Source organism: Chrysemys picta, chromosome 25 (assembly GCF_011386835.1).
Source record: "Chrysemys picta bellii isolate R12L10 chromosome 25, ASM1138683v2, whole genome shotgun sequence".
Classification (NCBI taxonomy): domain Eukaryota; kingdom Metazoa; phylum Chordata; order Testudines; family Emydidae; genus Chrysemys; species Chrysemys picta.
Window position 1 is genome coordinate 5,366,401 of NC_088815.1, and position 64,575 is coordinate 5,430,975.

The 64,575-nt window shown below is 51.9% G+C and overlaps 1 protein-coding gene across 1 annotated transcript; it reads right to left on the reverse strand.

Annotated features, from left to right (window-relative positions):
- Positions 1-3,706: 3,706 nt before the first annotated feature.
- On the reverse strand, positions 3,707-44,603 carry ATP8B3 (ATPase phospholipid transporting 8B3). Its single transcript, XM_065578445.1, has 27 exons — positions 44,489-44,603; positions 43,589-43,680; positions 42,284-42,397; positions 39,392-39,490; positions 37,399-37,460; positions 36,490-36,562; positions 36,294-36,364; positions 32,872-32,954; positions 32,465-32,623; positions 30,521-30,609; positions 27,438-27,631; positions 25,931-26,139; positions 23,164-23,192; positions 21,582-21,738; positions 19,735-19,926; positions 18,451-18,563; positions 17,113-17,277; positions 16,431-16,542; positions 15,980-16,055; positions 14,175-14,307; positions 12,750-13,014; positions 12,056-12,279; positions 10,711-10,794; positions 8,213-8,452; positions 6,277-6,415; positions 5,655-5,785; positions 3,707-4,760 (listed from the first exon to the last, which is right to left on the reverse strand). Exons 1-27 carry the CDS (start codon positions 44,541-44,543, stop codon positions 4,494-4,496), a joined length of 3,627 nt encoding a protein of 1,208 aa, XP_065434517.1. The 5' UTR covers positions 44,544-44,603; the 3' UTR covers positions 3,707-4,493.
- Positions 44,604-64,575: the final 19,972 nt, after the last annotated feature.

Genomic DNA, 64,575 nt, shown 5'->3' on the forward strand with positions numbered 1-64,575 from the left:
TGGGGGTGGGTGGCAGCCAAGGTAGCGGGTCCCAGACCAGGGCCCTGACAACAGCGAGTGAGTTCACCACTGAGTCAGCAGGGATCCAGCCACAACGTGCCAACTACACTCAGGACTATGGCTAGTCCCTCCCCTGGGCTACTTCCTACCAGGACTCCTGGGTGTCTTCACAGTCTCCAGCCCATGCTGTTCTCAGTAGTCATGAATCCCCTGCTCCTTGTTCTGTCATCTGCCACCACTGAGAACAGCCTAGCTCCATCCTCTTTGGAATCCCCTGGGGCATCAGCAAGTATCGGGGCATCTCCCAGAGTCTCAACACCTCTGGCTTCCACAGCTGGGGGCTGTAGTTGCTTTCAGACTGGAGCTTGCTACGTGCATCCTCCCACTGCAACAATCAGCCCCAGACTGAACTGGGCTGCTCCCTTTTATACTAGCACTGCACTTGGGGCATGCCCAGTAGGGACGTGGGGGCGTGGCTTCCGCAGCCCACAATGCGGAGTTAACTCTGTGCTGTCCAGTGCAGGGTGTGTGCACCCCATCACAGTCAGGCGAAGTGACTGCAGCCATGTTGCTGGAACATGAATACAGATGGGGGGTGAGGGCAGATGGGTCCAGTCTGCTCAACACACCGACAAAGGGCCCAGCCCCCTGAGGTGCACAGCCTCACCCTTTGCTCCCAATGGTGCTAACGGGGACCTAGCATCTACCAACTCAGGGCCTGCTCCAGCTCCCGTTAACTGCCAGGAGTGCAGGGTCAGGCCTGTGGGAGATGCTAAATCAGATCCGACCAGAGGTCCAAGTAATTCAAGATCATGGCACAGAGGACAGCACAGAGCAAACCTAATGGGCAATTATGAAATAATCATCCCCTGTGGGAAGTTTCTTCCTCACCTCACCAGTTAGAAGCTGGTTTGTGCCCTGTCGCAGGAAGGTTCCTCTACTGAATCAGTGTTCTCACCTCTCCTGCTAGGCTCCTTGTCTCATTGAGAGCCGGGGTGGGGAGTTCCAAAGGATAAACACCTGTTGGGTACCAGACTCTAGATGGGTTTTCAATCTGCTGCCTTCCAGGTCCGGGAGACACCTGCTTGGCCTGGTCTTATGAGACAGCCTGAGCAGCAGCCCTGTTTGGAGGACTTTGCTCCTCCATCAGCCCGGAGGAGCTGATGCAGCTGCAGAAGAGCACAATGGAGTCTCATCCGCTTGGCACCTCAGCAGGGAAATGTCAGATCTGGCCCCGATCCTGCGAAAGGATCCACCCCACATGACGTCTCAATGACACCCAGACAGGCCTTGAATCAGACTCCAAATAAGGAAATGTTCGAATCCTTCTGTTGGTCAGGCAGCAACAGCCGGGCCTTTGGGTTCAGAGAAAATACCCCTGACAGCATCTTTAAAGGGTCCTGGCTCTAGCCTGCTACCAATCCTAGTAACAAGGTGTCATAAATGAAAGGGTGGGGGGGGAATAGCTCCCTTTGATGGACACCCAGCCAGCCAGCCAGTTAGCTATAAAATCCCTCTTGGTAGCTGTTCTCTACTTGCTTTACCAGTAAAGGGTTAAAAAGTTCCCGAGGTAAAAAAAAGAAAGTGGGCACCTGCTCAAAAAAGCCAATGGAAAGGCTAAAACTTTTTTAAATTGAAAACAAAACTTTCCCTTTGTCTGTGGTTGTTCCCTCTGGGCTGAAGGGACGGGGCAGCAGGAATGCTGTGAACCCAGATATGAAAGTCATCAGATCATATCTAGAACTACTTTTAACAACCCAAATATGTAAGTAAATTAGAATGTTTAGAAAGACGCAACTAGGTTTAATTCTGTTTATTTTTTAAGGCTTGTGGACTCCTCTGTGCTAACCCCAGATGCTTTCGTTTGCTTGTAACCTTTAAGCTGAACCCCCAAGAAAGCTAGTTTGGGGGCTTAATTTTTGGGAATTGCTCTTTTAAAATCTAGCAAAAGCCTAAGTTCCAGATGTATTTTCTTCCTTTTTTGTTTTTAATAAAATTGACCTTTTTTAAGAACAGGTTTGGATTTTTGTGTCCTAAGAGGTTTGTGGAATGTTGTTTGATTAGCTGGTAGCCACAGCTCATTTCCTTTGTTTTCTTTCTCAGCTCTTCCCCGGAGTGGGGGTGAAAGGGCTTGAGGGTACCCACAGGGAGGAATCCCCAAGTGCTCCTTCCTGGGTCCAAGGGGTTTTTTTGCATTTGGGTGGTGGCAGCATTTACCAAGCCAAGGTCAGAGAGACGCTGAAACCTTGGGAGTTTAATACAAGCCTGGAGTGGCCAGTATTAATTTTTAGAATCCTTGTGGGCCTCACTTCCTGCTCTCAGAGTGCTGAAGTGGGGACTCAGCCTTGACATGGTGGCAGAGGTGGGATCATTTTGAACCAGAGGCACAGACCTCAGGATTTTAAAAGGACACATTTTTCCTTTTGGCAGCCTGCAAAGTCAGGGATTTTTTTTTCTTTCTTTTCTTTTCTTTGCTGCCTGTGGGGGAACAGGCACACCAAAGGATGAGCCTGCAAAGCCAGGGAGTCCAACAAGCACTTTCTTTTTTCCCCCTAGCTTCGTGGCAATAGTTAGGATAGAGTGGGGCAGCCTGTGCATGAGGTTGGGCACTGAAACCTTAGAAAAAAGTCTTCCCAAAGCAGCACACCACGGAGAAGCCAGACCCAGATCAAGCTCAGACATCCAGCTCCATGACAAAAATGCAGGGAGGGGATGGGGGAAGGGGGACTTCCCAGGAGGGAAGGGTCATAGAATCATAGACTATCAGGGTTGGAAGGGACCTCAGGAGGTATCTAGTCCAACCCCCTGCTCAAAGCAGGACCAATCCCCAACTAAATCATCCCAGCCAGGGCTTTGTCAAGCCGGACCTTAAAAACCTCTAAGGAAGGAGATTCCACCACCTCCCTAGGGAACCCATTCCAGTGCTTCACCACCCTCCTAGTGAAAAAGTTTTTCCTAATATGCAACCTAAACCTCCCCCACTGCAACTTGAGACCATTGCTCCTTGTTCTGTCATCTGCCACCACTGAGAACAGCCGAGCTCCATCCTCTTTGGAATCCCCCTTCAGGTAGTTGAAGGCTGCTATCAAATCCCCCCTCACTCTTCTCTTCTGCAGACTAAACAATCCCAGTTCCCTCAGCCTCTCCTCGTAAGTCATGTGCCCCAGCCCCCTGATCATTTTCGTTGCCCTCCGCTGGACTCTCTCCAATTTGTCCACATCCCTTCTGTAGTGGGGAGCAAAACTGGACACAATACTCCAGGTGTGGCCTCACCAGTGCTGAATAGATGGGAATAATCACTTCCCTCGATCTGCTGGCAATTCTCCCACTAATGCAGCCCAATATGCCATTGGCCTTCTTGGCAATGAGGGCACACTGCTGACTCATATCCAGCTTCTCATCCACTGTAACCCCCAGGTCCTTTTCTGCCGAACTGCTGCTTAGCCAGTCGGTTCCCAGCCTGTAGCAGTGCATGGGATTCTTCCGTCCTAAGTGCAGGACTCTGCACTTGTCCTTGTTGAACCTCATCAGATTTTTGGCCCAATCTTCCAATTTGTCTAGGTCACTCTGGACCCTATCCCTACCCTCCAGCGTATCTACCTCTCCCCCCAGCTTAGTGTCATCCGCGAACTTGCTGAGGGTGCAGTCCATCCCCACACAGCCCTTCAAGAGGACCCATATAGCATTAAATAGCCAGGCCCAGAGCTCTTATTGTACTGGGGTACTTTATTAATTCGGAACACGGAATGTACCATGACAAGCTGGGGCCAGACAACACACCCACTTACTCTGCTGCACGCGCTGGCTGCCTGCACATTCACAGGTGTAGCAGATACAAGATCCGTATCCTCCTGCTCCAAAGCCACGGGCCTTGGTCTTTTAAGGTCAGTTAGAATCCCTGTTAACAGTATAGGGCCTATGACCCACAGCTGGCGCAATTCCGAGTCCATCCAGGAGAGGGCAGCTGCGCACACAAGCACTAGCTAGTTCATTTCAACACAGAGGTTGTTTTAGTGAGCTCGAGAGGTGAGCTTTGGGGCAGAAAGAGGCCACCATCCTTCCGCTCTGAGTACTCCTGCCAAGTCAGGAGAGTCTGAGCACAGTGAATTGGTCAGAGCATGAATGGTCCTTGCCTGATACATCAGTGTTGCTAAGGGCACTATCTTCCTGCCCAGAGACCCTTACTCCTCCCTGACACAGCAGCTGGCATGATGCAGTAACCATATCCTGAAACAGCAATGAGGGTTCCAGAGAGATTATCCACAGGTAATGCACGCCTGCAAATAACACTAGTGGCCACCAGGTGTCACTGTTGCTCTGCAGAAAGGTTGGCAAAGGAGTACTTCTCTGGCAGTCAAAAAATAGAAAAAATGACCCTTAAAGGAGCCGGGCAGCTCGTTCAGTGCCTGATTAGCACCCACGGTCCGCAGCCTCCAGACCCAGCTGGGAAGCAGTCTCCCAAGTCCAAAAGCAGCGTGAACCATAACATCCCTTTAATTGTATTCCTTTAGGAAAACACTGGGGCTTGAAGCTGCGCCCTCCCTAGTCGGCAGCAGGACGCTCTGGTAGCTGTCGGCATTCACTGGGCCTCGGTTCCTGGAGTCCTTCACCCGCAGGCTGGCGCCCCTGGTAATGAGGTCGGCGTAGCCCTCCTTGTGGGAGAAGGCGTAGCTGGAGCGCCGCTGCAAGGAGCCCCTGCGGAAGTGCGCCTTCAGCTCCACGGTGCTCTCCGCCACCCGCACGTCCCTGGAGCTAATCTTCTGCAGGGGGGCCAAGGAGAGAAACGTCACCACCCCCAAAGGGAGAGAAGGCGGGCTGAGAGAGGCAGGTTGGCCCTGGGGTGAAGGCACCAGTCTGAGAGATCTGGGGTCTGCACCAGCCTCCCTGTCTGGCCTGGGACAAGTTTCTTCAGCTCTCAGGTTCCCAGCTGTCACATGGGCAGAGCTGGTTCCCCGCTGCGCAGGCTGGCCAGCGAGCAGAGCCGGGGAAGCAGCCTCCCACTAGTGCTGCTCAGCCTGTGGGGGGCACCGATTCAGCTGGCTTGGCTGCTAGGCCATCAGGCCTACCCCCAGCCGGGAGGGGAAAGCAGGGGGCAATGTATATTCCTGCTCCCCCATTCACAATGGGGGTAAACGGGTGATGCTTGGCCATTCCCACCACAATGCAATGAGAAAAGGCCAGGAGATTTCAACTCCAATGAACACACAGGATCTTGTTGCCAAGGACGAGAGGGCATCACACTGGCAATACAGAAAGGGCCCTTTCATAGATGCCGTAGGACATGTCTAATGAGACAGACCCCAGCCCAGCATCTGGGCTCCAATCATGGCCAGTACCTGGTACTTTGGGGGAGCCTCTATCAATGTATCGTGCCATATGTACCAGTGGTGGGTTGGCTCATTTCTTCCTGACCACCAAGGGGGATCATCTAGTGCCCTGAAGCATGAGAGTGGATTGTCCTTATCCCAGCATGTACGGCACTGGCCAACCCCTTTAATAAATCCAGCCACACCCAGGCTAGAGACATACTGACATGCTTGGCAAACAGGTCGGCATGGCAACGGACCCTTCGAGAATAGCTCAGGGCCTGGATTGTGAGGGAGGGGCCTTCAAAGACGCTGGTCTCCCACCCCATCGCCCAGAGCCACACTTACATCCTGAATGGTGCCGGTGCCTGTGATAACGCGGAGCAGGCGGATGGTGAGGGAGGGGATGGTGTTCACCACCACGCACAGCAGGACGACGGACAGGACGTACGGATCAGTCAGGGCGTTCTGGGAGGCATCTGTCAATAGGACGCAGGCCAGGGTGAGTTGCACAGGACATGGGAAAGACCCTAATGACTCTACCTATACCCAGGGCCCAGTCGGCGGGGATAGAAGGTCCAAGACCTCACCCTGAGGCAACTGCAGCGTCCAATGCATCATCCCAGCTACCACGGCATCAGTACGCCGCTCTCCCAGCACAGCCCACGGGCCCATGCGGCGGCAGGGTTACGCAGGAATAGATCAGTCATGGATTTAGGGCTCTGCCCAAGGCCAATGGGATCATGACTCAGCTCCTCCAAGCTGTACGGGGCCGGAGGGGATCGGTATCTCCGAACACTCACGACACCCCGAGGACGTGGAGGGGTCGGCGTGGCCCCGACTTCCTACTTCTGACACCACTGAGCAGGGGGGCGAGAGAGGAGGGCTCAGGATAAATGGGGTGGGAGTGGGGAGAGGGAGCGACCCCAGATGCAAGCCCCTCCACCTGGGGTCCCTGGGGGCACCTGACCTGGAAAGCGGAAGATGGTCGGGGCTTCTCTGAAGGCTGGGAAATTTTGGGTGAGGAAGGAGAAGAGGCAGAAGAAGAGAAAGCTGCATGAGACGGTCAGGAAGGTCAGAATGGTCCAGAACTTAATGTCCATGATGATCTGTCCAGGAAGAAGCAGAACCGGCAGCCCGTTAACCCTTTAGACTCTGCAGCCAGCTCTGGGATTGAGTCCAGGAACCGGCAGCCTCCACTCCCCATAGCCTTTCGCCTAGGAGAGTTCTCCCAGGCCTCTGACCCAGCAGGGGGGACTGGCCCCAGCATTCGTCTCGGGCCTAATTCTGGGCCCGTTAACGCTCCTGCTGATGGCCAGGGGAGCAGTTAGGCCACGGCTGAGCATTGAGGAAAGTCCCTGTTGCCAAATGGGCCAGTCCGGTTGGTGGTAGCAGAGATGGGATCTAAAGGTCAATGCAAGGGGGCACCCAAATCCAATCAGCCCTTTGGAAAATCCCCCCCCCCCCCCCCGTGTCAATTAGACCTACTCTGAAAAAGGGTGAGGGCCGGTCTACCTCGGAGCTGGAGCTGTGATCTGCTGCTCAGGCAGACACACCTGCGGTAGCCAGTGCACTGAAAATGCTCGGGCAGCTGCATGAGTAGCAGAAGGGGAAAGGTGCCCCGAGGACACGCCTAGCGTCTCAGAGGGGTTTGTCCTGGGGCGGTTATCCCTTCCTGCCACCCGGGCAGCCTCAGGGCCACGCTGCACTAACTCAATCAGAGCTCCTGGCGTTGGAAATTACACCTCCAGTGCCAGTGGAAATGTTCCCTAAGAACACAGTGCTCGCCAGAGGGGCTTGGCTGTATAGGGCCCCTGACACTGCTGATGCTAGCGGCGTGCGGCCAGGGCTAGCAATGGCTGGGAAGTGTTTGTGTCACCCGCTGGCAGGGGTGGAACCAACAGGGGAGATCTCCAACACTTCCCCTAATGTAACGCAGGCTCATCTCCTAGGCTGGGAGGCGCAAAGGGGTTTAAAGGGGTTTCGACAGAGCAGTTTCCCACCAGGGAACGCAGTTTCACCAAAATCAAAATGTCCCACGGTCATTTCAATGCCATTTCTGATGGGAAAAGCCTAACGGGATTGTTTCGACTTTCTCGTTTCAGTTCAATAACGCCGAAACGTCTCCCTTTGCCCCGGTCACAACGGTTCAACTTCCTCGCTTCAGTTTTACTTTTCGAGTACAGGGAAACCTCAGTTCTAGTGTTACATTTAACAGTAGACGTGTCTATGGACTCGGATGCATTGAGGGTAGAAATGAGAAGGTTTCCAGCCATCAGAGGCAGGTTCTGGAACAGTCTTTTAAGAAAAGCAGGGGGGCAAACAACCGGAGCTGGCGATGTTTGTGAATGGGGTTATTTGCTGGGCTTCCTGCAATGACATGGCCTGGAATCAATCCGCAGACGGTCCCTCCCTACGTTCCTATATTTAATACACTAGCGTTGAAACGAACGAGAACCAGTAACATGGGAATGACACGTCTGTACCTTCTCGACCCCAAGCGTTGGACTGTTCCTGGAACGAAATGTTTCGCTGGCCCTGACTAGAAATGTTCTCCGGGTTTTCATTCCGTGGGAAATGGTGGTGTTTTGCTCCGATCCAGAACAAACTGTTTGCCCAGAATTGCGGGTTCCCAACAGCCCTACAAAGCAGTTTCCTCACCCGGTGCCTCACAGCCGCAAAACGGCCTCTTCTTCATCACCCTCCCCGGCCCCTTCCCCAACTCGCGCCAGCCCCCTGCGACGGCTAATGCCAAGCCAAGCCAACCTCCTTTCCAATGGCAGCACCTCCCCCCACGTGGCCATTGGCTGTTTCCAGGGAACCCTTCCAGCCACTGCTAAATTGTCCTCGAGGGTACCCCCCACAGCTCCTTGCTCTGAGATGGGGCAGGGGCACCCGAGGCTCACCTCAACAATGACAGACAGGAAGGCCGAGGTGGCCACTGTTACAGCGAAGGACTGGTAATCGCCGACGACCCTGCTGCCGACCCTGTCTTCGAAGGCCCACAGAGCAATGTAGAAGCTCCCCAAGGAGGTGACGGTGCCGTGGAGGAGGGTCACGCAGAAGACCCGGTAGTTGAAGAGCTCGTCTCTCTGGCCCACTTTGTAGAGCTCGGGGAGTTGCAGGCTCTTCTCCGCGCTCACGTCCTGCCGCGCAGCCAGAAGAAAGGGAGATGGGGGTCTCTGACACGCAGATGCCACCCACGTTAATGAGGCCACCCACCCGGCCATGTTACACGCACGCGTGATGAGCCTGGAGTGAGGAGGAGCCCACTCACATGAGCATGGTGGAGGGGTGGAAGAGATATTAAGGAGGGGCCGGTGGGGGAGCCAGCCATCCACCCACGTTTGCTGGGCGGGGGTCATGAGATTTTGGGGTGCTGCAGTGCTAGGGACATGTGCAATCTCTGTGTGTGGCCTTCACACGCAGCTAGGAGCTCAGAATGCCGAGGCCTAGATCCTAGACCACACAAGATGGAGGAGAAGCCAGCTGAGGGGCACAGGGGAGATGGAGCGCAGCCCCCGCTCACAAACGGGGTGCTGTGAGCCCTTGCTACCATTTCCTAGTGGGGAGCAGTTCAGAGGCACAGAAGTACCAGGCACAATCTGATCAAGGACACTTAAAAGGGACACGGCCAGGCCTGAAGGTAGACAGGGCCCTGCCTCAGCACGGGGGGACCGGACTCGATGACCTCTCGAGGTCCCTTCCACCCCGACCCTTCTGGGGTTCTAAGTCCCATGGAGCATCTTGGAGGAAAGAAAGATGGAGAGACTGAGCCAGAGATGCTGCAAGGGGCTGACCTCTCCTTGGAGGGTTCATAACCAGGTTGATTGTGTTCTCCTCAAAAGTGACCCACGAAGGGAAAGATCTGGGTTTGTGCCCTGCTTTGCTTCTCTAAGCTTGCCAGTCAGGAGGCTTGAAAGGTGCTTTTCAAAACAAGGTGGGGAGTTTCTGCCTGGCTTTTTACTTTAGGAAATTTCTGCTTTTGCTGGCAGTCTCATAGGAAGACCCAGAAATGGGGATGGGGAGTTTTCTTGGCCCTTAACTGAAGGAGCAGGAGGTGCTGAATCTTTACCATGGAGCACTTTCATCCCAACAGCTTGTTAGGTGTTTGAGTTAAAGAAAGTATCAACCAAAAGCAAAGTGTGTTAACCCATCCAGGTGCGATTTTCAGACTCCCACTGACGTCAATGAGAGTGGATTTAGGAAGGCACTGAGGGCTTTTGGAAATCTCGCCTTCTGACCACAATTCCCTTCCCTAATCAACGGGGGTTAGTTTCCTCGGCTCTTGTCCTGTCATGCCTTGCTAGATTCCCATGCAGCTACAGAGCATCTCAGGAAAAACAGGGGAGGCAACACCTGACATCAGAATATAGGGCTGAAATAATCTTTTGTGGGCCCCGGTGCCCGGCCTGTGGCCCCTCGCTCCCTTTCCGCCTGCGCTCTGCTTGGAGGCCCCCTCCCTGCTTGGCCTTTTCCCCCGAGGCCCTGCCTGCCGCTTGCAAAGGGAGCAGGGGAGAGAGGAGTGAGGGGCGGGCAGGGCCTCAGGGGGAAGAGGCCTAGCAGGGGCGGGGCCTTGTGCAGAACATGGGCGGGGCCTTGGGGGAAAGAGGCCAAACAGGGACGGAGTCACGGGGCGGAGCAGGGGGGTGGGGCCACGGTCTGGGTGCCGGGGCCCCTTCTGCATGTAGGCCTGGCCCCATTGTAAACCAGGTACTGTCCGAACGTAAAAACAAGCAGGAAAAAAAATTAGGGACAAAAAATCAACAAAAAACATGTCAGTCTTTGTTTGTAAGCCAGCAAAGGGCACTAAGCCAGTATCAGCCATATCCTTTGCAGGTCACCTTTAGCAGGGACGAATCCATCCGTGGTGGAAAGCTGTGTATACGTTTAAAACAAGAGTAACATTGCCACCAGTGTTTGCTATTTAAACCAGAGACAGCGAGGGTCACCCCTGCACCTTTCTGTGAAATACACACTGGGGAACGACCGCCGATTCCCAGGAAAGGAGGGATTATGGGAGCTGGATCGCATGATTCCCCTGGTGTTCCCGGGATATCCTAGGATGCCAATCCCAGAGTGCACTGCTTCTGGGAGCTGAGCTGGGCTCTCTGGGATACACATGCAGAGGCCGTTGTGGCTGGGTAGGCAGGGCAGAGTGCTAGCAGGCATAATGTGCAAGGCTGTTAGGGTATTTCATGTGATTGAACACAGTCAAGTGTGGGCAGGCTGAGGGCCAGATCCCCACCCGATGTAAACCCGCGGAGCTCCACTGCAGCCAGCTACGCCGTGGCAAACACACGTAGTCAATCCACAGAACGGGTGGACTGAATCAAGGCCTCCCACCCCACGGCCCGGCTGCAAGGCTGTCCCTGGCAGCGTGCAGCGAAGTGGAAAACGCTACCTGTTCCATCAGTCCCATGGAGAGCACGGGGTAGGCGGTGTAGAACACATTGTAGAGCGCAAGGAACCAGCCCTCATACAAAGGCTAAAGGGGGAGAGACGGGAGAAAGCAATCAGAACAAAGCCAGGAGAGCAACAGCGCATCGGTGCTTTGACCAGACAACAAGAGGGACATAAGCAGAGTCTCATGGGCCCCACAGCCAGAGGGATCTAAAAGTCTGATCCACTGTTCATTGCAATCAGTACCAAGTCCCAGTGGATTCTGGATGAAACCCAAAGTGCCCGCGAATCTGTAGCAGAATGGAGGCGGTGCACTAGCTTCTAACACATTTACAAAAATGGAGGATTAACTATGAAATTGACGAGACAGGGCGGACAGCGGCCCCAGGGTTGTGTGATCTGAGATTGGTCTGCATTTACTTTATCCTGCTCCTAAACGTGTCATTTTCAATTTGCCGCAGGATGTTGGACTCAAAGGCAGAAGTGGTTGGTGGAAGTTGTCACTGGGAGAGGCGGTGGGTTTCGCCTCTGGGAAGGCGTGAGACGTCGTTTGGCTTTGTGGGATTAGCACTTTAGCTGGATCAGGATTAAGAATGTTGGTACATAAATGGTCATCACTAGGTTTCAGAGATAACGCACCCGTTGAGATGAATGGGGCAGCTCTCACTTCTCCAAGCTATTGTTTTAGACTCCCTGCGGACCTCACTGCATCAACGGGCCCTTAGTTCATGTTTGGGAGGTTTTCTTCATGACCATAAGAGCTAGAAATTTAGCTCAAGGTTTTCAAAGGGACTAGTGGTTTTGGGGGCCCAACCTGAGACCCCCCTCAAAGGAGCCTGATTTCCAGAGCACGGGTGCCCAGCACTTGCTGAAAATCAGGACCCTCTGCAGCGTCCCAACCTGGGCACCCAAAGATCAGGAGTCACTTTTGCAAACTTTGGCCTGATTGTTTTCCAGTGGAAGCTGAGATTCCTAGTGGACAATTCTGTAGCGGATGGTGGATGTTACATCAAACTCCAGGGCCACGCAGGGCCCTGGGCACAACCTGGCTTGGATTTCTGTGCCCACCTGGAATGGATTCAGGGGAGCTTTCACCCCCGGGGGATTTTTCACTGCTGAGCTGTTGCCCCCGGGTACCAGAAAGGGGCACATTACCAGGACAGAGACAAAGGATATGTGTCCACCCTCTAGCAGGTGCTACTGATGCCAGCCTCCGCCATGGCATGACATCCCACCCTTCTGCGAGGAGAGGGAAAGGGCTGGCTGGGGTGGCAAAGGATAGGAGGGGGAGAGAGGGTGCATGACACGACCGCACCCTCTGAGCCCAGCCAGGGCTGCCGCCTGACCTGGGCCGTGAAGCCGCTGTAGAAAGCGAACCAGATCTGCACCATCATGCCGGCAAAGGTCTTGTAGAAGAAGTAGCGGAGGAACTTGCAGATGCGCAGGTAGGACCAGCGGCCGTGCACGAGCAGCAGGCGTTGCAGGTAGCAGAACTGGGCCAGGGCGTAGTCGCTGCACTGGACAGCCTGCATCCCCTCCTGCCCGCTGATGCCAACCCCGATGTCAGCCGCTGGAGAGAAAGAGAGAGAGAGGCAGGGCTGAAGGGCCTCAGGTGTCACTGGGAAGGGGAAATCAGCCCCGGTCCCGTGGGGTTGGGTTAAATTGCTCCAACTGACCTGTGTCTGCCCTGAGACCTAGCCCCTGCAGGTGAGCTCTGGACCAATCAGCAACGAAAGGGGAACCCCAGAGCCACCATGGATTCATCCTGTGGCTGTAACCTACTGGCAAAGTGGGTGGGCCACTAGAGGAGAACAGCCTACTACTGCTACCAGCTGACAGAGTCACTCCTCTCGCTCGAGTGACAGGGGCCTGTGCTGGGGTGCAGAAGGCTACAGGGTGAAGCCCGGCTGATGATGCGTGGGAGGGGTGCTACACAGGGAGCTGGAGAGGGGAGGAACCTGCATGGAGGAGGTGTCCGTGCTGAGCTCGCAAGGCTCCCTGAGCTCACCCAATCCCCGACCCCCCAGCTTGAGGCCTCACTCTTGATCATGTTCACGTCGTTGGCTCCATCCCCGATGGCCAGCGTGATGGCGCTCCGGTGCCTCTTCACCAGCTGCACTACCAGGGCTTTCTGCTTGGGGGTGACCCTGCAGCAGATCACAGCCTGGCAGCTGGTGGCCAGGTCTACAAAGGCCTCCTCCACTGAGCTGTCTGCCACCAGCTGCGTCTGAGGCTTGCAGCAGGCCAGCCGTGCCCAGAAACCTTCCTTCCTCTTCACCTTTTCCCCAGTGCCCAGGACTTTCTCCTGAGGACAAAGCAGAGACACGTGAGATGGCCTCAGACCAGCGGCTCCCCAGGGGCGAGGGGTGCTAGCCCTGTGCCCGAGCCACACCCCACTTGGCTGGTGGGGAAGGGGGAGGATGATTATGAGAGTCAGGCTAAGGACCGAGAGTTAGGACTCCTGGGTTCTATTCTCAGCTGCGACACCGAGTCTTTCCGCAACCTCCGGAGAGTCGCTTCCCTGCCTCGGTTTCCCCCTCTAAAACAGGGTAAGAATTGCCCACCATAAAGCTGACGGACTAGATTTTCCAAAGTGCCCCCATGATTTAGCAGCATGAGGCCCACCGACGTACACTGGGATCTGTGCTCCTAAACCCCTTGGGCATTTTGCAAATTCTCCCCCTCATTCACCAAGCGTTTTGAGAACCTCAGACTGGAGGCACGATAGGAAGCACAAAGTGTCCAATCCACAAGCCACTGCCAGCACCTCCTTTAAATGTCCCTTCAAGACCCCCTCTCTCCTGCTGCCGAGGAGAAATCCACCAGGGGCGGGTGGTTGGAGAGGCTGCTGGACACTTACTTTATTTATCTAATTTTTTAAATGGCTAGTGTCTATAAACATGAGTTAGATTGGCCTCCCTCTTCCCCAGCCCCACCCCTCCGCTCTTCTTAAAGCAGGGCCAGGACCCACGTCTTCTTGTGTGTTCGGAGCATCACCAGCACAATGCAGAGCCTGACTGGATCCGCTTGGTGCTACCGTCATATAAATGTTTAGTAACTATAACTACATTCGGCTTCCTTCCATTCCCCCTGCGGTGCCCGGTGGGGCCAGACCCATCTTCACTTCCAGCCCTGAACTGTTGGCTGGCGTTGCTGGGCGTTGCTAAACAGCTGCCGTGCTGCGCCCCAGAGGGGGCTGCATTTCAGTGGCAGGTGGGTGGATCCTGGGATCACTCGGGAAGGGGAGGCTTTGTAGAAATGACGCAATAACCTTGCGTTCGCCATGGGCCCCACCTCAGAATCCACGCCGGGCACTTGGGGTTGGGTTCCTGGGTTTGATCTCCCCCTGGCTTCGCTTAGGCTGTTTTTACCCCTTGCTTTGCTCTCTGCTGGACTCCAGTGAGATAACTACGGTCCATCTGGCACTGCGCAGCGAAGGGGAGGGAGCGGCAAAGCATCACCTACCAGGAAGTCCCCGGTGACGACTAAGGCCATCTTCCCCTGGCGCGAGACCCCCGCGCGCTGCTGGAACCTGCAGAGGTGTTCCCCACTGCTGCCCAGGTTGTTGGTGCTCACCCAAGAGGCTTCCAGCATCTCACTGTGCAGGAAAGGGGCAGGGAGGGGATGGAACGTGGGGTCAAAGCCAAGGCGAGCCAGGGGCCACCCTGGGGAACGCTGGGCAGCTCGGGGCATAGGCTGCAGAACCTTCTATGCTTACGCCGGGGCTGGAGGTGAAACCCACGCTAGCTGTGACTGTCCCAGGGCAGCCAGGATGGCCCGAGCTGCAGAAGAGACCAGCCACCCAGGTATTACCCAGGGACGGGATCGTACTTGGCCGGCGAGCCCCTCCCACCACTGCAGCGACGCCTCTAAGCTTCGCACACGAGCGCCGGCGGAGCCAGCCGGGGTCCGTCTCCCCGAGCTGGGACTTCACCTTCCCGCTCCAGGGCGGACGTCGGCGTCTGAAGTGCTCCCCTGTGGGAAGGCAGGTGACGGCTGCAGTTCTTAGTGGGCACGATGCCCACATCTCCAGAATCAGCCCCCTGGCTGGCTCGCAGCCCTGCCCCGAACAGGCCGTGCAGACTGAACTCCTAGCCCCTGGGGAAGGGGCGGTTGGGGGTCATGGGGTAGGAGCCCCGTGGCTGCTTTTCCTGCTCATCTTCTGGAGGGGAATAGTGGGCTTTAGTCTCCAGGGGGGCTACGGGTCGGGAGTCAGAGGCACTGGCAGAGCTGTGGAGTGGTGGGGAGCCAAGTGCTGGGCTAGCAGGGCACTGCAGGTCGGGAGCGAGGGGCATGGCAGAGCTCTGGAGTTGGCAGGGGGCCCGGTGCTGGAATAGCAGGGCCCTGTGGGGTATTGGCAGAGCTCTGGAGTTGCAGGGGGCCCGGTGCTGGAATAGCAGGGCCCTGTGGGGTATTGGCAGAGCTCTGGAGTTGCAGGGGGCCCAGTGCTGGAATCGCAGGGCCCTGTGGGGTATTGGCAGAGCTCTGGAGTTGCAGGGGGCCCGGTGCTGGAATAGCAGGGCCCTGTGGGGTATTGGCAGAGCTCTGGAGTTGGCAGGGGGCCCGGTGCTGGAATAGCAGGGCCCTGTGGGGTATTGGCAGAGCTCTGGAGTTGGCAGGGGGCCCGGTGCTGGAATAGCAGGGCCCTGTGGGGTATTGGCAGAGCTCTGGAGTTGCAGGGGGCCCGGTGCTGGAATAGCAGGGCCCTGTGGGGTATTGGTAGAGCTCTGGAGTTGCAGGGGGCCTGGTGCTGGAATCGCAGGGCCCTGTGGGGTATTGGTAGAGCTCTGGAGTTGCAGGGGGCCCGGTGCTGGAATCGCAGGGCACTGCGGGTTGGGAGTGAGGGGCATCGCAGAGCTCTGGAGTTGGCAGGGGACCTGGTGCTGGAATAGCAGGGCACTGCGGGTTGGGAGTGAGGGGCATCGCAGAGCTGGGAGGGGGGGACCCCAGGGCTGGGCTAGCAGGGCACTGCAGGTCGGGAGTGAGGGGCATCGCAGAGCTCTGGAGTTGCAGGGGGTCTGGTGCTGGAATTGCAGGGCCCTGTGGGTATTGGCAGAGCTCTGGAGTTGGCAGGGAGCCCAAGGCTGGGCTAGCAGGGGGCTGCGGGTCAGGACTGAGGGGCACTGGCAGAGCTGGGCGGGTGCTGGGAGGAGCCCGGGGCTGCAATAACAAGACAGGGCTGCAGAGGCACTAGCATGGCTCGTTAGCGCTTCGTCTCCCGCCTGCAACTCTATCAGACAGGCGCTGGGAGGGGACGGGAAGCCGCTCACCAGATCTCCTTCTCCTCCAGGATCTGCATGTCGTCCGAGAGCAGCCGGCAGGCGAAGCCGATGTTCACCGCTGTCTCTGCAACGCACAAGCTGCTGCTATGACAGGGGTCCCCCGGCAGCAGGGGAATATCCCAGCACTGCCCCCACTCACTCCTAGCACTACCTATACAGCTCCCAGCATGGCTGGGCAGCTCCCACTTGCATGGCCAGCAGGAGACAGGTTCTCGTCCTGCTCTTGCTGGGTGACCTTGGGCAGGTTACTCCCTCTGCCTCAGTTTCCCCCTCTGTAAAATGAGAGAGACCCATGGAAAGTGCTACATGTTATTGTCCCAGAAAGAGCCCAGCAACGCAGAAGAAATTCAGGGAAGTGGGGGCCCTTGCGGGGAAGGATCCTGCCCCAGGCAAGAACAGACAGTTCTAGTCCAGCTCGGAGGTTCCACATGGATCGTACCTTGTTTATCTCCAGTCAGCACCCACACTTTAATGTTCCCCTTTTTTAGCAGCTGGATGGTCTCAGGGACCCCGTCTTGCAACTTATCCTCAATGGCCGTGGCTCCGAGGAGCTGGAGAAGGAGGAGCGTGAGAGGGTTTAATGGTCTGTGCATGCAGGATGGAGCGAGGTGGGGCAGGATGGGAAGGGGACCAGGATCCAGGGGTGGGGCTTGCTCCCTGGTCTACCCACCCACCCACAAATGATCTCTCCATCACAATTCTGCTTGCCACGTCCTGCAGACTCCAGCCCAGGGGGGGAGTGACCAAAAGCCATTCCCAGATAATGGCTGTTCGGTGGCCCCTATGTGAAATGAGTTGGTGGATTCTCAGCCCAGTCTCCAGTGGGGAGATGCCCACATCACAAAAAACAGCCATGACAACTGGCCTTGCTGTGGGCAGAGGGCCACGGAGACCAAGCGGCCCTCTCCCTCCTCCAGGTGGGCCGTGCAGGTCAACAGCGAGCAGGGGAGGCCTTTCTCCCTAAGCCCTATGTTGGCAAACTGTGACACCATCAAGACCCATGGAGTCACACCAGGGATAAGATGCTGCAACAGCCACGCCAAGCCAGCCCCGAATCCTGCCTCCTCTCACCCTTACCGGGCCCCCACTGAGTTCCTGGCCCTTGGAGAGCCTGATCCTACCTGGAGATCCTGCTCGATCTCCTCGTACACCTTGTCCAGCTCTTCGGCACGGTCCTGCAGCAAGACGCTGGCCTCATGGTGCTTCTTGCTCCACTCAGCATAGTCCTCCTCCTTCACCTCCTTGCTGGCCAGGCACAAGGTCCTCAGGGTCTCCTCTGCGAAGCTCTGCAGAGGGGCCGGACGGGGATAAAGCAGGCAGGTCAGTTACACTGCAGCTAGGTCAGCGTTAACCTGGCGACGGCGGCCGTCACATGGCTGCCACCGCACCACCACTGCCAGTGCAGTGCAGAGACCTCTAGGAGGCTACTCAGCTACAACAGGGAGCCCCAGAGGTCCGTGGTGACCCCACCGACATCCAAACGTCCTGAGTCAGGTCCCGGAAAATCACCAGGGTGGCTCAAAAGTCATGAGATTTTTGTAACCAATAATAACTGGGGGGTTCTCTTTCATGTGCCTTCTGGGTTTGAGCCTTTGGGGCCCCGATTTCAAGCATTTCTCCATGAAGACTAGAAAAACATCTTCTTTTTAAAATGAAATCTGAGCTTCTCCAATGGCGGATTAGCCACTGGGCCAACAGGGCCCATGACCAGGGGCCCTGGCCACTTGGGGGGGCCCGGAAAAATGGGCACCCCCGTGCCTCAACCCACTCTGCCCAGCACTCCTGCTGGGAAGCGAGGTCAGCATACGGGGACTTGCCCCGCTCCACCCACCTGGCGCTCTTGCTGGTGACCGGGGGAAGCCCCTGTGCCCTGACCCTGCTCCCCAGCAGGAGTGCCAGCCGGGCGGAGCCAGGGAAGCCCCCGCGTGCCAGCCCCGCTCCTGGCAGGAGTGCCGGGTGCGGGCACGGGGCAAGCCCCCACGCCCCAACCTCATTTCCCCAGCACAAGCGTGGGGAGGGGGGACTGCAGGCAGAAGGGGTGGGGAGGGGCTCCCACTTGCTCTGGCCCAGGGCCCCCCAAAAGCTTAATCTACCTCTGAGTGCCTCAGCTAATCACATGACTCCAGGAGCTGGGAAAACACCAAATATGACGAGAGCTGCCATAAAATCCCAAGAGTTGCTGATGCTGCTGTCAGAGTTTCAGGGTAACTGCACCTGTCACCCCTGGACGTGGATGCACCGGGGGAGCCAGGAACAAACTGGCAGAGGGTGCCAGGCCTAGATCGCACTGGCAGCTTTGGGGCCCTCGTACCATGAAGGGTTGAGACTGAATCAAATCACGCGGAGCTAAGGAAAAAGCTGGAGCAAGGGACCGACAGTGAGAGTGAGCTCACACCCGGGACGCAGGGGAAAAGAAAGAGCCGTAAGCCCACCCCTCCCAGGGCTGGTCCCGCACTCACATCCAGGGCCAGCTGGGTGAAAGCCCTGGTAGGCCCATCTTCACGCAGCCTCTCTAGGATCACCACGTCCGCCCCCTTCGTGTAGAGCCGGATCTTCCCCTCGGGGTCTCTCACTGCGAGGAAGGAGCCTGCTTAGCCACGGAGCGTTCTGCGTCTCCCCCTGCCCCACGGCCCCTCCCCGGCTGCCGAGGAAACTGTGGGGCAGAGGGCAACACCGTGGGGGTTGGGGAGACATGGCAGCAAGCAGGTGGCATCGCCCTGAGACTGCCTTGAAGTGGCAGCTCACAGACCCCCCGCCGTTAAGGGCCAGGTTTGCATAAAGGCACCAGAGGCGCCCAGCAAAGCAAAGGGAGACTCTCAGGGCTGGTTCTCGGTGGGCTGGCCACACCCCCCAGGGTGACCGCTGAAAAGTGCCACTCCCATTCGGGGGTCTTCGCGGGTGGGAGCAATGCTGCCCTCCAGCGGCTAGGCCTGCAGCGATCTGCAGCGACCATGAGGTTTAACAATGACAAGTGCAGAGTCCTGCACTTAGGACAGAAGAATCCCATGCACCGCTACAGGCTGGGGACCGACTGGCTAGGCAGCAGTTCTGCAGAAAAGGACCTGGGGGTTACAGTGGATGAGAAGATGGATATGTGTCGACAGTGTGTCCTTGTGGCCAAGAAGGCTAATGGCATTTTGGGCTGTATAAGTAGGGGCATTGCCATCAGAACGAGGAACGTGATCATTCCTCTCTATTCAACATTGGTGAGGCCTCATCTGGAGTACTGTGTCCAGTTTTGGGCCCCACACTACAAGTAGGATGTGGAAAAATTGGAGAGAGTCCAGCGGAGGGCAACAAAAATGATTAGGGGACTGGAGCACATGACTTATGAGGAGAGGCTGAGGGAACTGGGATCGTTTAGTCTGCAGAAGAGAAGAGTGAGGGGGGATTTGATAGCTGCTTTCAACTACCTGAAAGGGGGTTCCAAAGAGGATGGATCTAGACTGTTCTCAGTGGTACCAGATGACGGAACAAGGAGTAATGGTCTCAAGTTGCAGTGGGGGAGGTTTAGGTTGGGAGGGTGGTGAAGCACTGGAATGGGTTACCTAGGGAGGTGGTGGAATCTCCTTCCTTAGAGGTTTTTAAGGCCTGGCTTGACAAAGCCCTGTCTGGGATGATTTAGTTGGGGATTGGTCCTGTTTTGAGCAGGGGGTGGGACTAGATGACCTCCTGAGGTCCCTTCCAACCCAGATATTCTATGATTCTATGATAAGTAACTAGCCCCCAGCCGGCCGGCTCACCCACGATGGACATCCTCTTGCGGACGCTGTTGAAGTCCAGCATGGCCAGCATGCTGTACGTCCGCTCCGTGCCCAGCTCGCTGAGGGTGATGGTGTCCTGTGTTCGGGAGAGGAAGACGTACCCGAGGTTCCTGGCTGCCGTCACCAGGGCCTCTTCGTCTGGCGAAGCCGCCTGGTAAACCAACTGGCCTGCTAAAGGAACAGAGCGAGAGACAAGAGGCTTCCCATCAGGCTTGAGCAGAGTCAGCACCCAGCAGGACACCGGCTTTGCCTACAGGGCCATGGTCAATCTTCAGCCAGGGCTACAGGGGCTTCCAAGCTCCATGCGAATGGCTGTCTCTGACCTGTTCATTCCCCTGGCTCCTGGATGGCACCATTTGGCTGCCCCCGTCGGGGCATCCCCTGAATCTCTGCTCAGGGTTGCAGGGATTCACGTGGCCTCGTGCCATGATGGTTCCCCAGAAGCCAGAGGATTAGCCCCCCGACGCCTTTGTTCCCCGGCTCGTTACTTTTAAATGAACACCCCGGTATGGAGCTAATCCCCTGCTTCATGTGGGCAGAAATGCAGCTCGTCACATGCCGGGCACCGTGCTGCTTCCTGGTCAAAGCTCACTCTTCCTGCTGCTCGGAGGAGCGCCCCGCAGGCCCTTGGCCCAGGCTCTGTAAGGCTTTGGGCCACTGGAGCGGCTACATTGATGCTGGTGCACCTGTGCGACCCGCTAGTATAGATGTGACCTGTCCCAGCATAGCATAGACGTGGCCTGCCTCAGCGCCACCCCCTAGTGTAGACGTGGCCTGCCTCAGCGCCACCTCCTAGTGTAGACGTGACCTGCCTCAGCCCCACCCCCTAGCACAGACGTGACCCGTCCCCGCACCACCCCCAGTGTAGACGTGACCTGTCCCAGCCCCACCCCCTAGCATAGACGTGACCTGCCCCAGCCCCACCCCCTCGCATAGACGTGACCCGTCCCCGCACCACCCCCAGTGTAGACGTGACCTGTCCCAGCCCCACCCCCTAGTGTAGACGTGACCTGCCCCAGCGCCACTCCCTGGTGTTAACGTGCCTTGCACCCCAAGATCAGGTTACCCCGTTTCACACTGCCATGCTGTGATGCCTTGGGGGGAAAGGGAACAATCTTCCAGGTTTGGGCTTTCTTGACTTTTGCTAGAAAAAGGGTTGGTTGTTTTCTTCCAAGCAGCAGGAACCTCAGTCCAGAGCAGAGCCCGGTTTCGCAAGCCGAGGTGAACCACCTGCCCTCTAAGCCTCTGGAGACACCCCCTGGCTTTGCTGAACTGCGTGTGTTTGGGATCAGTGCCCAGAAAGTATCAGCTTGAACCAACTCCAACCAGGGTGAGAATCCTCGGGGGGTTCCCCTTTCGCTAGGCTTGGCATCAATTCTGTATTGGGGTGGGGGGTGATGGGTGACTGGAGCAATCAGAGGAACATGGGCAAAGCCCACCCATCACCCTGGCAAGGGGCCGGTTCCCAGCATCCCTCCCCCACTTTGCGGCAGCATCCCTTTCTGATCTGCCCTGGGAAATCTCTTATCCCGAAGGAGGCACTAAGCCCTCAGGCACTGCTGGACCTGGGACCTTGCCCCCAGTGACCCTTCCCACCCCACACAGAGCTCTGATGCCTGGGGGGAATGGGCCTAAGGTGAAGGTCCTTCAGCCAGCCAGGCTCATTTTTAAATGCACCTGCCTCTGGCCTCAGACATGGCTGCTGAAAGCAGCAAAGTCCGGGAAGATGGACAGGCCCCGTCAGAGCCTGGGGCCCCGTGAGAACTCCGTGGCGCTCCCCAGCCAGCAGAGCGGTGGGGGGGGTGTCATTTCCACACCCAACTCACTGTCTTTCTCCTCCACCATGACGGTGTGGCAGAGGGCCAGCAGCCTCAGGAACTCCCTCGTCACTGGATCATCGTTCTGCAGGACGGTCTCCAGGAGTGCGGGGTCGTGAAACTCGGCCGTTCTGTCCACATAGGGGTTCCAGCTCACACTGGCTTTCTGCAAGAAGAGCGGGCCAAGACGTTCATAGGAGCAAGGAGCAAAATCAAAGAGCCAGGCAAACCCAGCTCAGCACCACGGGGAGCACCTTTCTCCAGAAGGAAAAATCAAAGGGCCTGTCTACACTGGGCGCTGGGGGTGGGATTCCCAGCCCGAGGAGACATACTTGTGCTAGACCGGATTGCACTAAGGTGTTAAAACTGGAGCGTAGCTTCGGCAGCACGAGCAGCGGGATGGGTTAGCCACGCTGAGCGCCAGCCTGTGGTCTCAGATGGGGATGTACTCAGGGCAAACGAGTCCGTACTCTGGTTTCAGCACCTTGGCTCAATCAGAGCTAACGCAGGGACGTCTCTTGGAGCAGGAAATCACCCCCCCATCCCCCTCCAAGTGCAGATGGACCCTAAGCTGGTTCCATCTCCCTTAGCAAACTGTCTCCTACCATCCGTTTCCCCTCTAATGCGCAAAACAGGCCAGTATCTCACCCTTTATATTAAGGACCTGTTTATAACACATTAATACACCTCTATCCCGATATAACGCTGTCTTTGGGAGCCAAAAAATCTTACCGTGTTATAGGTGAAACCACATTATAGCGAACTTGCTTTGATCCACCGGAGTGTGCAGCCCCGCCCCCCCGGAGCACTGCTTTACCGCGTTATATCCGAATTCGTGTTATATCGGGTCGCGTTATATCGGGATAGAGGTGTACATGATTAAGAGATAGTTTTAATAACTGGCTAATCAAGCGTTCTAGCGCCCAACCGATCAATAGTTGGCTTATAACTGTGCCTTATAACCATCTTATAATCCACACTACTCATGCTTGTTACAGGGAACCTGCCTATGACACCGATTAATCGTTTATTAACCCTTTATAAACCGTTAATAAATGGGACCTCACTGTGAAGTGTGATGCAGGTTAGCACAGCGTTATTAGAAGGTATTTACAAGCCATTCTCCATTGCCTCGCACCTGGTGGCATCAGTCACCCCTGTGCAGAACGGGTGTAAAACGCTGCCGTTCTGAGCTGGTACAATTTGAGGGGCATTTGCACAGATGTAAATGACTGTCGCAGGTGCGGGGGAATGGGGAATCAGGCCCCAACTCTGCTACGCGTTTCCTAGCCCTCTGCACCCCAGGAATACGGACCAGTCCAAAACCACCATCAGCCCACCTGATGAACCAGGTGTTTGGAGACAATTATTCCTGCACTGGCCAACATGGGGCTAGGAGCATCCTCAGAGATAACCCCTGAGATTGGCAGGCCCAGTTTTCCCTGGGAGCTGACAATGGCTCGCTGTTACTGAGTAAAACCCTGGGCATGGGAACAGCTAGCACAATAAGGAGTGTACGGCTTTGCTATGCGGGGGATTCTCAGCTCTGCCACGTATAACCACTATAACTACGCATCGGATAGTTACGCACCGAAGGTTTGTTTTCACCATTTGCAGATCCTGTTGAAAAAAAATAATCAATTAATAAAGAGCCGGCACTGAATGCTTCTTAGTGGGCGCTCAGGCCGAGATGGTCAAAAGTGACGTGTGATTTTGGGGACCCAGCTGACGACACCTTGACCTGACTGTCAAAAAACAAAGTGCGCCCACCCTCTGGAAATCAGGCCCTTTTAGGCATCTCAAGTTGGGCCCCCAAAAATCACTAGTCACTTCTGCAAATCTTTCCTTAATTCATTAGAGAACAATTTTCTCCAGCACTGGCCACCTGCCCTCCCATTTCTCCCACCTTCATCACTGCCTTGTGGGAGTCTTGATCTCTCCTGGCTTCTCACTGCCCAGCCCCTCCTTAATCTCCTTCCCAGATAACAGGCTGAAAGATCCAAAGAACGGCCAATCCCTAAGCTCCGTCCACTAGCTGTAGGGTTTCAAGGTGACTTTGCAAAAGGAAAAATCTGTGGTCTTTGTCCTGTTATTCGCTTCTTTATGAAGAAGGCCTGACAGGCTTGGATTTTTTTAATTGGATTGACAATAAGGGGTGTTTTTGTTTGGTTGGTTGAAGTTTTTTGTTTGGTTTGGGTTTTTTGCATATTTTTAGCATTAGAAATTCAGATCTCACCTGACCTACTTTCCCTGGGAAACTCTATCAATGACCAGAGAAGTGGAAGGGTTATGACATCAGATACTAAGGAAGAGAAATTAGATTTACTTCTGATAAGAAAGTGATTTTTATTCACACTCCTTATAGTTCCTTGGGGCTTTCCCCCGTCTGTTTTTGTCAATGAACCTTTAACACAAATGCACGATACACAGTCAGGAGAAAAGCTCTCTGGGTTAAAGATTCAATACTCCCTGCCCTGCAAGTCTCATCAATTAAGCGCTGAGCCTGAGAAAGCTCCCAAAACCATGAGAGATTCCAACGAGTCATCCAGCAATACAAGGGGAGACAAGACCTGACAATCCTGATATTGATAAGGGTAAAAACAAGCATAAAAATAACTTTAAAAAAGAAAATTGGGGGCCTTCTTCATCATAAAAGAACAACCCCTTTTCTTTCCCTCCTTTGCAGGTCACCTTTAAGAAGAGCTCTTGAAGTAAAGCAGGGGAAGGCACATGAATGCATTCTGGAGTGTCACAGGAGAGCTGCAGTGGCTGGCAGGAATTTACAAACAAGAAACCGTTTCTGTGCTGAATTCCCCTCAGCACTCCAGCTGGGAGGGACACAACATTGGCCTTTTCAACAAAATGGAAATTTTCTTGTAGAGATTTCTGTTTCTGTTGAAATTTGGGGGGGGAGGGGTTGGGGTTGGTCAAAAACCTGAAAACCAGTTTTCCAAAACCAGAACTGAAAAATTCAGGGTTTTGCAGGGTTTCAATGACCCCTCCCTCAAAAAATTCTGTGAAAAAAGTCATTCCCTCTCAAAACGTTTTGTGGGAAATAAGATACATTTCCAGCTCTACTCGGCTCCCAATGGGTCTACTTCCTTTTCAATAAGCACCTTTGCCTACCACCTTCCCCACAGCCTGCCTTCAATCACCCAGGTACCACACGTCATGCCTCAGTTCATCTAGTGTCACCAGGCCAGCCGAAGGCTGCTGTGTCAGAACGGAGAGCAGCCAGTTGCTCCATACCGCCTGCTTTCCGGATGGGTCTGACAGGAAACGACCCCTGCTCCCCTCTCTCTGAGGGAGGTCCTGAGGTGGCTCCTAGGCAGAGCTTCGGGGGTTGGCCCTCTCTAACGACTGTAGGCTGACAGACATTCCCCAGCCTCTCTCTTTAGGGGATTATAAAGAATGCTCGTTATTTATAATACGTAACAATAATTTGTATTGTGGTAGCACCCAAAGGCCCCCGCCATGGATCAGGGTCCCATTGTGCTAGGCACGAGACAGAACAAAAAGCCAGTCCCTGCGCTGAAGACCTTACAATTCACGTGAGAGACAAGTAGGGCGACCATATTTCCCAAAGGGAAAACAGGACACTGCGTAGGGCTAGCCAGAGCGTCCACACCTCCATGTGGGGCTGGCCCGAGTCGCTCACCCAACCACCCTCCACCCCCCCGTGTGGGGCTGGCCCAAGCCCTGACTCTCCCTTCCCCACGCAGGGTAGGCGTTGCTGCTCGCCTGAGCCCTGCCTCCCCACCACGAGGGGCCGACACTGCCACTCCCTTCCCCGGCACGTTCCGCCACAGCCCGCTTTTTTGACAAAAGTGCCTTTGTCCCGTAGTTGGCAAGAGCAAACAGGAGAAATGCCCACTTTTGCCGAAAAAGTCGGGACTGCCAAGACAGGGCTTAAAAAAGGGTCTGTCCCGGCCACCATGGAACATACGGTCACCCTAAGCGCCAGGTGCACCACGCAGCCAGGAAGAGCAGGAGCGAACAATGGGACAATACTGACCAGCATGAAAAGCAGCAGTCCCAGCAAACCAGCTGCCCAACAGCATCTGACATAACTGCTGAAGTTCTACAGCACCTGCTACCTGAAGACCTCAACGCACCTTGCTAATATTAATGAACTGGATTAAATTATTTGCTATGGGTTGCACTGCAGGTCTGCAGCAGAATCATAGAATCTCAGGGTTGGAAGGGACCTCAGGAGGTCATCTAGTCCAACCCCCTGCTCAAAGCAGGACCAATCCCCAGCAGAACAAGAAATAGAACCCAGCTGTCCTGCACCCCGCAACTATTCAAGGTCAGCCTCCCCCAAGAACCCATAGAAACCTGCTTCCACTCAGAGGTACCATAGATGATCCCGTTGATGCAACATTTCTTGAAGGTCATAATGTTCTGCGTTAAGGTGCCCGTCTTGTCCGAGAAGATGTACTCAATCTGGCCGAGCTGGTCATTGAGGCTGGTGCTCCTGGCTTTTGCTGGAGTGTCCTTTGCAGGGTAATACATCTCCAGGTCCCAGTCAATAAAATAGCTGTTCACCATGTAGATGAATTCAAACCTAGGCGCCCCGGGGGAAGGAGACACAAAACAGGCACGATAGTTATTTTAGCCACAGAGCGAGGGACATTTGGGAATCTGACATCTTCCCCCTTTCTCTTTGTCTTACAGCTCGGAGCCTGCTAGAATCCGAAATAATGCAGCTCACTTAGGGTCAGAATTTCATGAGAGCTCAGCATTCTGGGTTGGGAGCAGGTTGGGTGCTAAGCTCTTTTGAAAATCTGCCCCTAATGGAAGGTGCTGAGTGCCAGAACATCTGTCCCTCAGCACCTTTGAAAATCTGGCCCTTAATGACCAACCTCAAACGTCTGAAGGTTCAGGTAAGGACCCAAAAGTCTGGAAGCTGCTTCTGACGAATCGGACCTCTGGTGTCTTCCCAGCTGGGCTGAGAATCTCAAGTCATTGGGTGAACAAGAGATTTCCAGTCATTCCTACCTCTGGTCAGGATGGAAACAGAGATGTCCCAGAGATCTTCATCGCTCCTGCTTCCCAGGGGAGTGAATGTGCAAAGGAATGGGCAGAGGAGAATGTTAAACTCTTCCAGACTCAGCGAAGGCTTAGGTCAGGTTTAGAGGGGGAGGGAGAGTCTGCTCTCTCCTGTCCCTAGCCCTAACCAGCTATCACATTCCGTCCTCCCCACCCTCCAATCTAACATCCAGTTCCCGTACTGATGAGCACCGAGAGAGGCCCAGGCAAAGGAGTGGGAGCCAGGAGTGCTAATCCTGACTTGGTGCCTCAGGCAAGTCACTTCCTCCTGTGTGCCTCAGTTTCCCCACTCTGTAAAGTGGGATTAAGAACCTCACTGCGGCAGGGGATGATTCAGTATCTAATTTCTGTAAAGTGCTTTGAACGTCCACAGTGCTGCGCATTAACTGTATTTAGGCTCCCAGTTGTGTCCTCGTCTGAATCATTTAGTGACCAAATATTATCTTCATCATCAAGCTATCGCCACCAGCCTAACCATCACTCCAGACCACAACAGCCTCCCGTGCGCTTCTCTAGTGACTTTCATCTGAGGATCCCAAAGCACTTTACTCACATTAATGAATTTGAGCCTCACAGCCCGTCCTCTGAGCTAGGTCAATATTACCCCCTTCCACGGATAAGCAAATAGAATCAGTGACTTGCTCAAGGTCACGACACAGTAAAAAGCAGAACCCAGGCACGCTGACTCCCAGTCCCAGAGGCACCGATGTTCCCTGCTGCCCCGAATGGCAGGCTGACCCAGGAGGGCAAAAGGGTAAAGTAAAAGACAGCGACTATTTCTAAACAGCACAGAATCCGCTCTGAGGCTCTTACGTTATGTACATGGACATCGGTATGATGATGCTCAGAAGGATCATGAAGCCCCAGAAGGCGAAAAAGGCCTGCTCGGCAGGGCTTGTGCCGACATACAAAGCGGAGAGGTAGCTGTGCTCCGCGTGGAACTTCACGGCCCAGAATCCGGCGGCAAAGGCGAGACAGAGTGAGGTAATGACCAGCATCACGAAGATCTGGGGGCAGGGGAAGAAATCCACATCTCAAGGCACTGTGCAGGATTCCACCAGGCTCTTGTCCGAGGGGGTTCCTGGGCCAAGCAGCACCGCCCAGGCTTCCAGAGAGGCAGGAGTGAGGGCCTGGCTGCATTAGCCATTTTAGTAGCAGTGTAGCTACACTGGTGCTTTCCCCGTGCAGATAATGGCTGCACTGGTGTGAAGCAGGGTACTTACACGGGTGCAGACAGGCCCTTCTTCGGTATAACCCATGGTGTAAATTTAAACCACTAGAGTTATCTTAGATCCTCAGCTGGTGTGTCTTGCTCGCATGCCCTGGTCATACATGGCCACATTCGATGTCAGGAGGGAATTTCCCCCCAGGTGGTGAGCTTGGGGGGGTTTCACTTTCCATTGCAGCCGGGAGTGTGGAGCACCTTTTGTGATCATCTGGGAGTCTGTCACCTAATCAATTCCCTGCCATTGCAGGGCCCTGGGCACGGGTGGCACCTTGGTCTCTCCTGTTCTCGCCGTGTGACACAGTTGAGTCTCCTGAGGACTGACATGCTTTAGTCTAACTAAAGTCTTTGGGCTCAGTGCACGAGTTTCCGGGTGAAAATTAACTACGCAGGGAGCTCAGACTAGAAGATGGATGAAACCATGGATCCTGGTATAACCTTTGTGTGGACACTCTTGTTCTGGGCCTTTTTTCAGGTTACTGTATGTCACTTGGGAAGGGGTTTAGAACTAAACCCAAAAGAGCCAATCTTATACCGGAATAAGAGTGTCCACACGACGGAGGTTTATACCAGCATAACTAGATCTGGATAACTGGTAAAACGTTCCCATGTGGACAAGACCTTCGACATAGAGCCCGAGTTCTCAAGCTCTGCCCTGTTGGGGGGCCATATTTTACTTAGGCTAGGTCTACACTACCCGCCTGAATCGGCGGGTAGAAATCGATCTCTTGGGGATCGAATTATCGCGTCTCGTTGGGACACGACAATCGATCCCCGAATCGAAGCTCTTACTCCACCAGCGGAGGTGGGAGTAAGCGCCGTCGACGGGGAGCCGCGGAGGTCAATTTTGCCGCCGTCCTCACAGCGGGGTAAGTCGGCTCCGATAGGTCGAATTCAGCTACGCTATTCGTGTAGCTGAATTTGCGTATATTAAATCGACCTCCCCCTGTAGTGAAGACCTGCCCTTAGATGGGAAGCTCTTGGGGGAAGAGACTGTGTCATTTTGTTCTCTGTCTGTACAGCACCTAGCACACTGGGGCTCTGGTTCATGAGTGAGCTCCTCGGTGCCACCGGAAAACAAATTAATAATAAAATAATAATAATGACACATAACACAGTCAATAATAATAATAATATAGATACATCTCATGGGTATCTCCCTTCCCGGTTGTTATAGCTTAGACCCACCCCTGCCCATCCCTAGTCACATAACATCCCGCAGCAGCAGGTGCAGCCAGTGCTTATATGGCAAAGCACCGGTAGGAAAGTATTTAATGCACCTTTCGTTTCTCTCAATGCACCTGGCAAGCGGGAGGAGGAGCTAGCGCCACGTGACCATCCACAGACCACCCCCCACAAAGGGCCACAGAGCATCACGTGGGAGCCACCGACGGAGGATGGAAGGACAGAGCCAACGAGGCAGCGTAGCTAGAACGGGTAACTGAGAGTGCTGCCTTTAAATAGAGACTTCAGGGCAGACGGGATGGTCTTGTGGTTAGGGCAATGGCTCTGGGGAGCTGGGTTTTGTCCCGTTCCCCCCGAAACCTTGGGGACAAGTCACTTCCTCGCTCTCTGTGTGGGGAAGCCTAATTCGTTCCTGTTTCTGATGTACGATGGTGATGAACACCACAGATGGTATTATAAATAGCCATGCACCGTGTTATCTCCAAGATAAACACAATACAAGGCCCCAGGGGTAGCTGGTATCTAACCAGGCATCCGCAAGGAATAGTTGCTGTTCCTAGTGTTGATGTAAATAGGCCTGATGGGTCATTTGGTTGGAAAGTTACAAACACTCGAAAGCAGGAGCTTAGAAAGCCACGACTAGCTCATGTGTAGCTATCAACATAGCATCGTGGTCCTACCACCACGTTCACCCATCTGCCTGCTGGTCCCTCTGCAAACATATGTGGCCGTGGTTCTTCAAGACAGCAGGACAAGAATTAGCCTTTAAATTAGAATCTACAGACAGAGGATCTTTGCTCTCCAAGCCAGATCCTCAGGTAGTGGACACTGGCACAGCTCTACAGGAAAGCTACGGTCCATTTCCACCAGCTGAGAATCTGGCCCCCTTGACTTCAATGGAGCGAGGTTGATTTATACTTGCTTAAGACCTGGTCTTATTTAATTTAAACTGCAGCGCTGGGGAAAGGGGCTGGTCTCTTTGCTATCAGCGTGGATGGGCAGAGCCCACCGGGACAAGGACAGACCTGGCCGCTCAGGGGAGGGGCCATGGGGAAAGTACCACTTTGACAGCTGCCGAGAACGAAAAGCCATGCAAGTGTCCGAGCTGCACTAACTGCTGTGTGAGAGGCACTATCTTTAGAGGAGAGGGGCGTTCTGCCTCTGTCTTCGGTCCCTCTGCTGAAGCTGCCAGCAAGCAACGTTACTCTAGTTGCGATGCTGCCTTGATTGACACTGACATCCAGCCACTAGGAACCGGATTGAGAAGCCCCCAACTCATCTCCCCCAGCAGCTTTCAGATGGCAATGACCTACCTGGGTCTGAACTGCCCCCCGCAACCCACCAGATAAAACGCTCCCAACTCCAGTCCCACACCTGCCTTCCACTCCATGCTGAACAGAGACAGAGCCACACCTCTGGGGAGTGGGCAGTCAGGCAGCACCGGCTCAGCTGGCCAGCCCGTTTCTGGTGGAAGAGATGCACTTACTAAGATCACCAGTCTGTCCATCAAGCGGTCCAGCTTGGTTTTCTTCATCTTGATCTTCCCGCAGTTTTTCATAATTTTGGAATCCAATCCTGGACAAGACACGTTTTAGAAAGGAAAATAAAAAAAAACACATGGCAATTGTTTGGCATGCAGGCTGCATCACACCCACTTTGCTCTCCAGACTGGGGAGAAAAGTCTCCCACATGCCCCATGATGTAGGTGTCATGACACGGTGATAGGAACTCATTCCAGGGAAGCCCGTTCCACCATCCCACAGCGTGGTCTAGTGATTAGATCAGGGGCCTCCTAAGTTCCACTCCCAGCTCTGCCACTGACCTACTGTGTGATCTTGAGCAATTCAATTCACCTTTGTGGCTCCGTTTCCCCATCTATAAACTGGGTATAATTACGTGTAGCCCTTCATACAGTCATTGGAGAGCTCCAGGTGCAGGGAACTCTAGAAGTGTTACTTGCACGTGGATGGCCGACCTTTGCAATTCAAGCGCTGCAGAGGCAACTTGCCAGGAGCATACATGTAATTTATTCCTTCATTGCTGCCAGAATGGTGCAAAGGGGCCTTGTAAACGAGGTATCGACGGCATTTCTAGTACGCCCATCCCAATGGCATTGCTTAGATAAACAGAAATCGCCTGCTGTCTGACATCACCTGCACTAGAGGCACCTGCCACTGATCAGAACCGAAGTTAGCAAAGAGCTACAGAGTTGGAAACCTCAGGCCACATGGAGCCCTCAAATCCCACCTTGGGTATCTGTGACATCGGGGGACAGTGGCAGGAGCATTAACAAGACCAGGTGTCGCCTCGTCCTCTGCCCTTAGGGTAGGGATTTAATGAGCTCTCCAAAAGGCTGAAGACCCTTTACAGAGTTGGGCCAGAGGGACTGTTCTGTCCTCTAGTTCGATCTCCTTGATAACACAGGCCATAGAATTCCGATCTGGAATTTCTGCACCAAGCCCCTATCTTGAGTTGAGCTACAGCCTATTTTTGGAAAGACGCCCCGTCTTGCTTTAAAGACTTCGTCATGGAGACTCCAGCGCATCCCGTGGTAAGCAGGCCCAATGGTTAATTACACTCACATAAAAATGTGCCTTATTTCTAGCCCGAATTGATTTCACGCCAGCTACCAGCCACGGGATCTTGTTATGCCTTTGTCTGCTAGACAAAAGCAGCCCTCTACGGTCAGAAATCTTCTCTTGTAGGTACCTATAGACCAGGATCAAGTCACTTCTTAACCTGCTCTGTGACAAACAGATTGAGTTTCCTACGTCCTTCACTGTAAGGGAAAATCTGAAGGGCACCTGAGAATGTGAATCTAAACAGTGAATCTGCAGGTGTTTGTTCGCATGACCAACCACGCTACTCAAATGAGTCAGAACAGCACCTGCAATTACTCTTGTTCCGAGAACTATCCACCGCCCGGCGGCAGAACATAAGCTAGGCATCGGGAAGGAATACCCAACAGACCTGGATAATATTGTGCAATGGTCTGGCAACTCCTAGGCATGGGTGGACATCATACATGGGGTGAGCTGTGAACTGGGCTGCGATAGTGCTGACACCGGGCGCAAAGGAAGTTTTACTGATGGGTTAAACACAGAGGCTATGCTGTACCTGGGGCTGATCATTGGTTCAGCAAGTTCAGCATCCCCTCCCCTCCCGCCAGCAGTGGCCTATTCTTGAGGCTTCACAGGAAGGCAGCCCATCCCCCAACACCATGGTGCACCTGGCCAATTACACCTAATGCACATGGGAGAGAACCAGGCCTCCCGCCGCGGCCATCCAGTGAGCAGCTTAGCCTACCCTTTGGCTGGCGGCCTGCTTCCCACTGGGCCCGTCCCCGTACTCAGGTATATGGACCAGTTTCCGCAGGGATGGGATAAGGCAGGTGAAGGCTGGCTGAGGGGCATAGGCCGCTTGCACTCACCCGCGTAGATAACGAGGCCGTAGCAGGTCTCGGTGTTGCGTATCCTGCAGCCTCGCAGCAAGATCTTCTCACTGTCCAGCGAGTACTTCTCACCCCTCCACTCCAGCGTGCCGATGAAGCTGTGCATGCGGCTGTTGGGCTCCTCGCAGGTCACTTTCCCTGGGACGCCAACAGCAAGGAGGGTCTGAATCACTCCTTGGCTTTCTGGGGAGCGACTAAAGAGAGGGGTCCCTCCTCCCATCCCTCACCCCTTCCGCCTGAGCTGGGGGAATGACACAGCTTCTGTGGAAGAAACTCAGACCAGGGAGATTTTGGCAGGGTAATTAAATAAATATCCCTGTTGCTCCGGGTTTATACTGGAGCCGGCGAGGCGAACGAAATGCGCCTTGCTCTTGCCGGGCACTCACCGTCAAAGGCAGCCATGCTTGCCTCGCTCACCAGCTCCTGGTGCGTGGCCAGAAGGGCCTGTCTGAACTTCAGGTTGGTTTCCCTGAAAACAAGAACAGGTCTGAAAACAATCAGAAGGAAAAGCCACAAAGCGGGGGAGGTGGTGGTCGCTCCCCTAGTGCCATGGCTCGCGATCTTTCCAGATTACTGTACCCCCAAGATTCACCTCATTTAAAAACGACTTGCTTCCAAAATTAGACATAAATGTACAAAAGTGTCACAGCGTGCTAGCACTGAGAAATCGCTCACTTCCTCGTTTCTACCTTATAATTATAAAATAGATCAATTGGAATACGAATGTTGTACTTACATTCCAGCGGATAGTACATAGAGCAGTATAAACAAGCCATTGCCTGTATGAAGTTTTAATTTGTACTGACTTCGCTAGTGCTTTTTACGTAGCCTGTTGTAAAATTAGGCAAATCTCTAGATGAGTTGATGGACCCCCAGGAAGAGCGCTGCCTACTCCCAGGGGTGTGTGTACCCCTGATTGAGAACCACTGACCTGTTGTCCCCAAGGGTTGGAGAAACGTGGGCTGAGAGGGGTACTATTAATTATTACGATTTATGTGCATTACGGTAGCACCTAGCTGCCCCCCCGGTTGAGTTCAGGGCCCCGTTGTGCTGGGTGTTGCTTATACACGTAGTAAGAGACAATCCCTGCCCTGAAGAACTTACACTCTAAATACACCAGACAGACAGAGAGGGGGAGAAGAAGGATCGTTATCCCCATTTTATAGATGGGGAACTGAGGCCCAGTGAGGTGACATGATTTGCCCAAGGTCAGGCAGGGAGTCTGGGCAGAGCGGGAGATTTCACCCAGCTCTGCAGAGTCCCAGGCCAGTGCCTTAACCACCAGATCATCCTCTTTGGGCCCCTGTAATTATTGGGGTTATTCTGTACCCCAAACCCCTAGGTCCTAGGAGCGTGCCAGGTGCGTGCACCTCAGAGGCAAGGCCTGCAGGTGCTTCAGCAGCGAGGCCTTGTGGGCGCTAGCCCCGGTGGGTCCCAGTAACCGCTCAGACACAGGGCTGAAGGGCAGGTTGTCACTGGGGCTGGCAGGACGGGGAAGGTTGCAGAGACCCTTGGTACAGAAGCTTACACAGTTAGTCACATTGAGCAACAGCGGTTCCTGTTCGGGCCCCAGACAGTCCCATCGAGGGTCAGGGCTGGTCAGCCCTAGGGCCCGGGGCACCGCTCCAGTCCAGTCTCTATTCTTGCAAACAGGCATTTGCAGGTTTTCAAGCCAAGTTCAGTTTGTGTCTCTCGTTGGGGCCCCTCCGCCCTGGCTCCCTGCCAGCCGTTGCTGCTCCCGCAGAAGGCCCACACAGGCCTGCACCCACCTGAGACGTCCGGCAGTCACGGCCGGTTCCTCATAGAACCATAGGACTGGAAGGGACCTCGAGAGGTCATCTAGTCCAGTCCCCTGCACTCATGGCAGGACTCAGTATTATCTAGACCATCCCTGACAGGTGTTTGTCCAACCTGCTCTTAAAAATCCCCAATGATGGAGATTCCACAACCTCCCTAGGCAATTTATTCCAGTGCTTAACCACCCTGACAGTTAGGAAGCTTTGCCTAATGTCCAACCTAAATCTCCCTTGCTGCAGTTTAAGCCCATTGCTTCTTGTCCTATCCTCAGAGGTTAAGAAGAACCATTTTTCTCCCTCCTCCTTGTAACAACCTTTTATGTACTTAAAAACTGTTATCATGTCCCCTCTCAGTCTTCTCTTCTCCAGACTAAACAAACCCAGTTTTTTCAATCTTCCCTCATAGGCAGCGGCGGCTCCAGGCACCAGCGCTCCAAGCGCGTACCTGGGGCAGCAAGCCGCAGGGGGCGCCCTGCCGGTTCCTGCGAGGACGGAGTCAGGCAGCCTTCGGTGGCATGCCTGCGGGAGGTCCGCCAGTCCCGCGGATTCGGCAGCAATTCGGCACCAGGTACGCCGAAACCGTGGGACCAGCGGACCTCCCACAGGCAAGCCGCCAAATCCGCAGGACCCGGGACCTCCCGCAGGCATGCCGCCAAAGGCAGCCTGCCTGCCATGTTTGGGGCGGCAAAAAAGCTAGAGCCGCCCCTGCTCATAGGTCATGTTTTCTAGACATTTAATCATTTTTGTTGCTCTTCACTGGACTTTCTCCAATTTCTCCACATCTTTCCTGAAATGTGGCGCCCAGAACTGGACACAATACTCCAGTTGAGGCCTAATCAGCGCAGAGGAGAGCGGAAGAATTACTTCTCGTGTCTTGTTTACAACACTCCTGCTAATACTGTACATCCCAGAATGATGTTTGCTTTTTTTGCAACAGCGTTACACTGTTGACTCTTATTTAGCTTGTGGGCCGCTATGACCCCCAGATCCCTTTCCGCAGTCCTCCTTCCTAGGCAGTCATTTCCCATTTTGTATGTGTGTAACTGATTGTTCCTTTCCAAGTGGAGTACTTTGCAGTTGTCCTTATTGAATTTCATCCTATTTACTTCAGACCATTTCTCCAGTTTGTCCAGATCGTTTTGAATTTTAATCCTATCCTCCAAAGCACTTGCAACCCCTCCCAGCTTTGGTATCAGAGTGTACTCTCTATGCCATCATCTAAATCACTGATGAAGATATTGAACAGAACCGGACCCAGAACCGTTCCCTGCAGAGCCCTGACCCTTCCAGCATGACTGTGAACCACTGATAACTACTCTCTGGGAACGATTTTCCAACCAGTTTTGCACCCACCTTATAGTAGCTCCATCTAGGTTGTATTTCTCTAGTTTGTTTATGAGAACGTCATGCGAGACAGGATCAAAAGCCTTACTAAAGTCAAGATACACCACATCTACCGCTTCCCCCCACCCACAAGGCTTGTCGCCCTGTCTAAGAAAGCTATCGGGTTGGTTTGACATGATTTGTTCTTGACAAATCCATGATGACTGCGGCTCTACACATGGTTCCTGGGGCTTCTCTCCAGCCCCCTGCTGCCGTGTGGCTCCCACTCCCCAAACCGAGCCCAGCCTGGCTCAGGACCGTTCCTCTTACCCGGTCAGGGGAATGGAAGTGCAAAGGGGATGGGGCTGGTAGGAAATATGGTCCCTGCTTAGCCAGGAAAAAGAGGGTGTACAGAGGGGCCTGATGGGACTTGTAGTCCCCTGCTTTGCAGATGCAACACATCCCAGTTTTTTAATTTCAGGTGTCCCATTTCAGAATCCCTTGGGGCCTGGTTTTTGAAGGTGCTGAACATCCACCACACCGCTGCCAGGCACCCAGCACCTCTGAAACCCAGGTGCAAGGTGTCTCCAGCCGGGATCCCAAATATGGAGGCCTCAGAACGTTGGCTGTGGTATCTCTGGTCCCCAGCCGGTGGCCGTGGTCTCCCCACAGTCTCTCCCTCTCCTTACCCGTCGATATCCGCTGTCTCCACGTAACATAGGCTGCTGGGCTCCGAGCTGGACAGCAAGAGCAGGTCAGCCTTTAAAAGAAAGCAAAACAGAAAAGGCCTCAGAGAGACTTTCCTGATGAGGCCCCCTCATCCCCGCTCCCCAGCGTACAGCCTCAGAGCGAGGGGCCCGGCCCACCACGAGGGGCCTGACTCACCGGGACAAAGCTGTCCTTGCGCAGGCAGACAATGTCGCCGACACAGATGTCCCGCCATTTCTTCCAGCTAAAGCTGCAAGAGAAAAACAAGCCGCTTAAGAGGCCAGCATGCCTGAGATGTGCTGAGCTGACAGCCCTGGAGACCTCTCTCCACAGGGCAGCCCGGGCAGCAGCAGGGCAAGTTTCACTCCCACCTCCCCAGCCCCTGCACCTCGACCCTGACCTCCAGGACGAAAGGGGACGTCAATCTCTGTGGCCCATCCAATCCTTAGCCACGCCACTAAGCCTGCCAATGTGAAGACCAGCTGGGCGGGTGGTTTCGTGACATGGGAACCGGCATGAGACCCACCCATGCCTAGCAGGCGGGCCACCTAGCAGCCATCGATGGCAGTGACTTTTGGCCGTTAGTGACCTGGGCTCAGATGGGATGTTTCAGTCCCTTCTGCACCCTTCCGCCTCCTGAGAAGAGCAACTTCAAGCCGGGGTGTCACTCTGCAGCGCCCCCTTGAGGAGTCCTATGGGCCAGAAGTGGCAGAAACTCTCTGGGTGCCCTTCCAAGGAAAGGAAACTCCTTTAGGACAAGCGGAGCTGTCACGTGGAACCAAGGCCACCTGGATCCCCATCCCAGCTGGGACTGGGATGTGTTAATCCCAAGGATGGAGTAAATGAGGCCTGCCCCAGGTTGTGGGAAGGTGTGTCTCTGTGGGGCAGCCTGGGGGTGATGACACATCACAGCCACTTCTCTGAGCACAGCTGGTAAATTGGGAGAACCCTATGCGCTCAGACAATGGCACAGAGCCACCACCCTCCCTCCCCCGCTTCTTCAAACACACGGTGGAGGAGAACATGACTGTAGACAGTGAGTTTTATCCTGTAGCTCGCAGCTGGACATTTCTCAAGGCCCCTAACCTTTTCCCAACCAAGATTTCGCAGGGCCTGCTGTTGATCATCCAGTCGCTCCGGTGTCGGGCCTGCAAAAATAGGAGAAAAGACAGGGACAGGTCATGTCTGGCTTCCCCGTTCACCGGGGCCGCAAGAGAACATCCCTGTTAGCGCCAGGCTCTGTCCGGGCGTTCCAATCTCAGAGCGAGGAGATCTGCCCTTTCCAGGTGTGATACTGGCAAGCTCTTTCCCGGGCTGCAGGCATTAGCTAAGAACTGACTAATTCATAGTTGGAGGCATGACCAGTTCGCTTATGTTGCGCAAAATAGGTATTAATCCTATGAGACTGGATTTACTAGTGTTACAACTCTAGTGCATGTTTGTAAGTTGCTACACACATTAATCTTATTTGCAGTGTCTGTATTCCAGGCGATAAGGAAATACGTAAGTTTTGCTTTATAACTTCGAAAATGTTTACTCTAAACTTGTGAACCCGGATGGGAAGAGTGTTTACCTCCACCCCTACCCTGGTGGCCAGAAGAACTATCAAAATCAGATGATCCATCAAGGAACATCGCAATACAAAGGACTGGTGAATGGCTCTATCGCCCCTTGGAAAGGCAACGTCCAAGGAAACTTGTCCTACGGACTTGGAGGCTGAATGAAGGAAATAAAACAAAGACACATGAAAACTTTCCATCTCTTTGCTGTTTGAACTCTGACGGGGCCAGAGACACCAAACTGAAGCCAGGGGTTACCCTTGGGTCCACCCTGAAAGACACTTTGTAGTGACAGATCACTACAATTCGGTCACTCTTAGGATTTATTGCAACTCAGTTGTGTGTCTGTCTGCTTGCTTTAGCCTGGAAACAACTCTCTTAGTTCTCTTTCCTAGTTAATAAACCTTTAGATAGTTTATTACAGGTTTGGCTACAAGCGTTGTCTTTGGTGTGAGATCTAGGGAACCAGCTGAGCTGGGGTAAGTGACTGGTCTCTTGGGACTGGAAGCAACCTGAATATTTTGTGTGATTTTTGGTGTAAGTGACCATTTATCACCAAGTCCAGTTTCCCTGATAGGCTGGAGAATCTAAGGCAGTGGTTCTCAACCTGCAGCCCGCATGTGACCCAATTAGCACAGGGCTGCAGCCCAGCTACGTGCTAAAAGCTTCAGGGCCCGCGTGGTGGTGGCCAGGCTGCCTGGCCACCCAACCCGGCGGGGTCCGGAGCCCTGGCTGCCCGATGCCCGGCACGGCATGGCAGGGTTGAGGTTGCCAGGCTGCCCAGCCCTTCCCTGCCCTGTGTGGCAGGGTCCGGGCTTCCGGGGCTGTGCTGCCTTGCCACGCAGCGGGGTCCGCTCCTGGCCCCACTCTGTGGAGGGGTCTCTGGGCGGAGATTGGGGCCCTGGGCATAGGGGTCTGTAGGGGGCAGGGTTTGGGGGGAGAGGGGGTGCTGTGGTTCTCCACCTGCAGCCCAAGGAATACCTTGTGGCCCACAATGATAAATAGGTTGAGACCCACTGGTCTAAAGGAACTGCCTGCAACTCCATGGTCAGACTGTGAGAGCGATCCAGGAGTTCACATTTGGTTCTGAGTGGGTAAAATCTAATTATAGGGGTGCCTGCCCTGACGTAGGCATGCACGGGCGCGAGCCCGTCCACGCAGCATGACACAAGGCATGCCCAGTGGGTGTGAACGTGGGGAGTAAAGGGGCGGTCAATATGTCTGTGGATCTAAGAGGAAGCCTGTCCATTGGCTGGGACCCCAACGAGCAGGGGAGGGGAGTGGGTCAATCATGAAGAGGCCAGACCAGGGGAAGGGGCCAGTTACTCATCCCCGCTCCAAAGGGAGGATGGTAGATAGCCACAGCCCCTTGCCTCCATGAAGGCATTGTGGATACATGCTGGGTGCTGAGGTCTAAAGATACAGGGAGTGCCAGCTCAGTCCCGGGCTCTCCGGCAAGCCACACCATGCACCGGGCCCCTTCGTGGATTTCCAGCCCTGCGAACTGCTGGGGTACTCACAATGTCGTCAATCAGGTCCCGTAGGCCTCTGAGGAGGAGGAGGAAGCTCAAGGGCAGAAGCAGGGTGAACCAGGGCAGGGTGGAGATTTCAGGAACGGTCTGAAATGGGAGGCGAGAGAGCAGAGGAGCCTCACATTACTAGGGGAGGGTGCGGGACCAGACACAGCCTTCACCCCCCACCCTGAAGCACTGACCCTTTCTTGAGGGTTGGAAGAGTTGGGGTAACTTCCCCACTCTTTCTACGGGCGCATCTGAACTTCCTGGTTCCGCCTGGGACCAGGCTAGGAAAAGGAAATCAAACCAGTGGCTCTGTCCCCAGGCAGAAATGGCTCCAGTTTAACGTCAATCCCTTTTTAAACACCGGCACGGAGGCTCTTGTTTTGGTTTATGAGCAGCTTATTTCAGTATAGCGTAAAGGTCTTCAACGAAACCAAACTAAGGACTTGTCTACATGGAGTGTGATGCTGGTAAGTGGCAACTGCCAGCTCTGGCCAAGGCCTAGGCATCCGCTGAGAACTGACAAACTCACACCTGCAAGGCAGGCCAGTTCATTTGCATGTTAGGAAAGTTCAAAGTAAATGTGAAATGTACAAAAATGTGTTTAGTGTTTAAACTCCATGAAGAACGGGTGGGAGGTTGCAGGCATTGTTTTCCCTTATCTGTCCCCTGTTATAATGTAAGAGCAAGCATCTGCATTGCATATACCCCAGTCATTAAATAACTCGTCAAACAGAGAGGAGCCTTGTGTAATGCAAATGAAGAACTTTAACAGGAGAGTGTTAATTCCTGCACATTGAAAGCGAGTGGTCATTGTGTGTCAAATCAAAGATCAAAGTCTCTAAGTACATTCCTCTTTTCCTGCCATGAAGGAAGAAGCCACGTGGGGACTGTCCTGACAGCTTGGTTTCTGCCAGAAGCTATAAATATGGACCCAAGGAAAAATTCTTCATCTCCTGGCTGTGTGGATTCTAACAGGGCAGAAAACTGAACAAGGAGGCAGAGATCCCCCAAGTTATTCTGGGTAGCCCTGAAAGACTTTTGGGAAACTGGAAGAACACTATCAGGGGGTAGCCGTGTTAGTCTGTATCTACAAAAACAACAAGGAGTCTGGTGGCACGTTAAAGACTGACAGATTTTTTTGGGCATAAGCTTTCGTGGGTATGCATCTGAAGAAGTGAGGTTTTTACCCACGAAAGCTTATGCCCAAATAAATCTGTCAGTCTTTACCGTGCCACCAGACTCCTTGTTGTTTTTGGAAGAACACTATGCCTCTGCTAGCTTTTGCAATTATAGAGTATGACTCACCCGTACATATATATTTTTACCTGCGTTAATCTCTCATTAACTCTCATTTCTTTTGCCTAGCTAATAAACCTTTAGTTAGTTTGCTATAGGACTGTCTTTGGTGTGAGATCTGGGATGCAGATCGCAATGGCTGAGTGTTGGTCTCTTGGGACTGGGTGTTACCTGATTATTTTGTAATTGTTGGTGTAAGTGACCATTTCTCACATAGTCCAGCTTGCCTGGGTGGCAAGCTAGCCTGAAGCGTCTACGGGGACTGTCTGCGACTCCATTACAAGAATATTGTAGTACTTTGGGAGTTCACATTTGGTACAGGGTTGGTGAAATCTAATTATAGAACATATGACCAGTCTGGGGTGCTGGCCCTGCTTTTTGACAGTCTGCTCGAAGGTCGGCCCTCACGCTTGTGAGCCACTCCAGACAGGGTGACATGGGGAAATTGACCAGAATAGTTATTGCAGAACAAAATATTCCACAATAACTAGAACAGTTAGTGCAAAATAAGCTATTCTGGTCGATATCCCCCCGTTGATATGCTAAACCAAAGCTGGGTTAAACCAAAATAAGAGCTTGCCTAAACAACTGAAATAACGGTATCTTCTCCTAGCCTTATGTCAATGAAGCCAGTTATTTCAAAATGGAACACTCCTGTGGTGAAACAAGAGAGCCCCCACATAGCCTGACACTGAAATAACTAAGGAGATGAATTAAAACCCATATGGTTATTTTGGTTCCCATGTGGCCAATCCCTAAGAGCATCCGCATGGCCTTTTGCACCAGTTTAGCTAAATCGGTTTAAACCAGGGATTCTCAAACTGGGGGTCGGGACCCCTCAGGGGGTCACGAGATTATTACATGGGGGGTCGCGAGCTGTCAGCCTCCACCCCAAACCCGGCTTTGCTGCCAGCATTTATAATGGTGTTAAATATATAAAAAAGTGTTTTAATGTATAAGGGGGGGTCGCACTCAGAGGCTTGGTATTTGAAAGGGGTCACCAGTACAAAAGTCTGAGAACCCCTGGTTTAAAATCTGGTACAGCTCTGCGTGTAGACAAGGCCAAAGAGAAGAAGCTTTGAGCTAACGACTTTCAAGGGAGTTGGCTCCTAACTCGCATAGGAACGTTTGAAAATCCCATCCTTAGTGATTAAAGGACTGGAAGCCAGGACTCCTGGGTTCTGTGCCCAGCAGCTTGCTGTGTGACCTTGGGCGAGTCTCTGCAGCTAATATCCTTCATGGGGGCAGTGTGAGGACTGGAGGGTATTTTGTGATCCTTGCATGAAAGCTGCTAGAGAAACACGGTCTTTTTAAATTATCCAGTGGATCATCCGAAATCCCCATAAAACTGAGAGAGAGGGCGACTGCTCCAGCCCAAACGGAGGCCGAGAGAGGTGAAGGGACTTGCCCCAGTTCACGCAGCGCTCCTGCAGCAGAGTTGGGGTTAGAACTCAGAAGTCCTAACTCACAGTCCCGAGCTCCAAGCCCAAGGCACAGCTCCTTCTTTAGACAGTGTCTCTCTCCCCTCTGTGCCCATCTCAGGGCACTGGCTTGGCAGGCCTAGCAGTCTACCCCCGAGCTCCAGCGAGATCTCACCTGTAAGAGGATGACGAAGAGGAAGTAGAGGTTGGCCAGCCGATGGAACTGCTCATAGAGGTTGAGCGGCAAGAAGGTCAGGACGTTGTATTTGGCTGTCTTGATGGCGTTATCCTGGAAGGAGCATTTTAAAGACTGACATGCCTGGGCTTTCTCAGGACGCAGCAAGAGCTGGGCTGAGCAGGGCTTCCTGCCAGCCACTGGGATCTCACGGGGCACAGGACATCCCCTTCTTCCCAGGTTAAATTCCAGATTCACTCTGCAGTGGGGCTGCTGGGCCTAGAAAGTGCCAGGGAGCTACACCGAGGGAGGGGGGTATACGGTGGAAGCAGAGCTCCTTTCCCCCACACCCACTCCTCTACCTCAGGCTCTGCAACCCTGTGTCATCTTTTACGCCAACACAAAGCACTAGCAAGTCAGAGTGGAAGCATCCAACCCCCCCTTTGCACCCAGTGACTGACTGCCCAAGGTGCAGGGCAACTGAGAATCAGGCCCTTAATCTTCATGGCCCAGTTCTTCGCATGTATTTAGGTGCCTAACTCCCTTTGAAATCAATAGAAGTCAGGAGCCTAAATACCTTTGAGCATCTGGGCCTATCAGCTCATCTCCCGGCCTTACTCTGGGTGTGTGGCTGACACCAGGGATCTCCAGAGCTAAAGGCAGAAGTTGCTCCAGCTAGAGCTAAGAGCCGAGTCTAGCAGCCGACTCGTATCCTCAGTGGATCAGGCCTGGCGGGGAGCATGTAACACAGTCAGTGGGTTACACAGCCCATCCTACCCTTTCTTATCCCCGCTCTCGCATGCCGGCTTTTCCATTTTACCTCTGCTGCCAGGTCCCACGGTAACAGATCCTACCCAGTCACCGCACAAAACACACACCTCTGAAGAAGCAGGAGAACCCTGCTCCAAAAAAACCCGCCAGTGGCTTCTATCACCTGAGCTAAGGAAGCCTTCCGTTAGCAGGGAGCATCATCCGGTCCCTTACGCTCTCTACGGACCAGCCACTACAGGTCATGTCTCCCTCAAGCACACAAAGCCACGACTCCCTTCTAGGAGAAATCTCAATGGCCCAACACGCTGCTCTGGACCGTGACTGGCGAACACTGCAGCAATCGTACGGAAAGCCAGCCCCACCTTCCTTATGTTGAATGAGGCACTCGCAGAAAAGGCACTTCCGGTCAGCCGCTCTGGAGATCTGTCTGCTCACGCCCTGCCCACGGCCAAGGGGCTTGCACTGCCAGCTGGGAAATCAGCGGAGACGCTAATGGCCATAAAATAAGCACAGGCTTGAAGCAAGGTGACTCACCTCATATTTTTTCCTCGTCAGGCAGAAGGCAACTCTCTTCTTGAACTGTGTGTGATAGGCTCGGTCGTTGGCCTTCACCTCCCAGGTGAAATCTGGAAAAGCAGCCAAACGGTGAGCCATTAGCCAATGTCTGGGCAACAGTCTCTGGCCCGTGGGGAAACGAGGCAGAACCAAGACAGATGACAGCACCATAAGGCCCACAAGGAGCTCTGGGTACTGCTTGCTGCTGGCATGATTGGCTTTCCCCGAGGAGGACCTTGGGACCCACTGGGATTGGGATCCCACAGGCCTGATTAGAAGTGGCCTTTGGGGCAACTGGAGCAGAGCGAGAGTCCATTCCAGCTCCAGCCCCGGTGTTTTTTTCTTTGCTCCTCACTAAGCACTAGATTGTGCCCAGCCCGGTGTAGAGACTGCCAGGGGACAGAGAGCACCTGAAGCCTTCCCCTGCCACTCACTCCGGCTCCGGAGCCTGTTGCAAGCTCGGCTCTTGGATTTCTGGTGCCTGAGGACAGAGGGGCTGGAGTCCGCTGGGGAAAATCAAGCCGAGCAGAGCTGTCATGGAGTGGGCAGTCCTGCCTTTCCAAGGGGGCAGGAAGGGCCTGTCTCAGCCATTTTCCCTCAGGAACAATCCCAGGGCAAAGGTGGTGATTTAATGGCACAACCGAAGCCTTGGTGAATGAACAGTCCCCCAGCCAAAATCATTTAAATAGATCCTACGATATCTTTTTTTAGTACCAGGGCATAGCTACTGCTAAGTTGGGACATTCTTAGCCAAGGTTCCTAACTCTCCCACTTACAATGGCTCCCTACACGCCAAACTTGGCCTCCCCAGCTCAGGTTCTCCATTCCCAATCCGCTCTCCCAATGCCAAACAACCCAGCCATGCCATCTTGCACTGACCTAACTGCTTCTTACTCCCATTCAGGTAGCTCTCGAGTGACTCCTGGTTGGTCATGCTGCCAGAATCTAGAAAGCAAAGGAACCAAACATCTTTACAATAACGAACAATAATCGTAGCCAGGTTTTAGAGGTTTTAGCTCTTTTCCTTTCATGGGATGGCAATACACTTTAACCGTGCTGCCCTGGTTCTTTAAGCTCTCTGGGGCAGATATCCCAGAATGCAATACCATTCCACAGTGGAGTCATTTCCTCCTGACCCCAGACAGTGATGAGCTTCTGCCCTGAAGCCTCATATTGGCTAGATTTTATTACCCCAGCAGGTGTAAATACACGTTATCCACCCTGACGTCCAATTCTCCTTAATTAACTCCTTGTCTCAGTTAATATTCCACAGCAGGTTGATTATGTATTGCATAAAAAAGTATTTTCTTTCCATCTGTTTTAAAGGCGGTACCTTTTCATTGCAATGAGGGCCAGCAATCCCATTTGTTACGCTACATTCTTCCATCACATTTCCTATTAATCTCCTTTCGGCACAAAACAGTCACAGTGCCAAACGCTCTGCTGGTTTAAGCTGATGTCAGTCCAGCTGGGTTGAAACCACTTGTGGCAGGACTAAATCTAGTTCCCCGGCTTTAACTTCTCTCACTCAGGCCTCGAGTCATTTTCACTGCCTTGCCACCTAGATGCGGCATTCAGAACTGGCTCGAAACCTACTTCCGAACTTCTCCAGAGATCATGATCTCTTCTCTGGATCAAATATCTGCATGCGGCACTCGTTAGGTCCTGAAGCAACGTACGGGCCTTGTGCAGGAGTAAATGAGTGACCTAGCCGGCCTGTTGGAATCAAATGGGTCCTGCTAGTAGCATCAATTACAGGAAGTCTAGGTTAGCTTTTAAAGTAGTAAAGGCCTGTATGCTTAGAGCAAAGGTCCCAGGGCTCTAGCAACGATTGCTAGAGCACGTGCAGATTATTCTGGAAGAAGCTGACTTTCACTGCTCCAAGTGACATCCTTGGGATACCCTAAATTTCCACCCAGTGACCCCTGCACTGAGCCCAATCATTTGGATTTGATCAAACATCTCTTCCAGAAAGGCAGCCAGTCGGGATCTGAAGACATTGGGAGATGCAGAGTCCATCACTTCCCTTGGGAGTTCGTTCCAGTGGTTAATCATAGCTTTGCAGCTCATGGATTCATTACAGCTATTCAGACTTTGCAGGGACAGGACTCCCACTCAAATCAGAGAGGCCAATGTCTAAAGAAGGGCTCCAGAATCTGGCCCAACGTTGATGTGGTTTTCTCTGGGATGAGGTGACCAAACCTGTATTTAAGACGAAGCCAGCACTAATAGTTGACACAGCAGCAGCAGCATGGATTATCTTCGAGCCCCACCTTAGTCCAGCTCCAGCTACTCAGAACAACTCCTAGATATCTCCCCCGCTCAAGAGGTTACAAGAAATGGTTTGGGACCATCATCATGTAGGAGAAACTCTGTCCCCTCCTGTGATCCCAACCAAGTGTCTCATGCTCAGAGAGCAAACACCTCTGTCAATTACAAGATTGGCTTTATGCCCGAAGACCTTCCGCACAGGTATGTTTGTGGACTGTTTGTGAAATGCTTTGCGATCTTTAGATGAAAGGAACTAGAGAGGCGTGAAGCGTTAATTACCTCATTAGTTAATAATCCCACACGGAGGTCTGCCCTGTCATTATTTTTATCCCTTCCCTTTGATCACCTCCCTTTTTTCCTTTTTTCTTTTTCTCTCTTCTTTCCCTGCAGTGTCTCTTTCTCTTGTGCGCTCCTTTTTCCCTCTTCCCATCACTCTGATTATAACACTGTGCAATTTAGTTTGATGCTAAGTTTGCCCCGACACACATGAGCACAAAACACTCACAACACCCCCGAGGAAGGGCAACATCTGACAACCCCAGATCCAACCTCGCCTGAACTTTGGGAGACATCAGCTCTCTGTAGTGCCGCTCCAGTTCGTGTACGGCTGCTCAGTCCGGACCAAGGGCTGGTGTACATAGAAACTTGCACCAAAATAAGTGAATCTGTTTTAGTTCATATCTTTAGTTCAAAATACGACACTTTTACTCCAGAACGAGCATCCACACACAGACTTTCCCCCAAATCCCAAAGGTGTGAATTAACACCCCAACGTAGGGGATCCCTGTGCAGAGACACTGGGGAGCACAGGTTAGGCGCTACAAAGCCAGAGAGAATCACAAGGCTTGTCCGTGTCCAGCAGCCTCAATAAAGAATTCCCTTTGAATACAATACAGCCCTGCCTCATCTCTACAGCTGTCGGATCTCAGCTTCTGCACCCGAGTCCCAGTGGTCCTCCTAGTGGCGCACACAAGCAGGAGGTGCCTGAAAGGGGTCGGAGAGAGACCCGTGGCTCCTCCTCCTCTCTGCGTCAGCTGAGGGTGCGGCTGGAGGCACGCTGCCCCACTAAGGCTGGGGCAGTGGCAGTGCCCACATTCCCCAGTGGGGAGCCCCAGAGGAGGGGGAGAATTGCTCCTGCCCCTCCCACTCCTGACACTGGCTCGGGCAAAAATCTCACCGACAGAGACAACATGTCTTTTTTAAAAAATGGGTTTCTCCACAAATAAACTAACCCTAGAGAGGATCTGAGCCTACATCTCACTGACTCCAGCTGGAATTCATAAGGAGTGCCATGCAGTTCCTGCTTTGGGCATAACTGGGACCTTTTGTGCTCAGAGAAAGTTCTAATATATAGCATCTTCCTGATGCACTTGGCATTTCTGAGCCCCATTGTATCAGTGAATAACTTTTGTGTTATTATTTCTGCTTGGATTGCTCAGCAGCTCAGAAATCCTGATGTTCCCAGCGGCTGCCAAAAAACCCCCCCAAACAAACAGCACAGCGAATTAAGCACCTGGCAAGATTTGAGGCACATAGTTGAAATGGAAGCTGAGTGTTTGTGTGTGCGTTTGTATAGACATCGGGATTAACTGTCACCTAAGACGGGCGCAACACAAATCTTGCTGCTGGGAAAAAGAAACCTGAGTCGAAAACCAAAAAAAAAAAAGTGGGGGCAGGGGAGAAAGAACGAAGCTCAAAGGATTCATGAAATATTTCCACAGAAAAAAATACACAGCAAGTTTGGTTTCAAGCAAACTCTCAGCCCTCCATAAATATCATTCATCACCCAGGTAATTACAAATAAAAATTACAAGCCAGGGACCCTTGCATAATCCAGCTCCTCTCGAGACTTAGCTCTCACTTCTCACAATCGAGGAAGAAGGCTTTATTGATTAAAAAAAAAACTGATTTAGAGGAAAAGAGAAGGGCGCTACAAAGAACAAAAATATGTATAAAAAAGTAGAAAAAATAGGAAGCAGATAATAATGAATATAAATCAGAAGCTAGGAATTGTAGAAAATTGATAAGGGAAGCAAAGGGACACAAGGAGCTATCTATGGCCAGTGAGTTAAGGACAACAAGAAGGAGCTTATTAAGTATATTTGGAACAAAAAAAATCCTAACAATGGTATTGATCTATTATTAGATGGAAATGGTAGAATTATCAAAAATAATGCAGAAAAAGCAGATGTATTCAATGAATATGGGAAATATATTACATAATGAAACTCTTTCCATTTCACTAGTAACTCCAGAGGATGTTAAGCAGCAGCTATTAAAGTCAGACATTTTAAAATCAGCAGGTCTGGATAATTTGCATCCTACAGTTTTTAAAACAGCTGACTGGGGAGCTTGCTAGACCATTAATGTTGATTTTCAATAAGTCTTAGAACACCAAAGAAGTTCCACATGACTGAAAGAAAGCTAATATTGTGTCAATATTTACAAAGGGTAAAAGGGATGTCCTAGGTAATTTTTGGCCTGTCACTCTGACATCGATCCTGGGCCAGATAATGGAGAGGCTAATATGGGACTTGATTAATAATGAATAAAAAGAGGGTACTATGATTAATGCCAGTCAACATGGGTTTATGGAAAATAAAGCATGTCAAATTAACTTGATATTTTGAATGGTATTACAAATTTGGATAATAAAGGTAATAACGTTGATGTAATAGACTTAGACTTCTGTAAAGCATTTGACCCAGTATCACATGGTCTTTTGATTAAAAAATTAGAAAGATATAAAATTAACATGGCACAGATTAAATGGATTAAAATCTGTTTTACTGATAGGTCTCAAAATGTAATTGTAAATAGGGAATCATAATTGAACAGATGTGTTTCCAGTGGGGTCCCGCAGGGATCCGTTCTGGCCCTATATTACTTAACATTTTTATTAATGACCTGGAAGAAAACATAAAATCATCACTGACAAACTTTGCAGATAACACAAAAATTGGGGAAGTGGTAAATAATGAAGAGGACAGGTCACAATGCAGAGTGATCTGGATTGCTTGGTAAACTGGGCACAAGTCAACAATATGTATTTTAATACAACTAAATGTAATGTGCATATCTAGGCACAAAGAATGCAGGGCATGCTGACAGGGGGACTCTATCCTAGCAAGCAGTGACTTTGAAAAAGATTTGGGGGTCATGGTGAATAATCAATTGAATATGAACTCCCAGTGCAACACTGTGGCCAAAAGGGCTAAAGTAATTCTTGGAAGTATAATCGGGGAATTTCAAGTAGGAGCAAAGAGGTGATTTTACCACTGTATCTGGCACTGGTGCGACCACTGCTGGAATCCTGTGTCCAGTTCCTATGCCCACAATTCAAGAAGGACGTCGGAGAGGGTACAAAGAAGAGCCACAAGAATGATTAAAGGAGTAGAAAACCTGCCTTACAGTGACAGAATCAAAGAGCTCAGTCTATTTAGTTTAACAAAGAGAAGGTTACTGGGGGACTGATCACAGTCTATAAGTACCTACACAGGGAACAAATATTCAATAATGGGCCCTTCAATCTAGCAGAGATCCAATAGCTGGAAGTTGAAGGTTGACAAATCAGACTAGAAATAAGGCATACATTTTTAACAGTAAAAAAAAAACGAGGAGTCCTTGTGGCACCTTAGAGACTAACAAATTGATTTGGGCATAAGCTTTCGAGGGCTAGAACGCACTTCATCAGATGTATGAAGTGAAAAATACAGGAGCAGGTATAAATACATGAAAGGATGCGGGTTGCTTTACCAAGTGTGAGGTCAGTCTAATGAGATAAATCAATAACAGCAGGATACTAAGGGAGGAAAAATAACTTTTGAAGTGGTAAGAGAGTGGCCCATTACAGACAGTTGACAAGAAGGTGTGAGTAACAGTAGGGAGAAATTAGTATTGGCAAAATTAAGTTTAGGTTTTGTAATGACCCAACCACTCCCAGGCTTTATTCAGGCCTAATCTGATGGTATCTAGTTTGCAAATTAATTCCAGTTCTGCAGCTTCACGTTGGAGTCTGTTTTTGAAGTTTTTTTGTTGAAGAATTGCCACTTTGAGGTCTCTTATTGAGTAACCAGAGAGGTTGAAGTGTTCTCGTACTGGTTTTTGAATGTTATGATTCTTGATGTCAGATTTGTGTCCATTTATTCTTTTGTGTAGAGACTGTCCGGTTTGGCCAATGTACATGGCAGAGGGGCATTGCTGGCACATAATGGCCCTACGCTACCAGCACTCCCAGCTATTTTCGAGACACGTCTGACTTCCTGAGGAAACTACAATCCATTGGTGACCTTCCAGAAAAGAAGAAATATAGATCTCCTGTATTTTCCACTCCATGCATCTGATGAAGTGGGTTCTAGCCCACAAAAGCTTATGCCCAAATAAATTTGTTCGTTTCTAAGGTGCCACAAGGACTCCTCGTTTTTTTTTTTGCTGATACAGACTAACACGGCTACCACTGAAACCTGTCATTTTTAACAAGGAGAGTAATTAACCACTGGAAAACTTACCAAGGGTTATGGAGGATTCTCCATCACTGACAATTCTGAAATCAAGACAGTGTGTTTTTCTAAAAGATCTGCTCTAGGGATTATTTTGGGAAGTTCCCTGGCCCATGTTAAACAGGAGGTCAGACTAAATCATCTCAATGGTCCCTTCTGACCTTGGACTCTATGAATGTCCTCCAGTTCCCCTTTATGCTCTTCCCAATCCTCTTGCCTTCCTGCTTCCACTTCTTTTCCCATTTCTGCTTCTTGTCATGTTGCCCCCTCTGCCTGGCACAGTCTACCTGTCTTCATCCACCAAGTGTCCACCTTTCTCCTCCTTGGAGTCCTTCTTTAAACCCCATCTCAGTCCTTTCTGCTTCCTTATGCTCATCAATAATTGCCTGCACCCTTTCCCCCCACAGTTGTTGAGCCACGGTTCATCAGATTGTCAGCTCTTTGGGACAGAGGAAGCTCCTCTCTCTAGGAGTGTAAGACCTGGTGTGAACTGGCGGGGCTATACTGGCAGGTCTTATTGCTAAGCACGGTTCCAGAAAGGAGACTTCCCATCCCACTGATTCCTCAGGTCCAGCTTTTGTGCAGCGAACGGCTTATGAATGCCTGCGCATTTGCAGTTGGCCCTCATAGACTCATAGACTTTAAGGTCAGAAGGGACCATTATGATCATCTGGTCTGACCCCCTGCATGCTGCAGGCCACAAAACCCTTCCCTGGACTCTGCCGTTGAAGTCCCCAATCCTGTGTTTTAGTGACTTCAATCGGCAGAGACCCTCCTGCTAGTGATCCCTGCCCCATGCTGCGGAGGAAGGCGAAAAACCTCCAGAGGCTCAGCCAATTTACCCTGGAGGAAAATTCCTTCCCGACCCCAAATATGGCGATCAGTAAGACCCCGAGCATGTAGGCAAGAGTCTCTAGTCTGACCCCTGTTGGCCATTATACTATTTACGTACCATTGCTTGGTTTTCCTTGGCTACTATGTTTTACCATTAAACCATTCCCTCCATAAACTTATCTAACTTAATCTTAAAACCAGACAGGTCCGTCGCCCCCACCGTTTCCCCCGGAAGGCTGTTCCAATATTTCACCCCTCTGACGGTCAGAAACCTTCGTCTAATTTCAAGCCTGAACTTCCCCACGGCCAGTTTATATCCATTCGTTCTCGTGTCCACATTAGTACTAAGCTGGAATAGTTCCTCTCCCTCCCTTGTATTTATCCCTCTGATGTCATCAGCAGAGCCAGCATCTGTCAATGCCATCAAGGCAAACAATGGTGCCAACTTATGCGGCATTAACAGGATTGTTTTGAAAGTTCTGACCCCGTGCAAACCCATTGACAGCAATGGCTGTATCACCCACTCCAAATCAGGAGATTATAATAAAAAAATGGTGAGACTTTGGTTTCTTAGCTTTAGGTTACCCTTGGGTCACCTTTCCAAGTTTTTCTCTGCATCTGGGGGGGGGGGGTAGAAACCATTCTTTTTTTAATGAAAACCAAGATTTTCATTTATTCCCAGGACTCCAGAAGCCAAGGCTTTCAGAAAATCACAAGACTCTCAATAAACTCACAGGAATCAGCAACACCACAATGAGGCTGTACAGGGATCACTGAGAATAGAATTTGGCCAGCAGAGTCTTTACTTCTGATGATAGATTAGAAGAAAAGACCCCAGCATGCCTCCCAGGTGCATCTACATTACAAAAATAAGTACCCATATTATAGCAGCAAGGGGTGTGGTGCAGCGGCCCACGTACTTAGCTCTTAATGCAGGCATAGCTCAAATATCTTTACCACCGCCTCAGGAAACCCGTTCAGAACAGCAACGAAAACGCCTGAGTTCTTATCCCATTTCTGCCCCTAAAACTAACCCCAGTGGTGGCAGGGGGAGCGTGATTCATCCACTATTTTTTCTAGGGCAGACAAGGCCTCAGAGTCCAGGGCTTGCAGGGCCGGCTGCTAAATGGATCATTTTTGCTATGGATAAACACAGAACCCAGCACGCTGGAGTCGCAGAGTGGAAACTGCACAGGACACAGGCAGGAGCACAAGATAAAACAACGCCGAACAGAATGGGGCGCACAGGAAGCCCCGATCCTGCAACAGTGAGACACCGCTGTGAGAGCAACCCACCTTAGAGAGATGCTGCCCACCCCCAACTTGCATGTGATTATTTCAGGGTGAAAATCTAGCCTTAAAGGCACACACAAAATATCAGGCCTCTTCTCTGGATTGCACTTACCCTCCCCTAGCCCCTGGGGTAGGGGCAATGCCAGCCCATTGCCCTCCTGTATCAACCGCCTTCCTCCCCAACCTCCCCACCCCACCCTTCAAATTCTGCCCACACTTCCATTTCCCTCAGTCTCCAGACCCCCGCCCCAGATCTCCTGCAGTCTCTGCCCCCAACATGCTCCTGTCTCCAACATCCTCCCTCCCTGTCCCCTCCTTCTCTCATCCTTTGCTTTCTTCCTCAATGCCTTTGGCCCCATAACCTCACTTCCTGCCCCCCAATAGTCTCCAAGTCACCCCTCCCCCCACCTCTCTCTCTCTCCCCCATTTCTCAGTTTCTGTTTCCTTCCCTTCCCTCTGCAGCCTCCCCCTTCCCCAGACCCCTGACCGGCCTTCCTGTATTCATTTGCCCCCCATCACCCTCCCTGCACACCCCACCATTCCACTGTCCCAATCTCCCTCCCTGCCCCCCATATCCCACCGCCCCCACTTCCCCTCTCTACCAGCACACATCTCTGCCCTGACAGCTTCCCCTGCGCCCACTTCCCCTCCACAGACACATATTTCCCTTTCCATCCTCCCCTGACCCCTCCCTGTCTCCTGCCTGGGACACACATGGTGAAGGAGGAGCGGCCATATTCCTTGAGGGCAGCCTGGCTTCAAACAGTAGGCAGTGGCAGCCATCTTCAGTCAGGGCAGCCTCACTGCCCCCTGCCAGGGGGCTGATGGTGGCCATCTTGATGGTGGGCAGCCTGCGAGCTTCACCTTCCATTGAGAACAATGGGGAGGCCTGCAGCCATTTTTAGTAAGGGCAAAACTGATGCAGCAAGTCCCCACGGTTTCCCCGGCCAAGCCCATGTCATGAACTTGCTGGCTCATTGCTGGGTACCTTGCCCCTGCCCAAAGGAGCTGGAGGGAAAGGGCCCAGATGGCGGAGGGCCCCACAATCCCCAGGAACGGGAAGGACTCCCTGAGACCCAGGGGAGCAGGCCGGGGAGAGAGCCCGAGGTGGCATGGGAGCAGCCGCGTGGGAGCCGGCTGCGGGGGCGAGGCCGGGTAGCGGGCAGCCTCGGCGCTGGGCCCGGAAAGCCAAAAGCCAGGCAGGGCAGCAGCCTTTGGGAAGCCTGGAGTCCGCAGTAGCTACAGGGTGGGGGGATGTACATGGGGGGAGAGGGGGAGAGACCCCCCCTCCTTTCCAGCCCCAGCTTGGGGGCTGCCACGGCGGGGGAGAGGGGACATCCATCGCGTTAGAAAAGTAAGACTATTGATATTAGGGTTCAGGAGGAGGGTGCCAAGACAAGACTATGAACAAAGGACCTGAGCTCTGGCCAGTGGGATCTTCAAGCTACAGTTTTATTGCCTCTGGGAGAGGGGTGGATTGCAGGGGGTACCCCTGGCACTAGGTCTGAAGAGACCCACAGGGTGATGTCACCCTTATACCTCTGTACTGGGCTGCCCCTAGAGGCCGGATTAGGAGCTGTTGGGTGGATCATTGCAGAAACTGTGTCTGGGGTAGATGCACCTTTTATTCAAGCCACCCTAAAGGGTCGGCCCACAACATTTTGGCACCTGAGGCAGGGAGTTCAAATGACGCCCTCATGCCCCCTCCGCTTGGGCCAAACCTTTGAAAGGTCTCAATTCTGCCTTCTTCCTGTTCTACTCCTCTCATGGTACTGCTCTGCTACCTACCCCAATAAAGGAGAACGAACAACTTAAAATTCCTTATTCAAAGGGGGCATAGCTCAGTGGCCTGCTAAACCTTGGGTTATGAGTTCAATCCTTGAGGGGGCCACTTATGGATCTGGGGCAAAATCAGTACTTGGTCCTGCTAGTGAAGGCAGGGGACTGGACTCGATGACCTTTCCCTTCCAGTTCTATGAGAGAGGTATATCTCCATATACTTTTTATTTATTTAAAAATTTTAATTAACTCTTACATTTGCTGTTCACTTATTTGAAAGTTAACTTTTCTTGTCTGCATAGTAAACACTGGCATTTTTATCTGTTTGAATAATCAAAGTGGTGCTTTCCGTGCCTTCTTGGTTGCAAAGATTTGAACTGCTTCCTGAAGGTCCACAGTCTGGGCCAGCTCATGCTCTACTGAGATGGTTGCAAGGCCGACCAGCCTCTCCTGTGTCATTGTGGAGCGTAGATGTGTTTTTATTAACTTCAGCTTGGAGAAGCTGCGTTCTCCACTGGCAACTGTTACAGGAAGTGTTAGAAGTATGCGCAGAGCAACAAAAGCATTTGGAAAGAGGGTGGTCATCTTATTTGTGCACATATATTCCAGAACAACCTTTGGAGTTGATCCTGCTGAAATGTATCTTGAAAGGGCTTTCAGTTCATCACCTAAATCACTCCCATTAATATCGCGCATGTCATCATGTGTCAACACTGTCTCTAGTGCCCTGCATTGCTGGTGTAGGTCTTAAAGAATTCAGCTTTGAATTGTTGTTTGGGGTCTCTTATGGGATTATCCCGTGCCTCGTAATCAAAATGTCTTCTTCTTCGGTGACTCTTGTATTCTTGAATGGGTGGGAAAATAGCTTGAGTGTGAAGTTCCTCTGCCAACTTCTGTGCACTCTTCAGAACGTTTTGAAATCCCTCATCTGACCGGTAAGACTGTAGGTGTGACTTTGCTTTGTCTAGTTGTTCCATTGCTCCAGATATGTCAAGGTCAACACCTTGGAGTCTCTTGCTTACAACATTTATTTCAAACAGTATGTCATGCCACAACACTAAGCCACACAGAAATTTGAAGTTATGTATGTTTCTGGTGATTCCGTTTCCCACTGCCACTGTTCTCCCACGAACAGTTCCTGTCATAGCATTATCCTCCATAATGGCAACTATGGCATCATCTATCTTCCCAATTCGGTGTTTGATCGGCTTTATCGCCTCCACTCGACTTTCCCATCATGTGGCACTCAGTGGTTTCAATGTCAGAGAGGATGTTCCCAGATGTTGCTTCAAAATTTGCCATCGATGAGTTGATGCAGAGAGAAATACATAGGTGTTTTGAATTACATTAAAAAATTCAGCAGCCTCACTAGAAGCTGATGCTGCATCACTGACCACCAAGTTCAATGAATGAGAACTACATGGGACAAAAAAAGCTCGAGAGTTTAACTCTCGGATCCGTGTCAGCACTGCTCTGGTCTTTCCTCTCATGTTGGCACCATTATCGTAGCCCTGATCTCTCATGTCAGCTATCGCAATTCTCATATCTTCCAGCTTTTTAAGAAGCACATTTGTCATACCAGCTCCTGTAGTATCATCAATGTCAATAAATTCTAGAAAATGCTCTCTGACAGTCACCATTGCAGGGACATTTTCACTAGGTTCTGTTGTTGTTACAAAACACACCTTTAAAGTCATTTGTTCCGTATGGCTGATGTCAGGTGTGCAGTCCAGAATAACAGAGTAATATCTTGCTGACTTCAGATCTGCCACAATCTTCTGTTTGACTTTTGTTGCCAGTGACTGTCTGATCTCATTTTGAATTGTTTTTCCAAGGTAGTGGTGCGTGTACATTTCTTGGGTGGTGACTCTTCTGAGATGCTCCTGGAGTACAGCATCAAACTCAGCCATCAGCTTCATAATTTTTAGGAAGTTTCTATTGTTTGGCACATACAGCTGATCTGAAGTACCACACAGTGCTAGGTTTTGGGTAGCCAGCATTCTCACAATGGCAAAAAGCCTTTTCAGAACATTTTGGCAGTAAAGAGACTCTGATGCAATCTTCTCTTGATGCTGATCATCTATGGTGGCCTTTAACCTTAGTCTCATCGCAAGCTCTTTCCACCTATGGGATGCTCTCTGGTGATTTGCTGCCTTCTCATGGCATGCCAGATTTCTAGCCAGATTTTTCCAGTCCTTTGTTCCTGTAGAATCCAATGTGGCTGGAACATTAGACTGGAAGAGTTTGCAACAAAAACAGTATGCAGCATTCTGGGTTTTTCAGTACATAAGCCACGGCTTCTCCACTTTGTCACCATTGGGGATTTCACGCCAGTAATGTGTTGGATGGAAACTTCTATTTTCATTCTCTTTGGGGAACATGAAGTTTTTCACTTGCTGTAGCCCATGCGGTACAAGGAAGTCCCTCAGGCGACTGCTCAAGTGGGTCCACAGTCCTGGATCATCTAGACTTAAGGAACTAAACTCAGTAGCAGCCTCCACCACACTTGCGCCTCCACCACACTCTTCTCTGATCTACACTTTTCTTCAGGAATGGGCATGGTTACATCCATTTGAGATGGAGATATGGATGCTGCAGTAGCTGCCAGGTCACCTGCACTCCGACCAAGTGGAAGATCAGGCATCTCCTCACCACTCACATCCTCACTGGGCTGGAAGGCTCACCGTGAACATTTGTGTCTATGTATCTCAGGAGAGCTCCTTCCTGCTTAGATAGAAAAGCTTCCTTTGCTTGCTTGCTTTTTCTGAATGCTGCCCCAGAGGGGCATTTTCTTCTTTCACTCATGACTGGTGTTCTGCGCCAGCTATAGTGGCTCTCAACACTCAATTGAAGGGGACAAATAAGCAGGCTGGTAACAGGGCCTGAGTGAGGGACGATATCAGCGTCTTAAGGGCCTAACTGGCTCTTACTACTTCAGTTGACTGCCTGTTCGCCTCAAGTGGGTTCAGGGAAGCAGCAGGAAACCAGAAGCTCCCTGAGAAGCTGGTGTTAATCAGTCCAGGCTCCTGGGGGTGCTCGAGAGGTACATAAGAGGTTTCTCCTCCTCACTCTCCCTGCAGCTCCTGCTGCTTTCTGTTATTCCCTCTCACCTTTTCTCCTGCCTGTTATGTCTCTTGTGCCCTCCTTCCTCCAGCACAGCACTCCACCATCTCTGTGCATCTCGAGCAGAGAGAATACATATGCACCAGCAGCAGACACAATTTTCTACACTCTGGGTTCTAGTGGCGCCCCCCCACTCTGGCACCTGAGGCGGCCACCTCAGTTCGCCTCATGGTAAGGCCAGCCCTGCCGCCCTAGCAAAGGAAGCCAGAGCGTTTGTGGGAACTCTCAGCGCGCATGGCACACCCAGCCTGCGGCCAGACACCTAGAGGGAAACGGGAGCCCCAGCACTCCCGGGGGGTCAGTTACACAACCCTCCCCCAGACTGTGGAGGAGGCGGGGAGGAACCGCTGCTTCCCGACAGGTGCAGAGAGCTTCCTGGTTCGATCTGCGTTAACCCCTGGGTGTCTGCAGGAGGGGAATCTTTCTGCAGAAAACATTGTGGATTAGTCGTTATTTCTCCTCAACAGCTCAAATTTTTCAAGCCACATCACCCATGTGTCAGTACCGCAGGCTGAAATAGAGGCTGGTCCTGGGGTTAAGGCACTGGGTAGGACTCTGGAGACAGAGGTTCAGTTCCCAGCACTACCCTTCAGTCACTTTGCCTTATTGTGTGTGGATAATAATCCTCTTCTGTCTTGGCTACTTAGATTGTACATTCTTCAGGACCAGGGCCGGCTTTAGGCCAATTCCACCAATTCCCCCGAATCGGGCCCCGCGCCCAGTGGCAGGGTTGCCCAGAGTGGGGGGCAAGTGGCAGAGAATCCCTTCCCTGGCTAGAGGCACCTTTTTAATTTTTACTCCCCCGGCGGCGCTCCAGGTCTTTGGCAGCGGGTCCTTCACTCGCTCCGGGTCTTTGGCGGCACTTTGGCGGCGGGTCCTTCAGTGCCGCCGAAGACCCGGAGCGAGTGAAGGACCCGCCGCCAAAGACTAGGCGCGCGGCTCGGTGAGTACAAGCCCCACGTGTTTTTTTTTTTTTTTTTTTAAATCATCCCTGTCAGGGCCCCGTCGAAACTGTTCGAATCGGGCCCCGCACTTCCTAAAGCCGGCCCTGTTCAGGACCTTACAGTTTACGGTGCATTGGGGTCTCTAGCAGGTGCTGTCCTGCTACTAACAACTTGGAGATTTTTTTACCTTTCCTGCACACTGATGCCCATTGCTTGTAACTGAGGATTCTAGCAGGGACTTGCCTCCCACCCTTCTACTAACAGCAGAGCTTCGAAAAATACTTCAAGTTTTTATTTATAACAGAGCAAGGAAACCACGCCAAAGCCAGGGCTGTGCAAAGAAACGGAAGCTGCCTTTTAAAAATGCATAGCGTCTTCCTAGCTGCTCCACTTACGGCTCACTCGCCCTCCCGCATCAGTTTTAACCGAAAGGCCCGTCATCCTCTTCTTGCAGGGGTGGGAAGAGGCAAAGAGCTGGACAATGTCCATTTCTCTAGCGTTTGGATGGGGCTCTGCTCTCTGAGCATGGCCGGCCCCCTTTGTCATTTTTGTTTAAAATCCATAGAATCAACTCTGATTTTGTCCCTGTGATGGGTGGGGAGGGATAGGTCAGTGGTTTGAGCATTGGCCTGCTAAACCCAGGGTTGTGAGCTCAATCCTTGAGGGGGCCATTTAGGGATCTGGGGCAAAAAAATTGGTCCTGCCTAGTGAAGGCAGGGGGCTGGACTTGATGACCTTTAAAGGTCCCTTCCAGTTCTAGGAGATAGGATATCTCCATAATGTGAACCTGACACTGAAGCACAGAGAATAGAGCTGAAAAAGCCCTGTTTGGTGCCATCTGTAACATTGTTCACGGTGAAGGATGCACAGGGCTTGGAATGAACCTAAAGGGGATTCTGTGTTGAGGCTGGTGAACACAGACAGCTGCTGTGGATCACAGGAGATCTGCATTCAAAGGGTTTCCCCAATGGTATCAAAAAACCACCCTGGGGTGGTGATACCGATGCCATAAAAATGGATCTGCAAACAAATCTCATGAGCAATTTGAATTTTATTTGAAATAAATACCAGGCATTCACCTAGATGTCGGTCATGATGAGAGCCAAATGTTTTGCCTTCTCTCATAACATCAGGTTCTGACCACTGGCCAGACGCGGCACTGGCCTATGCTAGCCCAATGGCATGTGTAATGATCTGTCTCTTCATGGCTTCTATCCGAGTGTAACCTGAAAACTAGGGCTGTCAAGCGGTTAAAAAAATTAATCGCTATTAATCACACGAATAAAAAAATGTATCGCGATTAATCACGCCATTAATTGTACTGCTAAACGATAAGAGAATACCATTTATTTAAATATTTTTGGATGTTTTCTACATTTTCAAATATATTGATTTCAATTACAACACAAAATATAGTGTACAGTGCTCACTTTAGATTTATTTTTGATTACAAGTATTTGCACAGAAAAAAACCCAAAAGAAATAGTACCGGTATTTTTCAATTCAGCTAATATAAGTACTGTAGTGCAATCTCTTTATCATGAAAGTTGAACTTACAAATGTAGAATTATGTATAAAAAAAACTGCATTCAAAAATAAAACAATGTAAAATTTTAGAGCCTGCAAGTCCACTCAGTCCTACTTCTTGTTCAGCCAATCGCTCAGACAAACAAGTTTGTTTACATTTGCAGGAGATAATGCTGCCTGCTTCTTGTTTAAAATGTCACCTCAAAGTGAGAACAGGCACTGTTGTAGCTGGTGTCGCAAGATATTTACATGCCAGATGCACTAAAGATTCATATGCCCCTTCATGCTTCAACCACCATTCCAGGGGACATGCGTCCATGCTGATGACGGGTTCTGCTCAATAACAATCCAAAGGAGTGCAGACTGACACATGTTCATTTTCATTATCTGAGTCGTTTTTCTTTTTTGGTGGTTCGGGTTCTGTAGTTTCCACATCAAAGTGTTGCTCTTTTAAGACTCCTGAAAGCAGGCTCCACACCTCGTCCCTCTCAGATTTTGGACGGCATTTCAGATTCTTAAACCTTGGATCAAGTGCTATAGCTATCTTTAGAAATCTCACATAGGTACCTTCTTTGCGTTTTGTCAAATCTGCAGTGAAAGCGTTCTTAAAATGAACAACATGTGCTGGGTCATCACCTGAGACTGCTATGACATGAAATATATGGCAGAATGCGGGTAAAACGGAGCAGGGGACATACCATTCTCCCCCAAGGAGTTCAATCACAAATGTAATTAACACATTATTTTTTTAATGAGTGTCATCAGCATGGAAGCATGTCCTCTGGAATGGTGGCCGAAGCATGAAGGGGCATACAAATGTTTAGCATATCTGACACGTAAATACCTTGCAATACCAACTACAAAAGTGCCATGCGAACACCTGTTCTCACTTTCTGGTGACACTGTAAATAAGAAGTGGGCAGCATTATCTCCTGTAAATGTAAAGAAATCTGTCTGTCTTAGCGATTGGCTGAAGAAGAAGTAGGACTGAGTGGACTTAAAGGCTCTGAAGTTTTACACTGTTTTGTTTCTGAGTGCAGTTATGTAACAAAAAAAATCTACATTTGTAAGTTGCGCTTTCACGATAAAGAGCTTGCACTACAGTACTTGTATGAGGTGAATTGAAAAATACTATTTCTTTTGTTTATCATTTTTACAGCGCAAATATTTGTAATCAAAAATAATATACACTTTGATTTCAACTACAACATAGAATACAATGTATATGAAAATGTAGAAAAACATCCAAAATATTTAATACATTTCAATTGGGGTTCTATTGTTTTACAGTGCAATTAAAACTGCGATTAATCGCGATTAATTTTTTTGAGTTAATTGCGTGAGTTAACTGCGATTCATCGACAGCCCTACCGAAAACCCCAGACCCAACAGGAGGGCCTGCCACAAGCTGCTACAGAACATGGAGCTGGACACTGGAGCTGGACTTTTATCTGGAGACAGCGTAAGGAAGCATGGCCCATTATTAGCTGCCCACCTAGGTTCAGTTCCCTGCTCTCCCACACACTTCCTGCACGGCCTGGAGCCAGCCCCTTTGGCTGTCCAAACCCCAGTTCCCTATCTGTACAATGGGGATAAAACATTACAAATTCTGACATGCTCAGATCCTGTGGTAATGGAGGAAGGGGGAGCAATGAAATACCTTGGCTAGACGGATAGTCTTGGCTCCCTACAGAGCGAGCATGTATGTGAGCAACAGAGTAATGGCTGCAATTCATGGATTTGTTACAACAGAACCTGTGCAGGGAAAGAAGGAAATAGGGATGGTCTAGACAGTATTTGGTCCTGCCATGCGGGCAGGGGACTGGACTCGTTGACCTCTCGAGGTCCCTTTCAGTCCTAGAATCTATGAATCTATGAATCTATGAAAAGTGTGAGCTCCTTAAACAACGGCACTGGGCCTCAGTAACAAGGCACCATCACTCTGAGCTTTGTCACCCAGACCTGCACCGCATTACTTATATGACAGTAACACCTAGACGCCCCAGCTGAGATGTGCTAGGTGCTGTACATACATAGTAAAAGACAAACCCTGCCCCAAAGAGCTTACAATCGAAACAGACATCTGACTCCGAGGCCAGTACCCTACCCACTGCCCCACACTGTCTCACTGTATAGTCTCAGTGCCAAATCAGGGTAAAAACCATCCAGGATGGATTCTCTGGGTGCACATCTCTTCTTCAGCTGTTCCAAAATCCTGGTCAGACATCTAGAGCGGATGCTCTCAGGACAGTTGAGAAGGGGACCAAAAAAAAAAAGATGAAAGTGTGGGGATTTTCAGCACAAGGTCCACTTGTCACAGTCTGAGCTGGGGAGTCAGTGTTACCCAGTGGTTAGGGCATGTGAGTACAAACCAGGAGAGCTGTGTTCTGTGCCACTGATCTGCTGAATGGTTGTGAGAAAGTCACTTTCTCCTCACCCACCCCAACTTTTGTCTGTTTGACAGCAGCTGTCTGGAGCAGGGACCCTCTGCCTCGATATGTTTGTACCGTGCCTAGCACAATGGGACTGCAAACCTGATTGGAGTCTCTGGGATCTAGTGCAGAGGTTCTCGAACTTCATTGCACCGTCACCCCCTTCTGACAACAAAAATGACTACACGACCCCAGGAGGGGGGACCGAAGCCTGAGCCCGCCCAAGCCCCATGTCCTGGGTGGGGTAAAGCCAAAGCCGGAGCCTCACCACCCCAGGCAGGGGGCCAAAGCCCAAGGGCTTCAGCCCCAGAGGGGGGCCTATACTCTGAGCCTCACCACCCAGGGCTGAAGCCTTTGGGCTTTGGCTTCAGCCCCAGGTGGTGGGGCTTGGACTTGGGCTTCAACCCCTTGCCCCAGCAGGTCTAATGCCAGCCCTGGCAACCCCATTAAAACAGGGGCTGACCCACTTTGGGGTCCCGACCCACCATTGGAGACCCACTGATCTAATGTACAGATAACACTGATCTGCTCCAGCGCATGCTCCCTGGTAAAGCAGCACAAGACAGTGTTCTTACAGGAGAGAGGCGGGTCGCACCGGGGGCTGCCGATGCACAGGGCACGGAGAGTGCCCGCAGTCTGGGGCAGCAGCATTTTATGCTCCTTTGCACAAGACGGAGGGTCAGCAGGCAGAGGGTTGGGTTAGATACTTAAGTTAGACAAGCTTAGCGCTTGTTCCAGAGGCTTCCCCCTGCCCCCCTTGCAGGGAGAGTTGGTGTTTGCACGGATGCCCATGACTGGAGTCTAGGCTCCCTCCACTTGACCAGAGAAGCTGTTTGCTAACTTACCACCTCACTAATCCCAAAGAAGCCAGTTGCTAACCAGAGCTAAGGAAACAGACGTCAGAGACTGGGACAGGCCAATACGCAGCACCTGGCATAGCACCAGGCAGAAAATTTCATACATACTCTCGTCAACCGGAAAAATCAGACAATGAGCAGCAAATCCAAGCGGCTCACGAAGTGAAGACGGAGATGCCATGGACTCGAAGAAAGGAATGTGTCAAAAATAAACAGAACAAAAGAAAATCTCACCAGGCAAACCCCTGTTGCAGGAGTGTCGTAGAAAGCGTGAGAACCCAACATTATCCTTAGAGCAGTGCACAGAGGCCCCAAGCAAGATGAAGGCCCCGTCGTGCTAGGTGCGGTACGTACACAAAGAGCGTACAGACAACACAGACATAACAGGCCAAGGGCAGGAGGAAAAATACAGGCTTACCCAAGCTCACCCAGGAAGTCAATGGCAGAGAACCCACATCTCCTGAACTCAGGCTGGTGGCCCATCTGCCAAGCCAGATTGTGTCCCTCCACGAAGGGGATGGGAGAGGGAATTCACTTCACACCAGTGCAGGGACAGAGGGGAGGCTGGCACCCCCTCCCCACTATTCAGAGGCTACCAAGGCTGGTGTGGCCAGGGGCTGTTCCTTAGTAGGGGGTTGCACCTGCTCTGTGGCCCCCATCCTTGCTGGCCCAAAGGGGTCATAGGACAATAACGAATAGGTAGGGGACCCAGCATTAGCCACCTAAGGTAAAATTTTCAAAGCGTCTAAATGAGCTATAATAATACCTAGCTCTTATATGGAGCGTTTCCTCAGTAGATCTCAAAGTACTTTACAAAGGAGGTAAGCATCACTGTCACTATTCTACAACTGGGGAAACTGAGGTACAGAGCAGGGAAGTGACACGCCCAGGTCACTCAGCAGGCCAACGACAGAGCCAAAACTAAAACCCACGTCTCTGGAGTGCCAGTCTAGTTCTCTACCCACTACACCCCACTCCCCTTTCCTTTGATTGCAAAAGTGACTCTGGGACTTAGGCTCCTAAGTCACGCAGGTTCTTTTGAAAAATGTTACCCCTAGTCTCCTACCGCAGCACGTCCTGCTCCACCAGTGACGCCAGCCTCGGTGCCCTGCTCCCACAACCATCTCCTTGCCTTTACCAGCCCCCTCTTCTGCACAAAATGCCCAGCCAGCTCGGATCTGCCAAGACACTTCAGCATTCAGATCCAGCCTTAAAACTCACTTCCTTCTGTGCTGGCCACGCAAAGCCAGCCAGTAATAACCGCGGGTTGTATTCTCACTGCTATTGTTTATTGGACTACAATAGGGCCTAGAGGCTCCAGTCAGGGTCTGAGTAAGATACACGTATGCACAGGGCCTAACACAAAGGTGGTGCCTGCCCCAAAGATAGGAGGGGTGACCTGGCGGC

Coding starts and splice junctions, on each gene's coding strand:
- ATP8B3 (XM_065578445.1), bottom strand. CDS start 44,543: ATGACCAACCAGGAGTCACTCGAGAGCTACCTGAATGGGAGTAAGAAG. Junction 17,278..18,450: donor TCACCCAGCTGGCCCTGGAT/GTGAGTGCGGGA, acceptor GCCCCTCTGCAG/AGCTTCGCAGAGGAGACCCT. Junction 8,453..10,710: donor CCATGGGACTGATGGAACAG/GTAGCGTTTTCC, acceptor GCTGCGCGGCAG/GACGTGAGCGCGGAGAAGAG.